Raw genomic sequence first — 72089 nt, 5'->3', positions numbered from 1 at the left:
ATTCACAAACATCCTCAAAACATACTACCATCAACTATAGCATCCTTAAAAATCCATACTCAATAAACTTTCTTTCTACACCATCATTTTCCTTATCACCCCCAAACAAGTTATGAATGAATATGGCATACAATGGAGCCCATACTCCAAGGTTCTCAACTATATTTCAAGCCCAACTAACCCCTTCACCCAAGGCTTCTCTTCCCTCCCAAGGATGAGTGAAGTCTTCATAGCCATGAACAAATTTCAACATTCAAACAAAACAAGGAAATCAAGAAGAAACCCCAAGAAAATTCATGAAATAATATATAGAATCACAACACAACATAATACAAAGATTTCAATGACAATACATGATTCCATATCACAAACATAGATCCTACAAGAAGCACTCTTACAATTTCCAACTTTAACTTCATGAGATGAAGAAAATGTTGGCATGAAGCACTAACCTCCTTCCAAGCTATGGTTATCAAATGGTGAACAAGATCATTCATTCCTTGGCTTCCAAGATGCCTCTGCCAAAAACATACCTATCTCCACTTCCACCCTCACCTACCCCTCTTACACCCTTGTACCTTCTACCAATAGGAACTTACCCAAGTGGAGGGATGAGGACAAAAGTCATGCGACACTCAAATTTTCAAATTGGCTTGAAAGTGACTAGTTTAAAGGGCCTCCTAAGTCCCCTAGGCCAACTTATGGTTATGGTTAGACCCCCAACCTATTCTACTACCATGTGGGTAACTTATTTTCACCAAAATAACACTTGGGGAGCACTTTTAGTCTCTCTAAAGTTGCTATCAAATTTAATTTGAATTCCTTCATGGAGGTGACTCATCCTAACACTCTCTAAGGTGGGTTAACTTGATTTCACAATTGGATTAAGTTTAGGTTTAGTGACTTCTTGCCCAAAATCCTACATGACATGTAATTTTCACATAAACAACACAAGTGTCAAATGACACACACTCATTAAATACTTCACACATCATGATGACATGTCACTAATTAATCATGATCTTTAACTTATAACACCCATGCACAATCACATTATGAAATAAATACAATACAATGAGCTTTTGAACCTTCCAAAGATTCACCTTGGCTTTACCATGTTCACATAGGTTTGAACCTTGTTTCCTCGAATAATTTCCATGGTTCAATTTTTTTGCACAATCAACTTAAACATCAGTAGCCCAATGAAATAATATAGAAATACATACAAATAAGTGCAGAATAATCTAATATCACATAATTCGCATTAACATATACAATTAACTTTCATCTAATAATTTCCATAAAATATTCAAAACATTTAAATGTCAAATATGTGTATCAACAGTTGTCTTTCTTAACATAACCAATTATCATTCTAAATATTTTCACAACTCTTTCTAACATAACAATAAAACTCTAATGTCCTCTTTACTAAATCATGAAAACATATAAAATGGATCTTAGCATATATGTCCTAAGTGAAAATCACTAATATGTAGACTTGTTGACTAGTATCCTTTCAATCAAGTTAAACATAGTGACATTCCTAGCAATATCCCTTTATCACATTACGAGGGGTTTGTGTGCAAGTTTCTAGAGCTAATTCCTCTGACTATTAGAATGCTTCCATAATTATGTCATAATAACTTAAAACTAATTTTTGAATGTAACCAAATGTCTTCTTGTCATTATAACCTACATTCCTTGGTTTTATCACTAGAGTGAATGTTAATTTATCTTTCTTAATTTGTCTAGTGAATCATTTCATGAATCCCTTGATCAAGTCCCTATCTTGAACATATAGAGTTTCATTTCATGTGATCTTATCTATTCAACCTAATGTTATTGGATAGGGTATCAACCTTATAATAAAAAAAATCTACATCAGTCTCTAATATGATCTCATAAATCGTTATTAGTAACAAAAATGGCAATCATAACCTAATTAACCCAAAATCATATTTATTCCATCAAGATCTAAAATAAGGTACTAGTGTGGGCCTTACAAAGTTGAGGAGTTTTCTTTCTTGGAAAAAGGTTGGTTTATTGGACAAGTAAAAAGCAGAACTATACATCCTACTCCACAGTAGAGGTTGAATATGTTGTTGCAACAGTAAACTGCTCAAACATTGTTTAGTTCAAACAATTATTGGAATGTATGAAGGAAGAAATCAAAAATCATGTTGTTATATTTTGTGACAATACAAGAGCAATTAACATCTCCAAGAATCTAGTTAACATTCAAAAACCAAGCATATTGCTATAAAGTATCACTTTGTTAGAGAATTGGTACAGGATAAGGAGATCAGATTGGAATATGTCCATACAAAGGAACAAATTGCTAACATATTCACAAAGCCTTTACCTAAAGATGCATTCTTGTATCTAAGAGGTAAGTTAGGGTCATTCCCCTATCTAAAGATTACTAAAATAAACTTTTAGTGATGCATCAACAGATACAGAATTGAAGATTTATTAGTTGATGCAGCAAAGAAATGAAGACATTGCATATGATATAGTACTTAAGGTATGTTGAATTTCATTTAAGTTTGAAGTTGTGTTGTCTTTGGCATGTGTTTTCAAAGAGGGAGAGTTTATTGTCATATCTTTATAAAATTTGAAAGAAAAAGAGAGTTTATGTAAGAGGGAGAGATTACTATTAAAGAGGGAGATTACTGTACTTGAGGAGTTTTGTGGAATAAAATATAAGAGGGAGAAGCATTCTGTCAGAAAAGACTTTTTTTGAAATTTTATTCTACTATGACATGTTGTGTTGCCATCAATGCCAAAGAAGGAAATTGTTGGATACAATTGTTCAATTGTGTGTTGTCTTTGATGTTACACAAATGTCATATCAGTTATCAAACAAAATCTACCAAGCTTAGAAGGTTAGAAAAGAAGGTTTATAGTGTCTACCAAGCATTCTTAGGCTTTACCTTGTGTAAACCATTATTACTAAGCTTTCAAGATTAAACAAGAAAATTCAGTTGTTATCGAGCTCACTAGGTCATCAAAGGGAAATATGGTAGAGACAGTTCTTATTGAGCTCTCATGGTCAGTGAAGGAACATTAGTTTTTATTGAGTTAACTCAGTAGCCAAAGGATTTTGTAGATTTTGTAGTATTAACCAAGTTCAGATGGTTAACTCAAGAAATTATTTCTGGAGTACTGCTTACTGAGCAAGGTTGGCCAGTGAAGGATTTCATTGTTTTGTGAAATAAAGTTTTTTTTTTAATATAATATATGTAGTTGATTGATGTATGGTTTAATTGTAAATGTAACTTGTGAATGAGTCAAATTGATAATTTGAATGGTATATATAAGAGGTTAAGTTGTGAATTCTAAGTGTGTGTGATGGATTTGATGTGAAATGAATGTGAAGAAGGACTAATTATTTTGAGAGTGAATTCTAAAGGATGATCAGAGATCATTGAGAATAAAAAAGCTATATTTGATCAAGGAGGATCTATTGGTGCAGAATCAAGATCTATAATCAAAAAATTTAGTTACATCATATTTAGGTCAATTCATTGTTATTTTCTAACCATTGTAGCAATGATTTCAAAATCTATAAATAGAGTTGGTTTAGCAGCCATTTTGTGAATCCTCTAACAAGGTAATAGTTCACTTGAATTATTCTAAAGACCTCTAGCATGGCCACTCTTAACAAGGTGATTAAATCCTTTAATAGGGTCACACCTAACAATGTGTTTTGTAACCTTTAACTGGGTTGGCTCCTAACAAGGCTCACTTCAAAAGAGTAAAAATTGGTAGCTAGTTACTTGGTGGTTTTTCCCATATTGGATTTCCATGTTAAATCTGGTGTCTTTTTTGTTCTTGTTATTTAATTTTGCATGCATGTTAATAATTATGAATGCTTGAAGACTAGTAACAAATTAATCTACTAAGTTACAACATTTTGTGAAGTGATTATAGAGTATCAGTAATAACTAGTTATTTAAGACATCTAAGGGATTTTTGGATTTTCTTTTGTGGTAATTAATTCATCCCCCCCTCTCAATTACTCCATCTATAATTCCAACATTCACTTAACTTGCTTAGATTTCCTTGGATTTGCACTTAGATTACATCTTAACTCATCACATGCTCAAATGGTACACAATATCTCATTTGTATTCCTTAAAACTTACCAAATTGATCTATGTATTAATTCTGCAAGTACTTACATTATTGCTCCATTAGTTCCTTCTTTGTATCTCCTTCTTTCACCTATAAGGTTAGTACCTCCAAACATTCTACTATTACTACTATTAATATCAAAGATAGGTTTCTTATAATCAACTACTTTATGATAAAACCTTGGGTTAGCCAATCTGCTCGAGTTTATTAGGTTTGTCAATTTTCTCAATTTTCTCAAGTTGATTTTCTTACTCAACTTATTTTAATGCATCTTTAGATTGATTTGATTCAATCTTTTTGAATTTTCATTTTGCACTATGCTTAACAACAAGAATCCTTTCAAACTCCTCTCTTGAAAAGCTAATGTAGGATCAACTACAAGGTTCTGGGTGATCTTGTGACCTACTAGAATTTTCTCAATTAAAGATAAATGTGTATGTTCACAAGGAGGCATTTTCTAGTTCCAACCAATTTTGGATAAGATGTTGATCTATTGTTTTGAAAAAGTAGCCAAAAAAGAGATATATTTTTAGTGTTTTTTTTTTAATGATGAATGCAATTTATTAATGCAACTATATGAATTCCTATTTTAACCAAGTGCTAGCAAAAAAAATAACAAAGATAAGGTAACAAGAGATTAAAGAAAATAAATTGAAAGTGAAATTCCTAATAGACATAAACCACAGTAACAATATGCCTGCGAGTTAAATTGTCGAAAAGATTGGGTAGGAAACCAATGAAAATAGGAGTAGTGCTTCCTCAATTTCACTAATGCAATCATTGATAGGAACTCAATAATAATTTAAAGATGTTTCATTTCTCAAATTGCAAGGCCAAGTAAAGGGTACTCATGTGGGATAATAAGATATGTAGTAATAATAAGTGATCTTTTCTCCAACTCGATATGTCAGCAAAATTTGTTAAGATGAGGAAAATACCAAAACTAAAAAGGTCACACAATTATAATAACACAATAAAACCATTGGCTTCATTATTATTCATGAACATGCATTCATAAAAATAAGACACTCTGGCAAGAATAACTACACTTAGAATGAGAGCACCAATAGTGTTAGAAATAATAGTCCACCAAGATAAATGAGAGGGGGGGGGGGGGGGGATGAATCAATTAACCAATTAAAAAATTTATCAACCCTAATTAATCTTAACCATCCAATCAAAGTAAATAACAACCATAACAAGATGCACATATACCATTATACTAGATTTGTTAACTAGGAAAACCCTTGATCAGAGGGAAATCTCTAGTGGGAATTATGCCCACAAAGATATACTAATACACACACACACACACACACACACACACACACATATACATATATATGTATATGTATATATATATATATATATACATATATATATATATATATATATATATATATATATATATATATACATGTTTATGTATATGTATATATATATACATATATATACATATATATATATATATATGTTTATATATATGTATATATATACATATATATACATATACATATACATATACATATACATATGTGTGTGTGTGTGTGTGTGTGTGTGTGTGTGTGTGTGTGTGTGTGTGTGTGTGTTCCTTTTTAAAGGATGGACCCTAAGGATTCTATAAACATATTCAGTAAATAAGAGTCCCTGTTAGGAGACTTTGGATCCCTATTAGGAGATTACAACTTTGTTAGAAGTTATTCCAACCCTATTAGGAGTTATTCCAATCCTTTTAGGAGTTGTAGAAGGTAGAAGGACCCACTATCCAAACAAATTATGGGGCAAGACCACTGAACTTCACTCTCTAGTTGATCTCTCAATTATTCCTTCTAGAAGACTTATTTTTATTGTGTTTTATCTTCTTTCCTCTATCCTATCTAATGGGACTCAAATTTTTATTCCCCATTTTGAATACCATTCCAAATTCTAAGTTACTTTGAGCCCTATAAAGGCACATTTTCTTGCATATGTACCTGGCTTTCATATTAAGGTCTAAAAGGTGTTTTATGTTTATAACACCCTTCTTTTAGCCTTTCCATTCTTTCTATAATGATAAACTAACATTTTGAACCATTTTGCGAAGTTTCATTTTGAGCAATGTTCAATTCCACATTTTTTACCTAAGTGTCAAAAAGTCATAGGAGGGCATGTTTGCACTTGAATATCTAGTACCTCATTATGATTCATGACTTTCCACTTTGAGGATGTTTATTATGCATATCAAAGAATCTATGTTCCAAGTTTCAAGTCATTTTGACATGTTTTGACTAGGTTTTGAATGTGTCAAAGTTGGTCAGTTGCCTTTGTTGTAAATCTCCATATTATTCATAATTTCAAGTATCCTTGTTTGACCGATTATAAATTTTGACCAGTTGACCCAAATAAGAAAATTTACTTTTTATCATATACTAAGAGTCAAAGACTTGTTATATTCCAACTTTGAACTTATGACGAATCCATTTGATTAGTTATCAAACATGATTATGTTTACAATTTATAAAGTTTCACTGGTAATAAAAAATGCAAAATGGTCAAGACCCCTATTCCAGATTTCATATCTTTGAGTTCATGATTGGTGGGACCAAATATTGTACCCATGCATTCTACTCAAAAATACTTCAAGTGTGCCAGTTTGTAAACCTTGAAAAATCCATTTGCACATTTTTCTAGGGCCATTCCGTTTGCAAAAGACACTTTTTTGTTGTTGTCCCTTGTTCTGCAATTCTAAGTAGCCCACTTTGTATGCTTTCCATATGCATCCCATGATTTTTCATGAGTTAAAATCATAGAATTAAATTTTCCTCATGACATTGAAACTTTTTCCCCAGTTTTCAAAGTTGAAACTGAACCCAATTTATTGTTTCTAACATGTTTGATTTGCAAGATAATTTGAAGTAGGCATGTTCAAATGTCGATATCTTTTGACTCTAATTTATTCATGAGCTATGATTTGGAAAATTGGTTAAGTATTTTAAAAGAATAGAGGTGCATGGTTTTGGGTTTTTGTTAGGTGTTTCAATTGGTTTTTGAGGCTAGTCATTGGGCCTCCTGATAGTGAGTTTGTAGTCTACAAAAATGGTGAAAATGGAGTCTTAAAGTGATGTTCCAGTGATTTTTTTCATTTCAATTATTACAGTGGGGTCAAGGAATAAATATGAGGATGCTAGTTGTTTGAAAGGAAAATAAATTTAGCTGGATGCACTTTGGGGTCTGGCTAATTTCTTCAGGCATGGGTGATTATGAATATCAAATAAATGTTATCATCATTCAAATTATTTGAAGGCATGATCAAAGTTCGCAAATACAAAGGATTGATTCAAATGAAAATAAAGTGGGGTGAATAGAGACACATCACATAGAGGAAAAAGTTAGAGGCCCAAAATAATGCACAAACAGGTGAACAATTCATGGAAAATGCAATTTTTGTTATCAGCAAGTTGGTGTATTTTAGCATTACAAGCATATCAAGCTTTTTGGATGGAGTTCTAGGATCAAAAGATCTTCATATTTTACTTCCTACTTTTCAGATAGAAAACATTCTTATTTAAAGATTCTTGATATTTTTCCAAGATGCTTATCAGGGAAGGATGAACTTTTAGAATTGGCTTTCCCAAATTCCATAGATACTATAGTATCCTTGGATGAATGAAATAGTAAAGCAGTTGGAAAAGAAGAATATAGAGGCTCATATGTGGACCATTATTGGTACACATGTGAAACACTTCAAAGATAAATACTTCCAAATTCTCTTCAAATAAAATGTTTTAGAAAATAATGCAGGAAAGATGGATGACATGAATCAAATAATGACAAAAATATCTACTTGTGAAAAGATGTTGCATGATCAACAAGAACTTTTGGAAGATTTTGGAATTGATATTTTACTAGTCTTGCTCCAAGAATATAGCTCAAGCGTGAGATCCACTGTTCAACACAAATGTAGAGGCCACAGCTTATAAGGGAAGTCACTGCCCAAAAGGAGCAATCTTCATGGTGGCAAAGGAAAATGAAAAGGTGGCATTGATAAAAGGAGAAAGGGAGTCCATGTTAAAAGCAAGTTAACCCATGCTAAAAAAAAAATGTTCAATTAGGAAGAAGATATTGGAAATAGAAAATGGGAGCTAGGCAATGCCTTTGCAAGGAGAATACATTCCAAGTTAAAGGTGGATGTTAGTGATTTGAGTGAGAACCATGTGAAAATAGAGTAGAATCTCCATGCCAAAATATGGATGCTCCATAATGATTTGCAATTTTGCTGGTGACAAAAGAGAAATAGAGTATTTCATTGTAAGAGATGATAGCATGGAAGAAGGAGGCAAGGTAGCTTACGATAGGGAGACCACCATAGCATGCAAGGAAGCTCATAGTTTGTAGGGTTCTCCATGCATTAGAAGAAGAGCATCCCACAACATACATGGTTTTGAAGGAGGAAGCCACATCATAGCAAGGTCCATACCAAGCAGTAGAGGAGTCCTGTGTTAGAGGGATGAAGCCATGACAAGTCATAGCATGTAAGAAGATGTCATAGCCCACACAAAAAGAACAAGAGACACATTGGAGAAGTGAAATACATTCTGCTTTTTTCCCACATTCACCCAAGAATAAAGATTTCTAATGTTTAAAGATACAATCACACAATGGTAAAGTGTCTTTAAGGACATGGGGAGTTTTGAAGGTGAAGCTCTTATGGGTGGGCCCACCTAGGTCCGCTAGAGGCGACCAAGGTCAACATGTTTTGACCATCAACATAAAAGAGGAGTGCCACATGGAAATTCGTCATGTGGTCAGCAGTCGGATCCCAAAGGGCTTCGATGTTATGATGAGACCCCTTGCATGAGATCACAAGATGAAATTCAATGGCCTACAATGTTACAAAATATGCCTAGTTGTGTAATCAAAAATGAAAGGAAATAATATTATGATACTACATCAAAAGGGAGTCAAGAGATCATATAAGAGTATGTGTAGGATCATGGTCAACCAAACTATGGCCTTAAGTGGCAGTGAAAAACTAGCAAATTAGGGTTATGTCAACTTGACACATAATTTTAAAGTGGTAATGGACTTTATATCAAAAATTTGTAAGAAAATAATATGTAAGAAATTGAATATAGTTTCTAAACTACTAGGCCTTATCAGGAAAAAAAAAAATTGATTGGTCAAAAGTTTGAATTTTAATGTAGTACTACAAAAGTTTCAGGGCAAAAATAAAAAGGTGTATGTCTGACCACCTTAATTAAAATCAAATGATAATATTTTTATAATATAATTATAGATATGAAAAGTAGACTCATGTTTGGATGTGACGCATATTTTTTGGTATTTTTATTCCAAATAAATAATTAAATATGAATTTTCTACCAAAAATTTTTTGGAAAAAAAAAGGTCCCATGTCTGACCACCTTAACTAATAGAAAATTTTACCAATTTTATTTTTATTTTTTTCTTATACTAGGCGAAGCATAGAATGTGATGCAACTTTTAGATTTAAAAAATGTTATACCATTTGAAAGTTATAGCTATTTTTCAATCAGTATGTCAATTAGCACTTTACAATAATCTTCATTGATAATTAACTAATAAATACTTATCGAACTCAAAATTTGACAAAAACTATATTGATGGAATCTCAAGAGTGATATTAAAGAACCCTTTTTGTTTCATTCAATTTTGATCAAAATAACATTGTTAGACGGCTACCCGAAGTCTGAGTATCACTAAAACCCTCTTCAAATACATCATTTGGGTTGACCAGGTAGGCTTGGTAAATACCAAGCCTAATCGGATATCCAATTTGAAAATATGGCTCGATGAATTTTGGTGGGAAATTTGAAATCCTAACCCATTTTGGAGGGAAAACCAAATTTAAGAGTTATAGCTTATGATTTATAAATTACTTTTATTATATTACAATGTAAATATTATATATATATATATATATATAATAACGTAATGTAAAGATATAACATATAATATATTAATATATAATAAAATATTATGTTATTCTTATTATAATCTATACATATAATTTATATTATTATTTTTACTAAATATAATAACGTAATATATATGTTATAAATATATATATATATAATAACATAATAATTTTATTAAATATAATCACGTTATATATATATTATATATGTTACTAATATATATTATCATATTAATATGTATGTTATTATTATATATGTATATTATTAATATATATGAGTCAAAGGGGGTCATAGGTTGACCTATGACCCCCTTCGACCCATTACATAACGACATATGTCCCTAGGGGTCCTAAGACCACTAGTGACATATTAGAATCGCTCTTATGGGTTGAACGGGGTCATAGGTTGACCTATTACCCCCTTCGACACATTAAATGATGACATATGTCTCTAGGGGTCCTAAGAACCCTAGAGACATATTAGAATCATTCTTATGGGTCCAAGGGGGTCATAGGTTGATCTATGACCCCCTTTAACCCATTAAATGATGACATATGTCCCTAAGGGTCTAAGACACCTAGGGACATATTAGAATTGTTCTTATAGGTCAAAGGGAGTCATAGGTTGATATATGACCCTCTTCAACCCATTAAATGATGACATATGTCCCTAGCGGTAATAGGACCCTTAGGGACATATCAGAATCATTCATATGGGTCAAAAGGTGTCATAGCTTGACCTATGACCCCCTTCGACCCATTAGATGATGACATATGTCCCTAGGGGTCCTAGCACCCCTAGGGACATATTAGAATCATTCATATGGTTCGAAAGGGGTAATAGGTTGACTTATGATCTCCTTAGACCCATTACGTAATGACATATGTCCCTAAAGGTCCTAAGACTCCTAAAAACATATTAGAATCATTCTTATGGGTCAAAGAGGGTCATAGGTTGACCTATGACCCCCTTCAATACATTCCATGATGACATATGTCCCTAGGGGTCCTAGGGCACCTAGGGACATATTAGAATAGTTCATATGGCTCAAAGGGGCTCATAGGTTGACCTATGACCCACTTCGACCCATTACATAAAGATATTTGTCCCTAGGGGTCCGAGGACCCCTAGGGACATATTAGAATCGTTCATATGGGTCAAAGGGGGTCATAAGGTGACCTATGACCCCCTTCGATCCATTAAATGATGACATATGTCCCTAGAGGTCCTAAGACCCCTAAGGACATATTAGAATTGTTCATATGGGTCAAAGGGGGTAATAGGTTGACCTATGACCTCCTTTGACCCATTACATAATGACATATGTCTCTAGGAGCCCTAAGGACATATTACATGATGACATATGTCCCTAGGGGTCATACGACCCTTAGGGAAATATTAGAATCATTCTTATGGGTCAAAGGTGGTCATAGGTTGACCTATGATCTACTTCGAACCATTACATGATGACATATGTCCCTAATGGTTCTTGAAACTCTAGGGATATATTAGAATCATTCTTATGTGTCAACCTATGACCCCCTTTGACCAATCACATGATGACATAGGTCCCTAGGGGTCCTAGAACTCATAGGGACATATTCAAATGCTTCTTATGGGTCAAAGGGGGTAATAGGTCAACCTATGACCCCCTTCGATCCATTACATGATGACATATGTCCAAAGGGGTCATAGGACCCCTAGGGACATATTAAAATCATTCTTATGGGTAAAAGCGAGTTTGACACTTGCTATGATGACATATGTCCCTAGGGGTCCTAGGACCCCTAAGGACATATTAAAATCATTCTTATGGGTCAAAGGGGGTCATAGGGTGACCTATGACAACCTTCAACCCATTACAAGATGACATATGTCTCTAAGGGTCCTAAGACCCCTAGGGACATATTAGAATCATTCTTATGGGTCAAAGGGAGTCATAGGTCAACCTATGACCCCCTTCAACCCATTACATGAAAACATATGTCCCTAGGGGTCATAGGACACCTAGGGACATATTAGAATTGTTCATATGGGTCAAAAGTGCTCAAAGGTTGACCTATGACCCCCTTCAACCCATTAAATGATGACATATGTCCCTAAGGGTCCTAGGACCCTTAGAGACATATTAGAATTGTTCATATGGGTCAAAGGGGGTCATAGGTTGACATATGACCCCCTTCGACCCATTAAGTAATGACATATGTCCCTAGGGGTCTTAGGACCCCTAGGCACATATAAGAATTATTCAACCTATGACCCCTTTTGACCCATTACATGATGAAATATGTCCCTAAGACCCTTAGGGACATATGAGAATAATTCTCATGGGTCAAATGGGTTCATAGGTTGACCTATGACCCCCTTCGACACATTACATAAGGACATATGTCTCTAGGGGTCCTAGGACCCCTAAGGACATATTAGAATCATTCATATGGGTCGAAAGGGGTCATAGGTTGACCTATGATCCCCTTTGACCCATTAAATGATGACATATGTTCTTAGGGGTCCTAAGACAGCTAGAGACATATTAGAATTGTTCATATAGGTCAAACGGGGTCATAGGTTGACCTATGACTCCCTTTGACCCATTACATGATGACATATGTCCCTAGGAACCCATAGGGACATATGAGAATCGTTCTTATAGGTCAAAGGGTGTCATAGGTTGATCTATGACCCCCTTCGATACATTACATGATGACATATGTCCCTAGGGGTCCTAGGACCCCTAAAAAAATATTAGAATCATTCTTATGGGTTAAAAGTGGTCATATGTTGAGTTATGACCCACTTCAACCCATTACATGATGACATGTGTCCCTAGGGGTCCTTGAAACCTTAGGGACAAATTAAAATTGTTCTTATGGGTCTAAGGGGGTCATAGGTTGACCTATGACCCCCTTTGACCCATTAAGTGATGACATATGTTCCTAAGTGTCCTAGGACCCCTAGGGACATATTAGAATGCTTCTTATGGGTCAAAGGGGGTCATAGGTTGACGTATGACCCCCTTTGATCCATTACATGATGTCATATGTCCAAAGGGGCCCTAGGACCCCTCAGAACATATTAAAATCGTTCTTATGGGTCAACGGGGGTCATAGGTCCATTGACCCTTTACAAGATGACATATGTCCCTAGGGGTCCTAGGACCCCCAGGGACATATTAGAATCATTCTTATCGGTCTAAGAGCATCATAGAGTAACCTATGACACCCTTCAACCCATTACATGATGACATATGTCATTAGGGGTCCTAGGACCCTTAGGGACATATTAGAATTATTCATATGGGTCAAAGAGGGTCATAGGTCAACCTATGACCCCCTTCAACCCATTACATAATGACATATGTCCATAGGGGTCATAGGACACCTAGGGACATATTATAATTGTTCATATGGGTCAAAGGGTGTCATAGGTTGACCTATGACCCCCTTCGACCCATTAAATGATGACATATGTCCCTAAGGGTCCTAGGACCCCTAGGGACATATTATAATTGTTCATATGGGTCAAAGGGTGTCATAGGTTGACCTATGACCCCCTTTGACCCATTAAATGATGACATATGTCCCTAGGGCTCCTAGGACCCCTAGGGACATATTAGAATTGTTCATATGGGTCAAAGGGGGTCATAGGTTGACCTATGACCCCATTTGACTCATTAAATGATGACATATGTCCCTAGGGCTCCTAGGACCTCTAGAGACATATTAGAATTGTTCATATGGGTCAAAAGGGGTCATAGGTCAACAAAATGATTTTAAATGTAGTTGGTTACAAAATGATTTTTTTGCCAATAGTGCATTTAAATTTCACAGCAAAAGCAGAAGTGACAAGTTGAGATTAGATTTGAAGCTTCAACACAACTTATGATGAATTCTTGATATTTCTCCATAGGATATTTTTTTGATTACTTTAAAGGGGGATATATCAGATATTTCTGCATCATTTATGGTTTTAATTGAAAGCAAATGAAGGAATATTAGTTTCAACAACAATTTGTTGGAAGAAAATTTCAATGGGACACATGTCAAAATTTAGATTCCAAATCCTAAAATATCTTCTCTTCTATATATCTTTCCTCTCTACTCATTAAAAGGGTTCCAATTTTATCACTAGTGAGACCACAAGGTTGGCTCTCTAGTTTTAGAGTGTGATACCATTTTCCTCAATATTCCTCTGTTATGAATAGCAAATGGTGTATTTCTTTTGAAGCATTTTATGCTACATGGTCACTTTTTTTTGTATTTTCTAAGTTTTGGTATATAGATGATGTATTGGTTTGAAGGAAATTAATATTGTAATACCCCAAAATTGGCTCATTGTCATGATCACCAATTCTGGTCTATTCTGATCAATGCTAAAGTCCTATTTCACTTGGCAATTCTTATTCTAATATTCGCTACTTGACTTAATTTCTAAATTTAGAAAACCCTAAATCTACATTAATCATGATATTTATTTAATTCCTAAGGTATTAACTCATATTAGTCACATTAAACCTATTGATTAAGATTTAATTTAATTCTAAGTATTTATACTTTCATTAAATTAAATTATGTCCTAAGGCTAATGTACTAAGGGATTAAAAATATTTAATTTAATAATTATGCCTACTTTAATCAATTGAATTTGATTATTCAATTAAATGAAAAAGACATTTGTGAGGTCATATCTCACCTATTAAATTAAATAACATCTTCAAAATCCTCTCTTCAGTTCTAAATGGAAACTTAGAGTGAACTACTTCTCGAAAATGGAATCAATCTTGTTAACTTGCTCTCACACTTATGACAAGTTTAGTTAACTACTCATCACACTTAGATCTAAAATAGTTCACTTCACCTGCACAAGGAAGTTTCCATCTTAACTAAATCTTCTATCTAATCCTAACCATTCATCAAGGTTGATCTTGACCATTGATTCATCCCTGGATTCTTTTTAAGGGACTCACAATTCCTCATTAAGGAGGTTGAATTGAATTGCTATCAAATCTCTACTGAATTGTGTACCCATTTAAGCTCATTATTTTCATAAGCCTTCATTTTCCTAGATTAAATGTTATTTAGATTTAATATGCATACATCTAGTTAATTTTATTTTATATGTTCTTAGATTAAGTGCATATTTCATTTAGATTACTTGCACACTCATATAGAATAATTGCATTTAAACCCTTCATTCTAAAAAGTTCTGGTTGCCTACACTTCAACTCTAAGAGTATAAATAGGAAAAATATTTCTAGATAGAAGGCAACGGGTCACACTGTCGACCTCTTAGATGAACTATCCCATGTTCATTCTAGGATGAATCTGTAGGTAAGGACCACATTGAAGTGTGTGTGAGGTTTAGAGGCCCACAAATTCATGCATACATTTTTGGTGCCCACTGAGGGCCCAAAAAATAGTTTTCTAGCCTCATTTGCATTAATTTTAGTCATTTTTAATCATTATGTCCATACTGTTTCATACATTTTTTTGAATTCTTGCATGAGAAATTTCATTCTTGCATAAAGATTTGAAGTGTCTCGCCCAAATTTGTACACTTTCTCACATGAAAACGTGACCCATTGCACAAGTCTTCATGTGGCACCTCATTTTCTCACATAGGTAAGTGAAAGATCTCACGCGGTCCTATGCAAGATTTCATGCAAAATTCTAAAACAGCAAGGTTCATTTTGTCATTTTTAGCATGTTGTTCATTATCTTTTACTGACATGTTTTCCTCTAATATAGTATTGTTCTATTTTTCTAATTTTATGTAGCGTAATGGTTTTCTATAGGATTTTTTATGAAGACTCCTTTACATAAACCATTTAAACATGAACTGACTATTTATTTGTAGGATGATTTTCAAAGGTACGTTTGTTGAAGATCAAATCTTAAAACCCATAAAATAATGTCTTTTCTTTCCTACTTTTAAAACACAGTCTAATTAGAGCTTGTGGACTTCCTAGGGTGCAAGACAGAAGAATAGTATATTATGCTCTTCACACTTGGAGGCCATGACCAAGGGTGAATAAAAAACCTAGATTCTTCTAAAAGACAACATTCCGAAGAAGGCAAGTAGCTTAGTGGTTCTCTAGTGCTAATTATTTTCTATGATGAGATGATGGTTTCCTTTCAAGGGAATTAAAATCTTTAGGAAGAATGAGTCTAGATTGATTAAGCTAAGTTAGTAATTAACCTATTCTACATGTTTGGGTGAGAAAGTAAGGTAGAGAAGTATGCTCTTTCCCCTTGAGGGAAATCAGAAACTTTAATCCTTATGATCGAACCACCAGCCAAAGTTAATCCTTTAGAGGGCATGCCAGAGTGATCCAACCTCTAGGAATGACCCAAGTGAGCACACTCCTTTCATCAGAGATTCCAACTCACTATAATCAAGATGATTTATAGAGTGAAAGACTCCAAAGCTAGATTAATTTCTTTCCCTTGATTCTTGATATCACTTATTAAGGCAAAGCTCTGTCAATTGCACTAGCTAGCCCTAGTCTTGCTAAGCAAGTGTGTACACTCTCAGATGCTGGTGTGGGCTGTTGGTCTCAACTCCACTTGTGGAGCCACCAGGGATTATATCGAATGGAAGCCAAGTAACAATGTCTTAGTTAGAAGCTACTTCGTTTGTCTCCAAAAGGAGGCATAATCTTTATGCAAGGAGGGGGAGAATCTCTCCTGTAGAACTCACCATAGGCATGCTACTAGATGTTGGAAGGTGGTATACATGCTTTTCCCCTACCACAAGGGTGCTCATTTACTGTATACTATTGAATCCTTTGAATATACCAAAAACACGAGTGCCCTCTAGGGGGTGACATGGTTGTGTGAGGTACACGCATGCACATAAGATGTGGGACAAAGGTTTTGTCTTCTCTACCATTTTCTATTTCTAGGGATGAAGTGTGTTTTTTATTGATTCCTAAACATGTCCAAACCTACTAAAACAAACTATAAGTCAAGACTTCCCCATCCCTCTGAGTTTCTTTTCCCTTAGTTGGATTGTATTGAACTACTACTTGCTTCCTACGTTCTAATGAAAACACTTTGTCTTATTTGAAACCCAACATCACCTTCACAAATTTGGAAATCAAGTTGCATTCTATCTATTATTAGTCAAATAAACCTACAATCTATCCGAGAACATCCAAAACTGTTGAAAATATCTTCGAAATCCAACTCTGGTTTTAGTCTAGTCCTGAATTTTGCACACAATCTTTCATTTCTTCACATGAGAAATCACTTTTTCACACAAGCCAATTTAGATCTTCATGTAAGAAGTTTCCTCTATGTGAGATCTTGCTAAGTGGCTTTGTTGAACTTGTCACTTCTTCACATGACTTGAAGCAACTCTTTGCATGAGTTTAAATTGTTGTTCTAAGATTTTGCATCCCCTAGTGTACTTTCTCATGTGCCTCACAGAGGATCTTTGTGCAAGACCTTGTTCTAAAACTATCAAATCAGCTTATTAAAGAAATCTATGACCTATGTTTAGTTTATTTCCTACATTGAGTTGTCCCTTCTTTGTCTATAAATAGTCTCCAAATAGTGGCATTTAGCTTAATTGAAGATTTGTGATCCGTACTTTGACCAGTCTCATCTTTTAGTTATACTAATTCTCATTCTTTAGTGCTTGTCATACTCTACATTATGATAGTCACAATCTTTGGCTATTCTAGCCTTCAAATCAAACTACTCATGCCTTACTATACATCATTCTTAATTTTTCCTATTGAGACTAAGTTCTAGTGTAGTCCTTGTCTAGGTTCTTACTTCTTGTCCTTGTCTATGACTGTCACAAAAAGGAGTGGCAACATGTTTTATCCTCTTAGACTTAGGTGAGGTCATGCTAGGGTTCATAATGGTGTCAGAGGTAGTCTTCCTTTTGATACATAGTTTGCATCCAGCTCATCTACTAAGGCATCTTCACAATCTCCCTCACCTGTAAGGGAACCTTGAGTCCAACAAAGATTCTCCATAAACTTGCAAAAAACTAGGAACCCTTTGTATCAAGAGGATCCCAAGACTAGCAAAGGTCCCATATCCCCAAACAAAATATCTAACTTCATTTTCAAAGGGCCTTTTGAATCACAAAATACTAAAACTGAATAGATTCCTACAATGGCTGATTGTGAACCTGAACATGGTAGTCATAGCAGACGTCAAGGACCACTTTGGAATGACAAAGAGAAAGACCATGACCTAGATGATGAATAGGAAGAGGTAGAAATACTTCTTTAACACATAGAAAAATTCTAAAGAGGCAAAAACTTTCAAAAGGTCATGGAAATCTTACTCAACAAAGAGAAAGAAAAGTACTTTCTCAAACTTGCTCAAGAGGGAGCTAAGTTACCTTCTCATTCCAATGTGGAAACCATTGTCATGCCTAAAGAAGAAACTGAGACCTCCAAGCTCATAAAACAACTAAAAATAATGCAAGACTAACTAGCTTAGATGATGCAAAAACATACACATTAGATGTTCTTTGTCCATTTCCATTTGACAAGAGCATAAACATGCCTTCTTTCCCACAAGGCGTAGAGCTACCTAAGTATGAAAAGTACTTTGGCACCACTGATCCCCAAGATCACTTGCAAGAATTTTGCACCTTGTCTATGGAGTTTATGCATGACTAGACATATCTCATGCATTTATTCCCTAGAAGTCTAGGTGGTTAGGCTTTGGAGTGGTTCTCACACTTGCCTCTCAGTATCAAGATGTTTGATGAAATTGCCAACTTGTTTGTCTAGCAATATTCTCATAACATTCAACACCCTATCAATATTCAAGATCTATATAACCTTAAGCAAAAATTTGGGGAGCCCTTCCTCACATTCCCCCAGAGGTGGAGACAACTATACGCATAGTATTCATGCAAAATTCCAGAAATGGGAAAGTTTGACATTTTCACTGATAATCTCCTACCTAATTTTTGCTATAGAGTCTGACTTCAATGTCCACATACCTTTGAAGACATGATCACACAAGCTATCTGCAAAGAGGAATTTATGGTCAAGAAGGGTGAACTCATTCTTCAGAAGGACACAAAACAAAGTTCCACCTCCAACAAGGATAAAACCAAATATGTCAACAAGAACTGAGAAACTGTACATGATGGGGTTGTTGACAATGTCACTCCTAAACCTACTAAGGAAACATTTAATCTCATAGATGGTCTCAATGTAGTCAAAAATGTTGAGAAGCCTCCTCTTGATAATAAGAAATTCAAGAAAAAACTGAGAACCTCATGGGCCACATGACCTAAGTGAGAGTATACACCCCTGGGAGAACCTTTGGATGTGGTTTACAAAACATTGTTACAACATAAGCTTATTTCACCACTAGATAACCCTCACCTCTATGATCTGCAACCATGCCCACCATGGTGGAATGAAACCTCATTCTATGAGTATCACCAAAATAAGGGGCACAAAACTAGCAACTGCATAAACTTGTGCCACAAAGTCCAGGACATGATTAATACTAGTGAACTTGTGGTAGATGGACATAACAAGAACTTAGATCACAAGGCCTTCAAAGAACCTTTCCTAACTTTTGAAAAAGGAGAGGGCTCAAAACCAAAACCCAACAATAAGGTCAGCTATGGATACTCTAATGATGACAATGTGATGGACATGGTTGAACCTATGGATTCTAAATATTGCAACATCATTATCATTAAGGGTGAACAAGATAATGATAAACCCAAGACACCATTTGTTTTGAGGGGTCCTACTTCCAACACAATGCATAACACATCTTTGCAACATTGTGCTAACATTTTCACACATTCTCATGCCATGCTGGTGCTCAAAGGCCCTGCGCCTTCTACTCTTGATCCTAAACAACATAAAGACAAATCCCTTACTGGTCTATCTAGAAAAGGTGCAAAACTTACAATGAATTCAACAACAACCACTTATAGTGTTCTTGATCAATTGAAATGAACTAATTCTCAAATCTCCATTTTTGAGCTACTTAAAATCTCATTTTCTCATAGGCAGATTCTGAACAAAACCCTCACTAAGGTGAACATTCCTCAAGATCTTGATCTTGAGTGATTTTAATCCATGGTAGGTCACCTGACCTCACCTTATTTTATGTCCTTCTCTAAGGAGGAGGATAACTCACTGAGTCACCTACACAATCAACCTCTACACATTGAAATCATGATACATCAGACACATTTTCATCAGGTACTCATCAATAATGGTGCTAGCTTAAACATTGTCTCTACTACTTTGCTTAGAAAATTGAATTTTTCTAGGAACTCTATTGATCCTCAATGCAAGATCACTATCAAAGTGTATGAAAAAGTTGAATAAAAGTCTCTAGACCTTGTGGTCTTACCCATTTGCATCGGTCCTATAAAAAGGGATGTCACCTATCAAGTACTCAACATTCCCTTGGCTTATAAAATTTTGCTCAGATGGCCATGGATACATGAGATGCACATTGTGCCATCCACATACCACCAATGTGTCAAATTCCCATTTCATGGCTCTAAGGTCACTATTCCTGCCATTGCTAGCTATATCTACAATATGCTCAAACCTATTGAAAATTTTGTCCCTACTAATAGGGAATCCACTAATTATCATGACAAGAAGCTGAAAAAAATCAAGCAGTCATTCAAACTGAAAGAAATTGGCATGGGAGAGTACCATATTGAACCAATGTTATCATTAACATCTCTTCTAGAGTCTCTTCATCATTATGGGAGACCCTTAGAGGCAAAGAAGTTGTTTGTGCTAACACCTCAAACCAAGTATAATGGCACTTTTGTCAAGGCTATAGTTCCCTTAAAGGATGAAAGTGAAAAGGGAGCCATTATTGCATGGCTTTATAGAGAAGAGACTCCAGTAGACTTAATAGAGAAAGCTTGAGAAATCACTCCTGAGAAATATGGGCCTGGTCTTAGGTTCATGAAGCATTTTGGCTACAAGGGAACTGGCCCTATTGGGTGCAATAAAAATGGCCAAATTGATCCTATCAAGGAAATAGCTTGAAGAAATAGTGATACATCTAGTTTAGGCTTTAAGAAGGTTCCCTTTAATTTGGGAGCTAACAAATTCATATCAGAACCTAAGAATTCATCTAGAAACGAGTCACAAGCCAAATCAGATACTCAAGAGGAACAATTTGATGATGAGGATCCCCATCCTTATTCTATCCCTCATGATCTTGCTAAATTCTTTGTTGAGCTAGATGACTTTGTGCCACGTGTCAACACTATGGATGATACTAGTGATTCTTTTCAAGACAATATTGATCAACCCAAAGCTCATTCAAAAAAGGGAGAGTCTAGTCAGTCATTATGTATTGAGTACTTATGTAAGAACCTAGAGAATGAAGGCAAGTATGTCTATATCACTTTTGGGGAGTTCTATAGTCTCTCACCATGTAGAATTGATTCTAAAGAATATGAGTTTGACTCTCTTTTAGAAGCCTCTATTGATAAAGACATTGACCAGGTTCATGTCTATGAAAACTAAATTGAAGTGGATGAAATGTCTAGGGTTAGGTCAGATGGATCTGATCCAACTAGTGTCCTAGAGTTGTCAATTTTTTACGTTAGTACTCAGAGGCATTCAAGCACACTTGTGGATGAAGTCACCATAGGTCTCAAATTGCTGGTCCAAGCACTTAATAGTTATACTATGAATGTAATCAAACCCATCACTAATCTGTCACTCACACATCCCGACCTTATAGACTGGAACCCTAATGCATCTAGTGAAGTCTCCACATTCCAGAATGACTATGCTCTTGCCTGCTACCTAAATGTTGTCAAACCCGTAACATCTTCCACCAATGAATAGAGTCTCAAAATGACTAAATTTGACATCAAATATCTCAATCATACAATTAAAAAGAAAAAATGCAAAAGGTTTGATGGTGAAAACCACATTATGGTAGTGTTGGAAACCAAAAAAGTAAAAATAAAAGACATATCCAAGGGTGAAAACCTATCTGAGGCACCCATAGATGAGATATTTGATGCACTTCCAAGTCACTTTCAAGAGAGATCATCAATGTTGACAGAGTTGACATAGCCAATCAACCTGGGTATAGAAGAACATCCTCATATGATACATCTGGCACAGTCACTATCCCCTGAAGAAACAAAGGAATTTATTGCCTTCTTCTGAGAGAAGAAGATAAATTTTTCTTGGACATATTCTGACATGCCAAGACTAGATCCTGATCTTATTATGCATCATTTTTCCATTGCACAAGGCATCAAACTAGTTAAATAGAAACTTTGGAAAATTCATCCTCATGTTGCATTGCTCATCAAAGCAAAACTGGAGAAGCTCTTGAAAGCTAGTTTCATCTACACAATTGATTATGTTGAATGGATATCCAACATTGTCCCAGTCTCCAAGCATAATAAATCTATTAGAGTTTGTACTGACTTTCATGATCTCAACTTAGCATGTCCAAAGGATGATTTTCCACTTCCCAATATTGATATGATAGTGGACATGATAGCAAGCTATGAGATGCACTCACTAATGGATGGATTCTTTGGTTACAATCAGATAAAAATTACACCAGAAGATTAGGAGAAGACTGCTTTTACATGTGTGTGGGGAACCTTCTACTAGAATGTAATGCCATTTGGTTTGAAAAATGCTAGTGCAACCTATCAAAGATTAGTAACTACAATTTTCCATGACATGATGCATAAGACCATGGAGGACTACATGGATGATACCTTGGTCAAAATCACAAAACACAATACTCATTTCCAATCTTTGGGACCCATCCTAGATCGCATGGAAAAATTTAGTCTTTGGCTCAATCCTAAGAAATGCGTATTCGGTGTCACATTAGGAAAGTTTCTGGGATATATCATGTTTGCAAAAGGAATTGAGGTGGATCTAGAGAAAGTTCAAGCAATTATGGATATGCATCCACCTCGAAACATTAGCTAGATGAGAGGTCTACGAGGAAGACTCCAATCTATTCGTAGGTTCATCTCACAGTTGGCAGATAGATCACAACCCTTCACAAAGACTTTACATAAGGGTGTGAAATTTAACTAGAGTTAGGATTGTGAGAAAAGCTTAACATAGATCAAACAATATCTTATCAATCCACCAATCTTGCTACCTCCTATCTATGGGAAGCCTTTGATTTTTTACATTTTAGCAACTGAAACATCTTTGGGAATTCTCTTGGCTCAAGAGGATAATGATAACAAGGAGAGAGCCATTTACTACTTGAGTCACACACTAATCTCTTATGAGAGAAACTATAGCATCATTGAGAAATCTTGCTTGGTAGTTGTCTTTGCTTCCCAAAAGTTGAGACACTACATGCTTGCCCACACTACATGGCTTGTGGCTAAATAGATCCACTAAAGTACCTGCTCAATAAGGCAACTCTCATAGGAAGATTAGCTAAGTGGGTTATGATACTCAATGAATTTGCATTCAATATGTTGAATTCAAATCTATCAAGGGATGAGAAATTATAGATCAGCTAGCAAATGCACCTATGCAAAATCTCCTTTGAATGAACATTGATTTCCTTGATAAGTCAATTCTGACACTCACACACCAAATGTGGGTCATGTTTTTCGATGGGTCTTTTACACAATAGGGATCTAGTACTAGATTACTCTTCATAACACAACAGAGATATTCATTGCCCAAAGCATAAAATATTTTGTTCCTTTGTACAAATAACATTGTTGAAAATGAGGCCTTGATCAATGGCATGAAAATTGTAGCTGAATGGAGAGTGGATTAGTTAGACATCTTTTGAGACTCTCAACTTGTAATGAACTAGGTTAATGATGTCTATCAAACAAAGGATGAGAAATTAGTTCCTTATAAATGCATGGTTGATGACTTGAAGAAGTATTTTACACACATCACCTTCCAGAAAATTTTTTGATCAGAAAATAAAGTGACTGATGCTATGGCTACTTTGGTCTCCTTGCTATAGATGCCTAAAAAAAATCTCCAACATGAGTTCTTGGTGGAAGCATTACACTACCTAGCCTACAGCACCCCTGATTTTAGGATGATCTATTCTATTGTGGGATAAGACTCATCTTGATACCATCACATCTATTCCTATCTCCATAATCAAACCATTTCGAAAGGTATGACTTGGAATGAGAAACATTACCTTATTCGTAATGCTTTGCAGTATGTCATTATTGCTAACAACCTGTATAGGAGAGGTTCTAATGGAACACTCCTTAGGTTTTTAGAATTTGAAGAGTCCAAATGTGCATTAATTGATGTTCATGAGGGTATTTGTGGATTCCACTCAAATTGCTTGTCACTAGCTCACAAACTCATTAGAGCTGGTTACTATTGGCCTAAAATGGAGCAAGAAGCTATCAAGTATGCTAGGTCCTACAAGCAGTGCTAGTTCCATAGAAATCTGATCCATGCTTCATCTAAGGAGTTGATTCCCTCTACTACAACATGGCCATTTCAACAATGGGCCTTTGACTTAGTGGGATAGATTTACCCAGCCTCTTCTAATGGACATAAGTTCATTATGATAGCTATAGACTACTTCATGAAGTGGGTAGAGGAAATACCTCTCACAATTGTCAATGACAAAATTGTAGCTCTTTTTATCACAAACTACATCATCTATAAGTATGGTGTACCATCCTCAATCATTATTGACAATGGAGGACAATTAAAAAATAAAGACCTCAATGAATTATGGAAGAGATTCAAAATCACACAATATTGGTCTTCCATCTATTACCCCTAGGGTAATGGCTAGGCTAAGGCTTCTAATAATGAAATCCTCAAGATCCTTCATCACAAAGTTAGCAAATCTGGGAGAGACTAGCACCTCTAGATTAATCTAGCCTTGTGGGCATATAGGACAAGCATTAGGACTCCAATGGGTATGATGCCCTTTGCTTTGGTTTATAGAGCGGATGTTGTGCTCCTAATAGAGATCAAGATTCCTAGCTTGAGAATATCTATGAAGGGCCTTATTACTGATGAAGATTATAGGATAGCTTGGCTTCAAGAGCTAATGTTACTAGATGAATGTCGACAAGTGGTATGTGATCATTTGTGAGCTTATCAACAATGAATGTCAAGAAGCTAGAATTGGAAAGTTAGGCCACGTGACTTCTAGCTGGGTGATCTTGTCTTGAGAGAGAACCCTAAGAACCAACAATAGTGAGTCCACAAAGGGAAGTTTGAACCAAATTGGTTTGGTTATTACATAATTACTATAGTGTATGGATCTAGTGCTTACGAACTTTCCACAATGAAGGAAGAAGTGCTCAAAGATCCTATCAACACTCTCCACCTAAAGTGGTTTTATAGTTGATCTAATCTTATCAGCTCTTTGTACATATCTATATGTCCTAAAAAAATCATAAAAATTAGAAAAAAGTCCTAAAAAAAATTGTTACTATGGTGAAAACTACTACCTATATTTGTAGCTCTCCAATCTGTTGAGAGGCCTAGAAAATCCACTCTCTATATCATTATAGTGCATCCTGAGCTCCTGTCATAGGTTGCTCCTACATCTCCTCATCAAGCATCTTAAGTGCCTACTTTATGGATGTATGCTCCTCTACCCTCACCCTCTGGCACCAACTCTAGTCTTTGCCACTACCTCCTGCACCTAGATTTGACCCCATCTGACATGGGGGGATTTGCACCTGTTTGATCCTCTATCTCACTTGTTGTAGTGGACCCTATGATTATGGCTACTATGGTAGCTATTGTTGTTGTATAGGCCCTTGTACTACTGCCTACTGGGGACCCTGTGTTGCTCCCCATAGGGGATTTGTGAACTGTGGGAAGGGGTGACTGATAAGATATGCCTAATATGCTAGCATCACCCCTACATCTACTACCTCTGGAAGGTAGTCCCATTGTGCCACAACTAGGCTATGCACATCAATCATAGATCTCCCAACATCTAATGTAACTAGCCATCCTCATGTTAGGCCCTAGGCTAACTACACATAGGCACAATACTCGTGGGAGATATCCTATAGCCTACCATACTACCTCCACACTCGTGTGATAGCAAACTACTCAATGATCTATGTGGTATTGCCCACTAGTGGTCGTGAGAAAAATGTCCAACCTAGCTCTCTGGGAGCATCATTCTAAGCCTTTGTCTCTTGCCAAGGCTGCCATACGATGAAGACTATGTCATTAAGATGGTTCCTCTATTGATCCATCTTACCCAAGCCTACCTGGGTAATATACCCCCTATATCAGCATATATATGGCTCCATGGGCTCGTAGGCATCCTAAAAAATGGGTTGTGTGATAGGCAGGTCCTCCCATGCCTAGATTTGTAGAACATAAACCCAATGGAAATGTTCTTCCACTCATGATACAAAATCTCATGCATCTCATAGAACATATGTGCCAACATGCATTGGCCTCATCCAAACCACTTGGGAGAATCAAGCATACACTACAACATGACCCCCCATCTGCACTCTAACCTGTGTTGTCCTCTATCTAGTACCAAGAAATAGCTGATGAATATGGCCAAAACTAAAGACAACCTATGTGTCTTCCTATATGTATGAACAAGCTCATCCCATGTGATGGCTCACCCAATCACTAGCTCTCTCTGGAAGATGGCACACAATGCCTATGTACCTGCTCGAGGCACTGTGTCATACACCACTCTCAACCCATGGAAGGGGATTTGTAGAATCCTATAGATGTACTCAGGGCTGATGGTCATCTCTCCTTGGGGTAGTGGGAAGGTGTTCATTTTTGAATGAAAATGCTCCACTAAAGCTGTCAACAAGTCATGATTCACCAACACTACTGGGATCTTCCATAGAGAAGAAAGACACAATCTATCAATGTGGGCCATATCTACCACATCAAGGCTCTACAACAAAGCTCCATATGGAAAATAATGTGATCTAAATGTGACATCATCGAATACCTCCTACACACACAAATAACAACAATCTGCTAACAATTAGTACTCACTCAGAAAGTCAAAATAATGACAAACTAAATGAAAAATTGAAGCTAAAACATCAAAAATGTAAATTTTCATTAACATGTTGTTATGGATTTTTGCATGGTGATGTATTTCCTTGCATGAGAATTCATTTCTTCACGCAAGATTGTGCATCGTCAAATGAGAAATCAAGTGCTCATGTGAAGAAGGACTCTCTTGTGTGAAAGGCAATGAAAACTTGAGCAATGTTCACCCAAATTCCTATGCTTCTAGAGCGAGAAGTTTGTATCTCCCACATGAGAATTCCCACTTATGCACATGAAGAAACACCAGATTGGTGAATCTTCATGCAAGAAGAGATTGGCTTCGTGTGAGAAAGGATGGTCTTGCACAAAAATTGATTTTTGACCTCCTAAAACATGCTAAAAATGCAATAAATGACCTCAAAATACATGAAAATGAAAGTACAAAGTAAGGTTATTGACGACTCACTAGTGTCCATAGTCCACTGGCTAGCTATGTTGTTGAGAGTACTTGAAATGGTGATATCTCACATTGACTGTTGTAATACCCCAAAATTGGCTTATTGCCATAATCACCAATTCTGGTCTATTTATGATCAATCTTAAGTCCTATGTCACTAGGAAAATTCTTATTCTGCTACTCACTACTTGACTTAATTGTCAAATGCAAAAAACTCTAATCTACATTCATTATGCTTATTATTTAATTCCTATAGTATTTACTCATATTAGTCACATTAAACCTATTGATTAATATTTAATTTAATTATTAAGTATTTATACTTTAATTAAATTAAATTATATCCTAAGGATAATGTACTATGGAATTAAATTTATTGAATGTAATAAATATGCCTATTTTAATTAATTAAATGAAATTATTTAATTAAATGGAGAACTTACTTCTAATTAATTAAACAAAGTTATTTAATTAAATGGGAAGTCATTCCTAATTAATTAAATGAAGTTTTTTAATTAAATAAGAAAAGTGCCTCTAATTAATTAAATAGAATTATTTAATTAAATAAAAAAGGTAATTATGAGAGCATATCTCATTTTATTAAATTAAATATCTCTCCAAAATCTCTCTTTAGTTCAAAAAGGAATTTCCCAATTCACTACTGATCAAATTAGAAGTGACCCAGATCACTTGCTTTTACACTAAAGTCTATCTAAGTTGACTGACTCTTACACTCAGATCTGAGCTAGTTAACACCCTTTAATTTGAGAATCTTCCTTTATGACTGAACTTCATCTTCAATCCTGACTGTTGATTGAAATCAATCTCAACCATTGATGGATTCAAGGAAAGTCTATTTAAGAGACCCTCATTTCCTCATTACAAAGGTTGAATCTTGATATTATCGAATCTCTGCTGAATTACTCACTCACCTTGCTCAAGATTTCATTGCATTCTAGCTTTCTTTAATATCATCTAGATTAATAATATTCATACATGTAGATTAAACATTATTTTCTAATTTATAGATTAAACTGCATATTCATATAGATTAAACTGCATTTCATCTAGATTAATTTTCTTTTAAATCCTTCGTTCTTAGAAGGTCTAGTTTCCTACACCTCAAATCTGAGGACATTAATTAGGCAAACCCTTCTAGATAGAAGGAAACAAGTTGCTCTGTCAAACCTCTTGGATAAATAACTCAATGTTTATTCTAGGATGATTCCGCAGGTAATGACTATGTCAAAGTGTCTACAAGGTTCAAAGGCCCACAATTCACAGGTACATTTCTGGCGCCCACTGTGGGGCTTGAAAAAATCAGTTTCTCAAGGCTTCTCTACATTTTTAAATCAAATTTTAAATTCTCTATTCATATGATTCCATACAAAGTTGAGAATCTTCACATGAAACTGTTTATTTTTGTGCGAGGATCCAAAATGAGCAGAGTATCAACATGACTGAGCCTGACATCGAATATCTCATTCACAGAATTAAAAAGAAAAAATGCAAGAGGTTTTTGGTGAAAACCACATTGTGGTAGGGTCGGATCCCAAAAAATTAAAAACAAAAGATGTATCCAAGGATGAAAACCTCTCTGAGGCATCAGCGGATGAGATATTTGATGTCCTTCCTAGTCACTTCCAGGAGAGATCATTAGTGTTAATAGAGCCAACAGAGCCAATCAACTTGGGCACAGAAGAACATCCTCATATGATACATCTAGCACAATCATTGTCACCTGAAGAGAAGGAACAATTCATTTCCTTTTTCAAAGAAAAGAAAATAAATTTTTCTTGCACATACTCTGACATGCCAGGATTGGATCCTGATCTTATCATGCATCATTTGTCCATAGTACCAGACATCAAACTAGTTAAACAAAAGCTTCGAAAAGTGCACCCTCATGTTGCATTTCTCATCAAAGCAAAATTGGAGAAACTCCAAAAGGCTAGTTTCATCCGTGCAATTGATTATGCTGAATGGATATCCAATATTGTTCTAGTTTCCAAGCATGATAAATCTATCAGGGTTTGTACAGACTTTCATGATCTTAACTTGGCATGTCCTAAAGATGACTTTTTGCTCCCTAATATTGATATGATCATGGACATGATAGTTGGCTATGAGATTTACTCACTTATGGATGGTTTTTCTGGGTATAATCAGATAAAAATTGTGCCAAAAGATCAGGAGAAAATGGCTTTCACATGTGCATGGGGAACCTTTTTTTGGAATGTGATGCCATTTGGTTTGAAGAATGCCGGTGCTACATATCAACGAGTTGTTCCTACAATTTTCCATGACATGATGCATAGAACCATGGAGGACTACGTCGATGATACCTTGGTCAAAAGTTTTAAACACAATACTCATCTACAAAATTTGGGACCCATCCTAGATCGTATGGAAAAATTTAGTCTTCGGCTCAATCCTAAGAAATGCGCATTTGGTGTCACATCAAGGAAGTTGCTAGGATACATTATTTCTGCAAAAGGAATTGAAGGAGATCTAGGGAAAGTACAAGTGATAATGGACATGCCACCACCTCAGAAAATTAGTCAGATGAGAGGACTGTAGGGAAGGCTTCAATCTATTTACATGTTTATTTCACAATTGGCAGATAGATCACAACCCTTCACAAAGACCTTACATAAGGGTGTGAAATTCAATTGGAGTCAGGATTGTGAGCAAAGCTTAACACAGATCAAACAATATCTTATCAATCCTCCAATTCTTATGCCTCCTATTCATGGGAAGCCTTTACTTTTATACATTTCAACCACTGAAACATTTTTGGGAATCCTGTTGGCTCAGGAAGATAAAGACAACAAAGAAAGAGCTATTTACTACTTGACCCGAACACTAGTTTCTTATGAGAAGAACTATAGCATTATTGAGAAAGCTTGCTTGGCAGTTGTCTTTGCTTCCCAAAATTTGAGACACTACATGCTTTCCCACACTACACGGCTTGTGGCTAAAATAGATCCACTAAAGTACTTGCTCAGTAAGGCTGCTCTCACAGGAAGATTGGCTAAATGGGTCATGATACTCAGTGAGTTTGACATCCAATATGTTGAACACAAAGGCTATAAAGGGATAGAAAATTGCAAACCAATTGGCTGAGGCACCCATACAAAGTCTTCTACCAATGAACATTGATTTCCTAGATGAGTCAATTCTGACATTCACGCACCATACATGGGTTATGTTCTTCGATGGGTCCTTCACGCAACAAGGATTAGGTGCTGCATTACTCTTTATTTCACCATAGAGATACTCATTGCCCAAAGCGTACAAGATCCTATTTCCTTGTACAAATAACATTGATGAATATGAGGCTTTGATGGTTGGCATGAAAATTGCAGCTGAATGGAGAGTGGATCAATTAGACATCTTTGGTGACTCTCAGCTTGTTATCAACCAAGTAAATGTTGTGTATCAAACAAAGGATGAGAAACTAACTCCTTACAAGTACATGGTTCATGACTTGAAGTAGTTTTTTGCACACATCACCTTCCAAAAAGTTCTATAAGTAGATAATAAAGTGGTTGATGCCACAAAATGATCTCTGACATGAGTTCTTGGTGGAAGTGTTACACTACCTAGCCTATGACACCCCTGATTCTAGGATGATCTGTTCTATTATAGGACAAGAATCATCCTGCTACCATCACATATATTCCTACCTTCATAATCAAACCATTTTGAAAGGTCTAACCCAGAATGAGAAATGTTACCTAATCCATAATGCTTCACATTATGTCATTATTGCTAACGATTTGTATAGGAGAGGTCTCGACAGAACACTCCTTAGGTATTTAGAACCCAACGAGTCCAAATGCGCACTAATTCACATTTAGGAAGGCATTTGCAAATCTCATTCCAATGGCCTAACACTAGCTCAAAAACTCCTTCGTGCTCGTTACTACTAGCCCAAAATGGAGCAAGAAGCTATCAAGTATGCTAGGTCTTGCAAGAATGTCAACTACATGGGAATCTCATTCACACTCCATCCAGAGAGCTGATTCCCTCTACTACAACATGGCCATTTCAACAATGAGCCTTCGACTTGGTGGGGAAGATTCACCCAACCTCCTCTAATGGACATAAGTTCATAATCACGGCTACAGATTATTTCACAAAGTGGGTAGAGGCAGTACCTCTCACAGTTGCTAATGGAAAAACTATAGCACTTTTCATCACAAACTACATCATCTGTAGATATGGTGTACCATCCTCAATCATTACTAAAAATGGAGGAAAATTCAAGAATAAAGACCTCAAGGAATTTTTCAAGAAATTCAAGATCACACAACATTGGTCTTGAATTTATTACCCCCTGGGTAATGGCCAAGCTGAGGCATCCAATAAGGCGATCCTAAAAATTCTTAATCGCACAGTTAGCAAATTAGGGAGAGACTGGCATCTCCAAATAAATCTAGCTCTATGGGCATATAGGACAAGCATCAGAACTCCAATGGTCATGACTCCCTTTGCATTGGTGTATGGGGTGGATGTTGTGCTTCCAATAGAGGTCAAGATTCCTACCTTGAGAATCTCTATGAAAGACCTTATCATTGATGATGACTATAGGATAGCTCAGCTTCAAGAGCTTGTGTTACTAGATGAACAATGAAAAGTGGCATGTGATCATTTGGGAGCATATCAACAAAGAATGGAATGAAGCTACAATCAGAGGGTCAGGCCATGTGACTTCTAGTTGGGTGATCTTATCCTGAGAGAGAACCCTAAGAATCAACAATAAAAAGTGCAAAAGGGAAAGTTTGAACCAAAATGGCTAGGTCCTTACATCATTACTGTAATATATGGATCTGGCACCTATCAACTTTCCACAACTGAAGGAGAAGTGCTTAAAGAGCCTGTCAACACTCTCCACCTAAAGCGGTTTTACAATGATTTAATCTCAGAAAGCTCTCTGTACATATCTATGTCCTGAAAAAAATCTAAAAAGTAGAAAAAGTCTTGAAAAAATTGTTACCCTAGTGAAAACCTAGCAATAGGCACCTTCGTAACACCAAAAAAAGTGAAAAATCTCAAAAATACAAAAAAATTGAAAAACAAGAAAAGTGACATTGGTGAAAACCTGGAAATAGGCATCATGGTAGCAAAAAAAAAAAGAATCCTGCCAAGAAGGTGAAAACCTGGTAAACAGGTGCCTCTTATTCACAATGCTTCATCTTGCAGTGCATCTTCTAGCTATTCTGTATAGTCTCTTTCATGCTTTCGCTTTCCTACTTTTCCTACTTTTTGCTCATGTATCCATGGATTGAGTCTTGTCATAGCTCAGGGGCATTCCCCCTTAGTGTCACTATTTTTGAGATTCTCCTCATAGAATCTCCTTTGTGACAGTCACCAGTGGTCCACATTATGTCTGCCTACTATCACTAGTGTCACTCTTTTCAAGATTCTCCTCATAGAATCTCCTTTACAACAATCACTAGTGGTCCTCACTGCATCTTCCTATTGTCACTAGTGTCACTCTTTTCAAGATTCTCCTCATGGAATATCTTTCACAGCAGTCACTAGTTGTTTCAGCTATGTCTACCTGTTGTTGCTAAGGTCATGTCTCCATATTCCTTTATGGAAAATCTCTCTTACATCAGTCACCAGTCATCTTGGTTGTGTTTGTCTATTGTCACTTAGTCCTTCTTAGGTTCTTCATTGTGAAGATTCATCTTTGACCTCGGTCACTAGTCATTCTGACTGCGTCTGCCTACTATTGTCACCTTACTGAAGATATTTCTTTCAAACATTTTCTGGACACTGACACTTGACATCAATCCCAAAACATTGAACTCAACAATGACATACTTGTTTGGATATGCTGAGCATTTTCTTTGTTTGCTTTGTTTTTCTTTATCATATCTCCTCGAGCAACTTGATGATGTCATCTTCGACTAGAGAAGTAATGACTGGGGGCATGATCTTTTCTTTGCTTTCTGTTTTAGGTTTAGTTCCAATTAGTTGACATATTCCTATAAGAGAGGTGTCCACTATAAGAGCCTCCATCTTGTATTGGATGGCCATGTGTACTTCGAATCCTTTTATATGAATACATCAATAACATTGGTTCTTCTCCTTTTTTGTTGGAGTGAACTCTTCATGCTACAGTAAATATTGATACTTGTCCTGCTAAGTGAACATAGGGGTCACTGCGAGTATATCTAGCACACTTCTGTCTCAAGTTACGAATGCAAGGGTCATTGCGGACAGAATGAATATTGAATACTTATCATAAGAGGGATCTCCCACCTAATTGGTGTGCCTGTCATGCAAGCAACATTCAGGTCATCCTAGTTTTTATGCTCTGATGCTTATGTTAACTTGCTATATTAAAAGGGACAAATGTTCTGGTCATCCTGGCTTCTTGTGCCTTGAATGCTTACATTTAATCTCGACAAACCTATAACATATGTTCTATTCATATTCCCATGATTTTAGTATTAGTGGGAATTGTATAACATACAAGCTTTGTTCTATGTCCAGTGATGATAAATTGTTGAGGCTTGGTAACCAGACCTAGGGTTGCATTTAACATAGTCTTGCATTGCATACTTCACTTGCATAAGCATGCGATTCAATTGAAAATCTACTTTCACCTTCTCTTATGAGGGATTGCTGATCTCTTCAAAGAATCATGTTCTTTCATGAACTACACAAATGATTGATTAATCACCCTCTTGGCTACTTTGGCTACTCATAACCCATTTTTTGGGATCGAATTCAAAATCTGACACACTTAAGTGGCTCAAAAATGCATTTAAAAATTTTTTTGCAATCCAAATTCTTTTGATACTTTGTGATTCTTGGAATCTTTTCAACTCAAACTTGGACTTTTGGTCCTCGAAATCACTTCGTATCAACTTCCAAATTTCTTTAGATCATTTTTTATCTCTTCGTATTTCCTCAGATCATTCTGATCCCTTTATATTTCTTTAGATCATTCTAATCTCTTTATATTTCCTCAGATCATTCTAATCTCTTCAATTTCGTCTAATCATTCTGATCTCTTCATCTTTTGTTTAGATCGTTCTGATCTCTTCTACATTATGTTGAATCTCAAATTTGATATACTGCTTCACATCATATTTCTGGTGTGTCATCTTTCAATTTTTTTCCCGATGGGGTAGGATGATTACATCATTGAATACTTATTGCTCGGGGCATCTTGTTCCCATCTTATGTCCTCATCACTTGGGGCATCTTTCTCCCTCCTATCTGGCATCTTTGCTATCTATCTTATCTTTTCATCAACTGATCAATCTTATAACAATTCTTCTTAGAATTCGATGGATAGGTATTGGGATAGTCTAAACCCCAACTCCTAAGGATCATGCCTCATTCTAGGGATGATTCTATGAATCATAATTGGATCTTGTTATCTTTCATTAATCTTAGGTATCTAGGTGTTCTATTTGGATCCTTAAAGGTTAAGCTCTATTCTGGAGATAATCTTTTAAATGCTATCACTCTCAGGTATCTAGGTGTTCTATCTGGAACCTTAAAGGTCAAAATTCATTCTGAAGAAACCTTTTAAATGCTTTATCAATCTCAGGTATCTAGATGTTCTATTTGGATCCTTGAAGGTTATGCTCTATTCTAGAGATAATCTTCTAAATGCTTATCACTCTTGGGTATCTAGGTTTTTCTATTTGGATCCTTGAAGGTTATGCTCCATTCTGGAGATAGTCTTCTAAATGCTTTCAATCTCAAGTATCTAGGTGTTTTATCTAGATCCTTAAAGGTCAAACTTCATTTTGAAGAAACCTTTTAAATGCTTTATCAATCTTAGGTATCTAGACATTTTGTCTGGATCCTTGAAGGTTACACTTCATTCTAGAGATAATCTTCTAAATACTTATCACTCTTGGGTATCTAAGTGTTCTATCTGGATCCTTGAAGGTTAAGCTCTGTTCTAGAGATAGTCTTCTAAATGCTTTCAATCTCATGTATCTAGGTTTTCTACCTAGATCCTTGAAGGTTATGCTCCATTCTAGAGATAATCTTCCAAATTCTTATCACTCTTGGGTGTCTAGGTGTTCTATCTGGATCCTTGAAGGTTATGCTCCATTCTGGAGATAGTCTTCTAAATGCTTTCAATCTCAATTATCTAAGTCTTCTATCTAGATCCTTAAAGGTCAAATTTCATTCTGAAGATAAACTTTTAAATGCTTATCAATTTTAGGTATCTAGATGTTCTGTCTAGATCCTTAAATATTACGCTCTGTTCTGGAGATAGTCTTTTAAATGCTATCAATCTTAGGTATCTAAGTGCTTTGCTTGGATCCCTTAAGATTATGCTCCATTTTGGAGATAGTCTTTTAAATGCTATCAATCTTAGGTATCTAAGTGCTCTACTTGGATCCCTTAGGATTAAGCTCTGTTCTAGAGATGGTCCTTAAAAGCTCATCAATTGGTCTCTATGTCATCACCTTCAAAACCAATCTCATCCTTGCATCACGCTTTCTAATTTTTCTTTGAATTGAACATGCTACTCGCACATTCATTCAAAGAGGGGAAAAATGTAATACCCCAAAATTGGCTCATTGCCATGATCATCAATTCTGGTCTATTTCTATTCAATCTTAAGTCCTATGTCACTAGGCAAATTCTTATTCTACTACTCGCTACTTGACTTAATTGTCAGATGTAGAAAACCCTAATCTGCATTCATCATACTTATTATTTAATTCCTATAGTATTTACCCATATTAGTCACATTAAACCTATTGATTAATATTTAATTTAATTATTAAGTATTTATACTTTAATTAAATTAACTTATATCCTAAGGCTAATGTACTATGGAATTAAATTTATTTAATTTAATAAATGTGCCTATTTTAATTAATTAAATGAAATTATTTAATTAAATGGAGAACTTACTTCTAATTAATTAAACAAAGTTATTTAATTAAATGTGAAGTCATTCCTAATTAATTAAATGAAGCTTTTTAATTAAATAAGAAAAGTGCCTCTAATTAATTAAATAGAATTATTTAATTAAATAAAACAGGTAATTATGAGAGCATATCTCATTTTATTAAATTAAATATCTCTCCAAAATTTCTCTTCAGTTCAAAAATGAAATTCCCAGTTCACTGCTGATCAAATTAGAAGTGACCCAGATCACTTGCTTTTACACTAAAGTCTATTTGAGTTGACTGACTCTTACACTCAGATCTAAGCCAATTAACTCCCTTTGATTTGAGAATCTTCCTTTATGACTAAACTTCATCTTCAATCCTAACTATTGATTGAAATCAATCTCAACCGTTGATGGATTCTAGGAAAGTGTATTTAAGAGACCCTCATTTCCTCATTACAGAGGTTGAATCTTGATACTATCAAATCTCTGCTGAATTACTCACTCACCTTGCTCAATCTTTCATTGCATTCTAGCTTTCTTTAATGTCATCTAGTTTAATATTATGCATACATGTAGATTAAATGTTATTTTCTAATTTATAGATTAAAATGCATATTCATATATATTAAACTGCATTTCATCTAGATTAATTTTATTTTAAATCCTTCGTTCTTAGAAGGTCTTGTTGCCTACACCTCAAATCTAAGGACATTAATTAGGCAAACCCTTCTAGATAGAAGGAGACAGGTGACCCTGTCGAACCTCTTGGATAAACAACTCAATGTTTATTCCAGGATAATTTAGTAGGTAATGACTATGTCGAAGTGTCTATGAGGTTTAGAGGTCCACAATTCATAGGTACATTTCTGGCACCCACCGTGGGGCTCGATAAAATCAATTTCTCAGGGCTTCTCTACATTTTATAATCAAAGTTTAAATTCTCTATCCGTACAATTCTATACAGATTCAAGAATCTTTGTGCGAAACTGTTTATTTTCGAGCAAGGATCCAGAATGAGTAGATATCAACATGACTAAGGCTAACATCAAATATCTCATTCACAAAATTAAAAAGAAAAAATGCAAGAGGTCTGATGGTGAAAAGCACATTGTTTTGATTGGATCCTTAAAGGTTAAACTTTGTTCTGAAGGAAATCTTTAGAATGCTTATCAATTTAGGTATCCAAGTGCTCCACTTGGATTCCTTGGGATTAAGCTCCATTCTAGAGATGGTCCTTAAAAGCTTATCACTTGGTCTCCATATCATCAATTTTAGAACCAATCTCATTTCTTGATCCTCACACCATGCTTCTTGATTTTCTTTGAATTGAACATGTTGCTCACACATTCATTCAAAGAGAGGCAAAATGTAATACCCAAAAATTGGCTCATTTCCATGATCACCAATTCTTGTCTATTTTGATCAATGTTGAAGTCCTATTCCACTAGGCAATTCTTATTCTAATATTTGCTAATTGGCTTAGTTGCCAAATGCAAAAAACCCTAAATCTACATTTATCATGCTATGTATTTAATTCCTAAGGTATTAACTCATATTAGTCACATTAAACCTATTGATTAAGATTTAATTTAATTCTAAGTATTTATAGTTTCATTAGATTAAACTCTATAAACTCTATCTATGAACAGTCTTCACCAAAACTTGCATAACTTCTAATAGACTTAATTCTTATGCCTCCAAGGTTAGCTACATATACTAGACACTTATTATTATCTCCCTTTGACCTTGCTTAGTGAAAATGCTCAATGATTTATCCATACCAACTTGATCTTTACCATTGCACTTCTATCAGATACCATAGAAAAATGCTATATTGACATCAATGATAAACACAGTCATGAATGTAGCATATCATCATGATAAATATCTAAACATGTTTCTACAATACTCACCCATAGAAGTATCATTAGCATTCATGATTCTAATAATCTCCCCCTTTGGCAATGATGGCAACATAGATGAAAAATATCTAGTTCCAAGAATACCATTAGTTAAAGACTGTTATCATTTCCTTTCAAATCATCTTCATCAATCATTCTCCACTATTGATATAGCTCATTCTACTCTATATCAAACTATTTTTTAGGTTGTAATCTCTCCCCCATTGACATCAATTTCAAAGTTTTCAACAACCATCTATCTCTACAAAAACTATCTCTGACTTGCTCAAGTGTCCAAAGATATTTTTCAAAATAACATCTATCAAAAGTCTTAGATGACTCTATCCACCATAGATAATCCCCCATACATGAAGCATCAACATTCGATCTATACAAATAATAGTGCTATGTATCGCTGGACCGATGCACTCTTGAATCTTCTACTCTAATGTACATAGGATCATAGCTCCTATCATACCTCACAAATACTAAAAAGTCTCTTTGGGAAGAGGCTTGGTGAAAATATCTATAATCTTCTTTTTGGTGCTTACATACTCCAATCTAATTTCTTTTTCTAGAACTTTCTCTCTCAACATGTGATATTTGATAGAAATGTGCTTAGTCTTAGAATGCAACACTAGATTCTTAGACATATTCTCTTTTCTTGTGTTATCATAATGTATGCCAATAGGTTCACTAAATTCTATCCTTATATCCTTCAACATATACTTCATCCAAACAACTTAATTACAATTGTTTTTTGTTGCAATCTATTTTTCCTCTATTGTACTTTGTGAGGTATAGTCCTGCTTCTTGCTTAAGCAAGAAACTATTGGAAGATTGAGAAGATTGGTTGGAAGCATGAATGTTGATGATATTGTAATGGGGGAGTACTACTATGATGATATGTTACATTCATGATTGATTTTTTCATTGATGTAAACATAGCAATTTTTTGTGGTATCTAACAAAAGAACAACACTGGTTGAGCATTATAACTACCCAAGGTTATGGGAGATACTTTTGAGTATCTGGTATATGTAGTAAATGTTAGAAGAAGAAAAGATAAGTCTAGAAGAAGTTATGAAAGTTTTGGTGATGTTTTTTTCTAAGAGAAGACATGTTGAGGATGATGTGGCTAAGCTTTCTCATCATAATATTGCATGTACAAAAAGTTATTCAAGTTGCAAGATGGATGATTAATGTTATCGCTAAGTGTAACATATTCTTAATGTGCTCCTATAATAATTAATTGAGAAGATCTAACAGTTGACTCAAGGAATTTTTTATGGACTCAATATAAAGGAATGACATTTTCCTTTGTCATGGAATCGGATTTGTGGATTTGAATATTTAAGTAGTAAGGTACAGAATGAAAAGTTGAGTAGAGTAGTGTGGAAGTGAAGGAAACTTCATTGCCAATGTTTTTCTGAGTGATCTAAGGTTTGGTTTTTGAATCTGAGGTTTTGAACTAGTCTACAAGGTCTAATAATGATTGGTCTAGTTGATAGCATAGAGGAAAGAGCAAAGGAAAAAGGAAGATAATAGTAAATTACTTTCTTGAGAAGTGAGTTCTTGTTGTAGTTGAAATTGCATGTTTGGGTAGTGGGCTCTTCTTGCATACATTATACCACAACTCCTAACAAGGTTGGAATTTCCTAAAAGAGATTCAAAGTCTCCTATTAGGGACTCATTGTATTAAATGGTGTAATAGACTCCTAACAGGGTCCATCCTCTAAAAAAGGAATATTTATATTAGTACATCATCTTATGGGAATCATTCTCATTGGGCTTTTCCCTCTAATCAAGAGTTTTCCTAGTCAACATATTTGGTGTAGTTATCTATGACATTTTATTATGCTTGTTGTTTACTTTAGTTAAATTGTTAAGTTTTTTTAAAGAAGATAAATGTTTTAATTATTGGATAACTAATTCACCCTCCCCCTCTCAATTATCTTGGTGGACTATTGTTTCTAAAAATTGGTATCAGAGCATCAGGTCCTTGAAGATAAAGTTTAACAACTTTGGGAGATCCGTGTTGAACATATTTAGAGAAGATAGTCCTACATTTGATATAAAAAAATTTAACACTTGAGCTATGGAAATTCTTGGTGAGTTATCAAATTTGTGTAAAGAGTAGAGTATTGAGTTTGCAAATCCAAAATCCTTTTGTTGTATACAAGGGAACAGTAGCATAAGTGAAGCTAGATCCAAATTAGAAGAAGACATAAAGATAAAGGAAGGTATTTATCTACTTACAAAGAGAGAATCAAAAAGTATTAAAAATTTTGTTTGTTGGACATGTAAAGAGTTTGGTTATTTTTTCAGTAAATGTCCTAAGAGGTTGAGAAAAGCTATCTAAAGAGTCTACTTTCTGATAAAGTTGAGAAATTTAGAGAAAGTATGGAAAGATCCTTGAAATATTGTGTTATTAAGTTTAGATTGGTTAATGAAGTAGAAGAGACTATTATGAAAAGTGAAAATGTGAGAATTGATGAGAAATTCATAATAAAAGAGAGAATAGTAGATTACAATTTAAATGATGATGTTGTTTCTAAGCCAAGGAATGATGAGTTATTTCTTGAGATGAATAATGATTTGTAGAATGGAGGAGAGCCAAGGTAGGGACAGAACTCAAAATCTTTAGTAGAGCCAAGAGTTGAGATAGCAACTCCTTCAAAAAAGAACATGATAAAGAATCACCCATCTGAATAGATCATCGGAAGCAAAGAAAAAGGTGTGATGAAAGGAAGTAGAGTAAATGAAGAACTATGCTTGATATCTCAAGTTAAGCCTAATAGTGTAAATGAATCATGTAAAGATGATTACTGAAAGTAAGCTATGAAAGAGGAATTGGATCAGATAGAAAAGAATGAGACATGGAAATTGGTCACTAGACTAGTAGACAAGAATGTGATAGGAACTAAATGGGTATTCAAAAACAAGATGAATGATCAAGGAGAAGTTGTAAGAAACAAAGAAAAATTGGTATGCAAATGTTACTCATAGAAAGAATGAATAGATTACAAGGAGACTTATGCTCCAATGGCTAGAATAAAAGTAGTAAGATTATTTTTAGCCTATGTAGCACAAAAAAAATTCAAAGTGTATCATATGGATGTTAAGTCAGTATTCCTAAATAGAGAACTTGAAGAAGAGGTATACCTTGAGCAGCCTAAAGGATGTCCATTAATAGATGACAAGGATATAGTATCCAAACTAAGGAAAGCATTTTATGGATTGAAGAAAGCACCTAGAACCTGGTATGCAAGATTGGACAAGCACTTGACAAAGCTTGGATATAGCAAAGGTATGACAGATAGTAATCTATATTGGAAAGAAACTGATGATGGTTTGATGATTTTGGTAATATTTTTTGATGATATCATATTTAGAGGAAATGATGAAGAAAGTGATAATTTTGTAGAAGAGATGAAGAAAGAATTTGAAATAAGTATGATAGGAGAGAAGAAATATTTCCCAAGATTGAATATTTTATAGAATAAAGAAGGAATCTTTATTTCTCAGACTAACTATTTAAAGGATTTACTGAAAAGGTTTGGTTTGGAAACATGGAAACCTATTGGAACACCTATGGTAACTAGACACAAGTTATCTACAAAGGATAGAGCTCCTACTATTGAGAAAAATAAGTATAGATCTATGATTAGAGGATTGCAATATCTAACTCACACAAGACTAGATATTGTAACTATAGTTGGAATTGTTGCAAGATTCTAGGATGATCCCAGAGAAGCACATTATTCACCAGCCAAAAGGATATTTAGACATTTGAAGGGAACATCTGAGTTTGGATTATGGTATTATAGATCTAATAATGTCACTCTAAATGCTTATATCAATGCACGTTGGGTAGGTAGTATGGATAATAGAAAGAGCACTAGTGGAAGAGCTTTCTTTCTTGGAGGAAGATTGGTTTCTTGGTTAAGCAAGAAGCAAGATAATAAATCACAAAGTATGGTAGAAGTAGAGTGTGTTGTAGTAAAAAATAATTGCAATCAATTCATTTGGATGAAGAAGATGCTAGAGGATATAAGGATAGAAATAGTGAACATTTTATTATACATTGTGACAACACAAGCATGGTAAATATGTCTAGGAATCTAGTATTGCATTTGAGGACAAAGCACATTTCTATTACATATCATATGTTGATAGAAAAAGTTGCAGAAAAGGAAATCAGATTGGAGTATGTGAGCACTAAAGAGTAGATTGTAAATATATTCACTAAGCCTCTTCCCAAAGAGACTTGAGTATTTGCAAGGTATTCTTGGGGTTATGCCCCTTCCTACATCTGAGTAGAAGATGTAAGAGTGCATTAGTCTAGTTTAACAGATCACCATTGTTGTCTAGACCAAACGTTGATGATTCCTGAATGGGGGAGTATCTATGATGGACAAAGTCATCTAGGACTCTTGTTGATGTTGTTTTGAATAGTTTCTTATGACACTTGAGCTAGTAAGTATCATTTGTTGTAGAGTTTGATGTAGAGATGTTGGTTGTTAAAAACTTTGATATTGATGTCAATGAGGGAGAAGTTTTGCATGAAATGATGAAGATGTTTAGCATAAGCATAATATGTGAAATGATAGTTTGGTATATAGCACATTAAGGTATATAAATGGGGGAGTATGATTGATGAAGAGGATTTAAAGATGAATAATCTTTTTATGTATTCTTGGAACTAGATGTTTTTCATCTATGTTGCCATCAATGCGAAAGGGGGAGATTGTTGGAAGATTAAGAAGATTGGTTGGAAGCATGAATCTTGATGATATTCCTATGGGGGAGTACTACTATGATGATATGTTACATTCATGACTGAGTTTATCATTGATTTTGACATATCAATTTTCTATGATATCTAATAGAAGAATAATGGAAAGATCAAGTTGGTATGAATGACTAGTTGAGAATTATAACTAGCTGAGGTTATGGAAGATACATTTGAGTATCTGGTATATGCAAATATCATCAAAAGAAGAAAGGATAAGTCTAGAAGAAGTGATAAATTTTTTGGTGATGTCTATTTTGAGATGTATTTTATAGAGGCATGTTTTGGTAATCTTGTTATATCTCTTAGTAGAATTGATATCTTGAGGATAGAGGCTGAAGAGTATGAAATGAAAAGTTGACTAGAGTAGTGCAAAAGTGAAGGAAACTTCATTGATGAAGTCTTGCTAAGTGATCTAAAGTTTGATATTTGGATCTGAGGTTCGTGACCTAGTCTACAAGGTCTGATAGTGATTGGTCCAGTTGACAAGATAGAGGAAATAGCAAATGAAAAAGGAAGATAATAGTAAATTACTTGTTTGAGCAGTGAGCTCTTCTTAAAGTTGAAATTTCATTTTTGGATAGTGGGCTCTTCTTGCATACATTATACCACAACTCCTATAGGGTTGGCACAACTCTTAATAGGGTTGGAATCTCCTAACAAGGATTCAAAGTCTCCTAATAGGGACTCATTGTACTAAATGTTGTAATATACTCCTAACATAATCCATCCTCTAACAATGAATATTTATATTAGTATATCATCTTGTGGGCATCATTCCCACCAGTTTTTCCCTCTGATCCATTGTCAACATATCTAGTGTAATTGTCTATGAGAATTTTATTATGGTTTTTGTTTACTCTGGTTGAATGGTTAAGTTTTTTTTCATAAGATAAATGTTTTTATTGATGGATAATTGATTCCCCCACCCCCTAGCTCTACCACTAGTGCTCTTTTTGTCATCCATATTGCCTACAAAATTATCATCAATATAAGCATATAAAGTGAAATCATTAGACCTGTCATACCACAATTTGAACTTTAGTGTTCACTTTAGATATTTAAATATTCTTTTAACTACTACATAATTTGTTTCTTTGGAATCATCTTGAAATCTTGCAACAATTCCAAATACATTTTCTATGTCTAGCCATGTGTGAGTTAGACATTGCAATCCTCCAATCATAGATCTATAGTTCTTTTGCTCAAAAGTAGGTGTCTCATCCTTTGTAGATAACTTGTGTCTAATTATCATAAGTGTTCCAACTAGTTTACATGTTTCCAAACCAAACCTTTTTAATAAATCTTTCAAATACTTAGTATGAGAAATAAGGGTTCCTTCTTTATCCTACACAATCTATAATCCTAAGAAGCATTTCATCTCTCTTATCATGCTCATTTAAAATTCCTTCTTCATTTCTTTCACAAACTTGTCACTTTCATTATCATCTCCTCCAAATATGATATCATCAACAAATATTACCAAAATCATAAATCCACCATCTATTTCTTTCTAGTATAGATTACTATCTGTCATAACTTTGCTAAATCTAAGTTTTCTCAAATGGTGTTCCAACCTTGCATACCAAGTTTTGGCTGCTTGTTTTAAGCCATACAATACTTTCTTTAATCAACATACTATTTCCTTGTCATCTGTTAAAGGAAAAACTTTAGCCTATTCTATGTATACCTTTTCGTCAAGTTCTCCATTCAAAAATGTTGACTTGACATCCATTTGATACACTTTGAATTTCTTATGTGCTAGATTGGCTAAGAATAACCTTGTTGCTTCTATTCTTTCCGTAGGAGAATAGGTTTTGTCATAGTCTAGTCCTTCTTACTATGATTAACCTTTACATTCCAACCTTTCTTTGTTCCTTACAACTTCACCTTGTTCATTCATCTTGTTCTTGAATACCCATTTTGTTCCTATCACATTATCTTCTACTAGTCTAGGGACCAATTCACATGTCTCATTCTTCACTATTTGATCCAATTCTTCTATGTGAACCATAACTAATAACCTTTATCCACTAGTTGTCCAACACTCAAAATATTGTGTTTCAAATAATCAAAAATATATATATCCTTAGTGTTAGTCTTACCATCAAGAGTTATAGATCCAATTCCTGCATCATAACTTTTGAAGTCAACAAACTTGTTCATATCATCATTTATATGATGTGAACAACTATTGTCAATTATCCAATCAAATTTCTTTTCAACCTATGATACCAAAGTTTTTTCTCTAGACTTGTTCATCAAAATTATATTCTTCATTGGCATACAAACAGTCTCTATCTCTTCTAGGTTTAAACTTTCCTTTGTACTTTTTCTCTCTTTTAGGACACATAGATGCATAATGACCAAACCCATTACAAGTCCAACATGTAATGATTTTATTATCATCATTTTTTATTCTCACAAGCAGGGCTACTCCTTCTTCTATCTTTCTATCCTCATTAGATATACTACTACTCACAAAATCTCCTTTATCACTTGTGCTCCTTGATAGATTAGGTTAAATTTTTAGGGCACTGAAAGTTGTCTCTATTCTATACAATCCTTTGGACTATCTAAGCTCATTCTCAACTACTTCTAATCTCCCAAGTAATGTTTCCTCTATGAAATCTTTGGTACAAGAGATCAAAAACTGTATCATTTGAACTACTTGCTTAAATGGTGGTGTTCAGCTCTTCAATATCTTCTAGATCACCTCATCATCTTCCTTGGTTCCTCCTTGAGATCTAATAGCTATACTAATTTCTGATATTCTACCTACATATATTCTTATAGATTCATATTCCATCATTTTAGTATCTTGAAATTCACAAATCCATCTTTGTAGCCTCAAATTCTTAGAATTTTTATCACCTTCAAAACTATTTTCCAAAGCTTTCCAAATCTTATGAGAAGTATTAAGTATTTTTACCTAGTTGTACTCAATTTTAGGAAATGTGGATAATACTACTTCTCTAGCTCTCATGTTGCACATGAAAAGCTATCCCTCATCCTTGGTAAAAGTTTTCAAAGAACTTTTAGCAATAATTTCCTTTTCTAATTTTGTCAAAATCTTGGACCCATACACAATAGATGTGTTTTCATCTTTTCCATCTAGATATCATAATTTGTTCCATCAAACTTTAGACTATCCTTTCTAAATATATTCACCATGGATCACCTAAAGTTGTTAAACTTTATCTTCAAGGACCTAACACTCTAATATCAATTGTTAAAAATAATAGTCCACCAAGATAACTGGGGGGAATGGGGGTGGGGTTGAATCAGTTATCCAATTAAAACATTTGTTAACCATAATTAATCTTAACCATCCAATCAAAGTATTAAAAAAAAACATAACAAGATGCGTATACACAATTACACTAGATTTTATAACTAGGAAAACCCTTGATCAATGGAAAAACCTAGGTGGGAATGATGCCCATAATGATATACAGATATATCTTCCTTGTAAGAGAATGGATACTATTAGGAGTCTATAAACACATTTAGTATGTAAGAGTTCTTGTTAGGAGACTTTGAATCCATGTTAGGAGATTCCAACCCTATTAGGATTTGTGCCAACCTTTCTAAGAGTTGTAGAAGGTAGAAGGACCCACTATCTAAATAGATTCTAGGGCAAGACCACTGAGCTTCATTGTCCAACTAATCTCTCAATTATTCCTTGTAAAGTACTTGTTCATATTGTGCTTTATCCTCTTCCCTATGTCCTATCAACTAGACCAATCACTATTAGACATTGTAGACTAGGTCACAAACCTCAAATCCAAATATCAAACCTCAAATATTAGATTAAAGCATTGGCAATGAAGTTCTCTCCAACTTCTCTTTGTTATTCTTATCCTTCATATCAACTTGTTTCTCTTCTATTTTACTCTTCCTACTTCTTACAATCATGTTGGGTGATGCAACGTGCTCCCCTGACCACAAGTGGTTAATTATGTGGTGTTCCATGTTCACTAACAGTCATAGCTTTTGGTGCAACAAAAAATAGGCCCAAAAATTGGTATCATAGCCTGGTTTTGGCCTGGTCATGGATTCAAATCTCCTCGATGCCTTCCTAAACCATGTAATCACCTAGTATGCACATCGAGGGGGAGATTGTTGGGTGATGAGATGCACTCCCCTGCCCATAGGTGGTTAATTATGTGGTGTTCCCTGTTCACTAACAGTCATGGCTTTTGGTGCAATGGAAAATGGGCCCTGTAAATCATTCATACATTCATACATAAAAAACAAAAATGTCCTTCCTTTATACCAAATCCATAAAATAATTCCTTGATTTGGCTATTACACCTTCTCAATTAATTATTATAGGACCTCATTAAGAACATCTTATACTTAGCGATAGTATTAATCTATCACCTTGTAACTTGAATAATTTTTCATACATGTAATATTATAATGAGATATCTTAACCACATCATCTCCAACATGTATTCTATATGGCTTTAACCTTTTTTCTCATAATAGCAACTCTACTAAGAGATATAACAAGTTTACTAGAACATGCTTCTGTAAACTCTATCTCAAAATAGTCTTCACCAAAACTTGCATAAATTCTTTCAAACTTAATATCTTATGCTTCTAAGGTTAGATGTATATACTAGACACTTTTTAGTATCTCCCTTTAACCTTTCTTAGTGAAAATTCTCAATGATTTATCCATACCAACTTGATCTTTAGCATTTTTCTTCTATCAAATACCTCAAAAAATTGCTATGTTGACATCAATGACAAACACAGTCATGAATGTAACATATCATCATGATAATGATCTAAACATGTTTCTAAATTACTCCCTCATAGAAGTATCATTTTCATTCATTCTTATAACAAATAGCATATATTATTGCATCAAAATAATGGCCTAGAGTACATATTACATCCATGTATTTATAAGAAATCATCTCCTTCCTTTGTGTTAGGAGTGATAGTTCTTAAAATGTAACTCATGCTAAAAACTAATAAAACAAATCTAATTATATATAAAGTGACTCTCTAAGTGGTTCTAAGTAGGTTTCCACCCTCATTTATATCAGTTAATGGGTGCATGAGCCTTTACATGACTTAAAAAAATAAAAGAAGTAGATAAGAAAAAGGAAGTTGCAAGAGGACTTAAGAGTCACTAAAAGCTCTAAAAATGGAAGCTTGGCCTTTTTAAAATATTTTTGGGAGTTGAACTGATGTCTAAATGTGTTTTTGGTGCATGGAATGCTCTTAAAATAGCAAGTATGAGTTATCTGTCAACACACTACTTCTTCAAAATTGTCAGTGCACCTCCAAAAATAGCACCACTTGATGACAAGATCAAAAAATCTAAAATTTTCCCAAGTGTCTAAATTGAATTTCTAGCAACTGGTTTTTTTCCTTCTTTATCCCAAAGTGATGTCTAGATGTTTATTTTTGAATTTACCTATGATATCCATTACTTGGGAAACTTCAATAAAATCCAAAGACCCATACTTACTCTTCATTATTTTTTGATAATTTCTAACCTCTATATGAGTTTCCACAAAATTCTCAAGTTTAGTGTCCAATTCCAACAATACCTCTTTAGTCTTAAATGCTTTCCTGATATCTTCATCTAATGAGATTCCTTGAAAGTTATTCATAATTTTTGATCTATTGATTGTGATATATTGAGCTTGGTTTTCAACTCATCTTCAAAAATGTCACGGCTTGTAGTGTTGTAATACCTCTCTACTTCCAAAAAAATTTCTTGAGTCTAATCCCTTAGCCTTTGTATATCCTCATGAAGTTCATGCATAACTTTATTCCTAATTGATATTTTTTCTATCCAGTCATCAAGCTTGTCCAACTCCTCTACAAAATATACCTCCATGAGTGTACAATACCTTTGGCCTTTTATTGATGTCAAATCCTAAAGGTCTTTTACCTAGGTATGTACCTCATCCATCAACCCAAAATTCTAGTTCACTATGGACACCAACTTATCTCTGCTTGACTGAATATGGTGTAAAAAGTTTAAATTTCCATGTATTATTTTTACACCCTTTTCCTTAAAATTGTCATGCCATTGCTAACATGCTCCCAAAAGTGAATCATCTATATACTACCCTTTTCTCTTCTCTCTAGTGCCATAACAAGAGTGATCTTTGGATGATGTAGCTCTAGTGGGCCCACTACTCCAATAAGTAACCTATCAAGAGCTCATTCTATTTTTATAGCATTAGTATTTTAGACTCATCTTTATCCATATGCTTGAACACCTCCTTCATGCTAGTAGTAATCATTACTTTCATACTATCTACTATGGGCCTTCTGAACATGACCTCCTTGATTTGGTAATCCTTAGGAGTTAGTTCCTTGGTGTTCACATGTGGAGGAGGGATAGATATGTTTTCAAGAAATTCTTGATCTTGATTCTTTGTAATGAAGGCCAACTATCATGTATCACCCATAGGTGGCTCAGGATTCTTAATATCTTTAATTAGATATATCATTCCATCATGAGTATTTAGGTCCAACTTTTATTTCAAAAACATTACCTCCCCCTTCACCCATGCTAGTGTGGTGCCCTTTGGAGACATATATTTAATTTAAGAGGTGGTTTTAACTGGATCCCCTTTCCCCTTATCACTCCTCTCTAGATTCTTCTCTATTTGAGATAGATCAATAGTTGGAGTGTCTTTATCTTCTTTGGCTAAGGTCCTAGCTTTTGTATTGTGAGGATTTTTTGAAGCTCTTTTAATTATTTGTCCCTCCTTTAATACTTCATCAACTTGTAATTTTTGGGCCTCTACTTCCTTTTCTGTTTATTCTTCTAATTTTGCAGTGAGAGGAAGTGGTGTTATTGAGCCTTTGTCTAAGAATGAAAAATCTTGAGATGGTGGTGGTGGTGTACCTAGAGGTCCTTGAGGTAGAGGTAAAATTTGATTCAAGTCCTCTCCTAAGGATTCACTTCTAGGGGTATCTTTTATCTTCTTATCCATAATCTTATTTCCAACAAGCATGAAGTCAAAATCAAAGAGGTCAAATACATTTGTTCCTTTCCCCTCCATTACATCTATCCATTTTTGTTGTTCATCTTGTGATGTCAAAATCTGAATAGGCTCCTTTAGAGTAGATAGAGGGGTTAATGTCAAAATTCTTCTTCTTTCCTCTTCCAAGGCCCTAGCTGAGAGTGTCTTTTGACTAAAGGGAACATATTCAATATGTTGATCTTGTTCTTCTTCTTCACTTTCAGGAATTGTCTCAGGCACCTATTGAGGTGGGATGTTTTTATTCTTTAATCTTCTCCTTCATGTCCCCACCATAGTGGGGTAAATTATGGCTTGTTTAGGATTTAAGGGGAGGCTTCTTCCTCTACATCTTTTGGTGGATCCCTCCATTCTTCCTCTTCTTATAGGGGTGCTTGTGGGTTCTTGGCCAATTTTCCTATTCAAAATCTTGTCCTTTAGGCTCTTCAACTGTAGGCTTAGCTTGTTATTTGCTAGAAAATCTATTCCTTTTATTCTTTCCCTTATCTACCCTAAAGTAGTGAACCTCCCTCTCATGTTGATATACTATTTTTGGCCTCATAGGAGATTTAGTAGGGAAGGTTGGTATTGTGACTTTTGCACCTTTACCATTCACCAAGCATGTTGTGGCTTGAAGAGTAATAGTTTTAGGTATTGGATCAAGTTTGAAAGGTTTCTTGATCCAATCCTTTGTCAAATGAATTATATGTTTGGCTCTATCATTAATATTTTAATTTTCATCCCTTCATATCTCCACATTATCATAAATCTTGTCCCTATTGTATAGAGGATCCAAGATGTCTTTGTGTCTTTCTTGATAGCCTTTAGTAGGATCTTCATCTAATGATCCACCAAATATAGTGGCATCCTATAATGATCCCTTATGCAAATATCATATTAATCTACATCACTCATCCCATGGTCTTCCAATGCGTCTTCATCTATGAGCTACTTCCCTGCTAGATGTTGCATCCCAATATTATCAAAGTATGGGTGAGAGGAGTTGTATTTTTCTAAGGGATATTGATCCCATTCTGAATCAAAGGTTGTGACATATTTATTCCATTTTACCTTGAAAGTGCTAATGGTGATTGGACACACCCATGCCTTTTTGTGTTGTTTCCTCACCCTATCATATGCAGATGTGAGTTGCCTAGCAATCTCCAATAGAATGATCCTATCCAATAGATACCTCAAGAGTTTCTTTGGGTTCACTTATGTGCCTACAATCTTGAGGTATATGAATTTTTTTAACTAAATATAGAAGGCACCAGTCTCTATGATTCAATTTATTGCTTCTATTAACATACTTTTGGTCTAATCACCCTCTATGAATTAGATGATTACAAATATAAAACCATCATTCACTATCTTGCATTCTACACTCTACTATGATAGATTTTTCTTCACTAGTTATGGGTACACCACATAGGGCCAAGCATTAGCATCTTGCATGATCCCCTTTTTATAAATTTCTAAGTATTTTGTAGTCATTGCCACCAATAAGTACACCATGTATGATGTCATATAGAATCTAGGGTCAACTTTCATGGCTATGAGCTACTCATGCAGATTATCATTGAGGATAGTAGCCCAATTTATTGCCATTTTTGTCATCCTAATGGTATCAATAAAATGGACCATCGATGTGTGAATATGTCTAGCCATAGGGAGTTCCATTGGTCTTCTCAAAAGAATAATGGCATAGCCAATATCATCCTTTATGTATCCTCATGTCATATCCACTTTTCTAACTCTGTGGCCTACAGGTGTTTGCTCTATTAGGAAGGATGATTAAATCATCTCTTTGGCTTCATTTTTCATTCTCTTGATACCATCTTTCTACCCATTCAAAGGTTATATTCACATATTGGCCAAATCTTGGGAGATGGAATGCTTTCTCAATATTCCTAGGTCAGAGGTCTAGGACTATCTCCCCTATGACACTATTGACAACTCCTTCCTTAGACACAAAATGTTGTACCAAGGTCATACTCAACTCTGATTATTGTACCAAATTTAGATGTGATGTTACATTAACTAAGCCTAGTTGCATAAGTGCTAACACTGTTGCAAATTATTCTTTTGTCTTGTTGTAGAAAGTAAGAAATGTATTCTAGTCAATATGGCCTAGCTCAGTGTCTTTGATTTTGAAATGTCCATCCTGAAAGTGAGATTTCCTTGGTCCATCTTGTTATTTGAAAACTACAGGTTTAGGAGAAATCTATTTTTTCATTGAAGAGGATTAAGATTCCATTTTATTTGCATAAGAAAGAAAACATTAGTCTAAAAAGCTTAAAAAATCTGACACAAAACAAACCCTAACATACCAAAACCTAGCAAAAATGACCCAAAATAGTGAGAAATAGTCAATCTCCCCTCACAAAGCTCTAAAATGTAGGAAAATGCACCTAACACATCCTCATAAGTGGGCTAGGTGTGCTAAATGGCCTAAAAATTACCATTTAGGCATACTTTCTCACTTGTTCATGTGCACACATAGGTGATGTGTGCATGTCTGCAACTATGAACATGGACTATGGAAATGCTTTGTAGGGGGAACTTAAGTATTATTTATTTATTTTTTTGCTTTGTACACAAAGGGTGTGAACATGCACACCTTGATGGGGTGTGTATGTGTGCACCTTATGAAACACTTTGTCTTTGAGAACACAAACAAACATGCACATATGTGCACCTTGGAGAGGTGTGCACCTATGCACCTTTTTCCTTGGGTATTTTTACTTGGCTTTAGGCTAAAAGGTGCACATATGCACACCCTGAAGAGGTGTGCATGTTTGCACCTTTGAATGAATTAGGTGTGTGTTTTTTTTATGTTAGGTTTTTCTCCTTTTGGTTGAACAAAGGTGTGCACATGTGCACCTTGAAGAGGTTGCACCTTCTAGTTTTTTCTAACCTTGGGCTTGAGTGTTTGTGTTTGTAGGTTGGAAGAGAGAAGCAAATAGTGCAAGGTGCAAAGGTGCAATGACCAGAGCATGAGGGAAAAAATGGATGAAGGGGGAGGTGTCCTAAGTTTATATAGACCTAGATGCTATAGCGCACACATCTACAAGTGCCCACCTTTAAGGGGTGTGCACATGCACAAGTGTACATGTGTGCATCTCCAAAGGGAGATGAGTGCACACTTGTGCATTGAGTGCACCTACACACCTAGACAAGGTACACATGTGTGGTAGTGCACTAGTGCACATTTATGCACTAATTCACTTAAAATTATCCAATTTATCCCTAGCTCTAAAACCCCAAAATTTCTTAGTCAAAGACTGAGACTTGACCCAAACTCATGAAGAGTTCCAAAATGACCTAGGCTCAAAAATAGGGGTTTGAGATACAAAAAAAATTAATATGACCAAAAATCTTATTTTGGTCATCTTTCTAATGTTTAGGATTATCAACAAGTGGATCTAGTTCCTTTCTCACTTTAGATTTTTTGGCTTATTTTTCTCCAATAAAATATCTAGGACCAATCTTATCATAGGAAGGTCTTTGAAAGTATAATTGCTCATAATTATTTTCACTACTAGAATATAACATCTATAATTATTTTTTAATCTAGGTTAACTCTCCTTTCACAATAGTGTTGAACTTCTCAAGTTATGTTATTCTAACTTGGTGAATTAAAGTTTAGATGTAACTTTTGTAAGATAGGATCTTAGATCTGTATTCTCAAATTTTAGATCTGTATTCTCAAATTTTAGATCTGACTCAATTTTTCAATCATTTATCTTTAAACTTAATTTAGTTCAATGATCTTTAATTCATGTTTCAAGATCTCATTTTCTTTATTCAATCTTTATACTTCATCACTATCCTTAATTTGATCTTTAGGTTCCTTTCTATATTTGAGATGATTAATCTTGTCTTTTAGCTTACCAATGTAGTCTTTTGCATCTTCATATATTTCTTTTAGGTTATCTCTTTCTTTGGTGAGGATATTGATCTACTCAAGAGCTTCTTCTAGGTTCTTCTATAATTGTTCCATATCCATAGGGATCTTACTCAAGTTTTTAAGCCTCTTCTAAGTAAGTGTTCTTTGATATAAATTTTTAGAAATAGGGAATGTTGAGAGGGGGGTGAATCAGTATTCTACAAACTTTATCCCAAAACTGGATATTATTAATTGACTTATAGCTTTCATATGAAAGGAAACTAATTATATTGAGTAGTAAACATAGCAATACTATAAGAGAACTCATAACACCGTATTATTTTAACTAGGGAAACCTTAGCCAAGGGAAAACCCTAGTGGGAATGATATCCAAAAAATGATCCACTAATCAAAAGTATCTGGTCAAAGATATTGACCCTATTAGGAGTCTATTGCATGCATATAGTGTCTCGATCCTTGTTAGATAACTTAGGCCTTGTTAGAAGCTTCAAACCTATTAGCATTTATTATGCACAAATGCAAAATGTATGCAAGAAGAGCCCACTATCCAAACATGCAATATATTATGTAATTCCTTGATACAAAAAGATAGATACAAAAACCTCTTTGCTTGCTACTAATAACTGATATATCTAATATATAAAAAATTTCTCTTCAAAAAACTCATAATTATCTTATCATACATTAGAATTAACATCACATAAATTTTTTATATTTATTCCTTAGAAGCACACTTAACTTTTCATAAAAAAACTTTTCTTTATACCTTTGTAATTTTGAAAATATTGTCAAGTCAGCCTTCAAGCTTTCACACACTTGACAAAATATGTTATTATTACCTTTTGTCTTAGGATTAACATCTAGGATGTCATCCCTAATTAATTAAGTAATTATTTTTTAAATTAAATAATTACTTATTCCTTAATTTTCCATTTCATGTCATACTTTATTCTTGTCTATATACCATCATAACTGATAAAACTATTATATCTCCTTATGTAGTGACTCACACACTTTTACACATCATTCTACTACTCTTTTCTAACCATATCTAAAGATGAATGTGTTAATAATGCCTCAGTTAACTGCACATATAAAAATTATATCTTCTCTACTAGATAAACTATTTGACACTTAGACAATTTTCTAAGTATGAATGCCATAACTTCATCTTCAAGGTTTGTCTTCTTCATACTGAAGATATGTTTCCATAAATGACAACATTCAATATCTACTTTAGTCAAATTGCCAATAGCTGCACCATCTAGTAAGCTACTAGTATAACATATTGCACATTAGACACCAACAACCATTATAACAATAACTAAATGATCCACAAATATGAACATACACACACAAAAAAATTCTAACATATTCTATGCTCTCATAACATTAAATATATCTTATCATCAAGTTATATACAAAATAATACAACTTCCTCTAGCATAATTCCTTGTCCATTGGTCTCTAATTGGTCTTTACAAAATTAACTATAACTCATCCAAAACAACTCATAAGATGTTGGTCCTAAGTTATTAGATTACTAAGGAGGGCATGAATTAGTAATCATCAAATCAAACAACTTTTTTACCTTTCAAATAGTTAACCACTAATCAACTTTAAAGAATCAAATAGGATATGCAACATATGAAACCATCCACCCATGTGACACAAATGTTTTCGTTATACAAAAATCCAACTTGAATCAAAACTGTGTTATGGATTAGTACCCTCAAACTATTTTCACTCTTCTAAAGTATACCTGGTCAAGAGATTTAACCTTTTTAGGAGTTACAAAGACATGCTTAAGTGTCACCTTGTTAGGGGATTTACTTCTAGCCTAGTTAAGAGCTTTACCCTATTAGGTGTAGCCTTATTATATGACTTTAAACATTAATTAAAGTATAACCTTGTTAGAGGATTTACAAAAAAGGACCTATTAGGATCCACCAAGTTAAGAGATTTTACCTATTGTAACTATTATGAAACAACATAAATAATGATCTATGAAATAGCACTTCCTCTACTTGTTTAGGTCTACTATAGCTCTCTTTCTCTTCTTTTTCACTTTTCTCTTCTTTGGTTTTATTGCTCTCCCACTTCATCACTCACCCTTGTAACATGATCAGCAATAAGAACTCTAATCCTTTTTCCTATGATACTAGTTTTTGTCACTCCCATTGACATGACAAAACCCTAAACATATTACTATTAGAAAATTCAAATATCCCACTCAAATTCAACAGCCATAAGATCTTATATTCTTTCATAAGTAATATTCCATAACTACACCACTAACTTAAAGTATTTTTGCTAGAGGTCAAGTATATTTTGACTTATCATGAGCTTTCCTAAGAATTATCTCCATAATACTTGACCTTGATCATTGTAATATCTGACATCATCTCCACATGTATATCCACATCATACAATTATAGTTTACTTATTACAAGTCATTGTAACCATGAAACCTCTCATTGTTTCTAGTTTAATTGATCATTACTCAAGAACTCATTCATTTGTTAACATGTATGGCATAGCTTCACCAATCACCTATTCTTAACCTAAAATAGTCTCACTTGTCATCTTTCCATTCTAGAAATACTTTACTTGTAATGATAATGAATTTCTATCACAAATAAAATATCTTTACTCACTAGTGAATACCCTCCTATGATTGATCTACTCAATTTTTCATGGATTTGATAAGCCAATGAAATCACCTATCGATTGCCACTAACTATTTATAGTAGTTACACCTATTACTCCATTCATCCTTTCATTCTTCTTAGAATCAATATGACACTCAAGCTTCAACCAATTAATTATACTTGGCAACATACTAAGAACACTAGGTTAATAGATGACATCAATGACAACACAATAACTAATCATCAAATAATAAAATCATATTTTTTCTTTACATCATTAGTTGTTCTCTACAACATAAGATATATGGGACCATAGACATAATATCTACACTTATCCTACAACACAAAATTATTCTCGCATACTTAGGAATGTTAATCATTGTTTGTACTATTCTAATCAACAACCTCCAACATACAAAATATGAGCCTATCTAGAACTACAAAATAAATGTTAACATCAATAACAAAACTTGTCATTACTACATGTATGCCATCTTGACAACCTCAAAAATCTCTTTGAGTTCCAAAAATCTCCCATATTTCCTCCAATCTTAACATGAATTACTTATATGAAGAATTCATAGAGAATTATAATAGAATATTTCTTTATACTTCAATTTAACTAACAAGGGCATAATTAGATGCTACTACATAGTTCAAAAAAAATTCTAAATGTAGTATGATTTGTGTTTGTAAGATAGTGAGTCTTCCTTAAGGTTGGAGACTAGGCTAATTAAGTAGTGAACTCTAGGTAGTGTGCCTAAAAGCATGTGATATTACTCATTTGTAATAAAATTATCCTTCTAACAATGTATTATTCTTATTGTGAGTTCAAGCCCTACCATGGTTTTCACCCTAATTTTGGATTTTATTATGAAAATCCTTATCTTATGTGTTGTGAGTATTTTTATTTCTAATTGCATGTGTGTTCAATTCTAAATCAAAGATAAGGGTTCTATGCACAAGGGTTTTGAGGTTTAAGAATTATGAAAAGTTAAATATTTTTGGTGCAACTAATTCACAAACCTCCTTGTGAAAATTAACACTATTGAAGTCACTAATTATTAATCTCTTATCATAAATGATTATTAAACTACCAAAAATAAATTCACAACTAATATTGAAAAATAACACAGCTACAACTTCACCAATAAAATATGGAAAGAAATTCACAATACAATATTTTTGGACAAATTGTCCCTAGAAAAACCCCTAATGGAAAACCAATTCTGCAAATGGAAAATATATTAACTTTAGCAAATTGAGAGATACAACATTCCTTGCCTCTTACTAGTAGAATGTAGACAACCTCTTAATTTCTCTTGCTGATATTCCCCATTGTTGTCCCCAATGCTATCATTGTGCTCTTGCTAACACTACAAAACCATTTTCTATCACTGCAAATGCTTCTACAACTTGTGTTTCTCTATTCTATTCATCAAATGCCTCCCTTGACCCCCCTTTTATACTACCTAACCAAGAGGTTTCTAGTTTCTTCTTGATCAGAACAACCTAACCAAGAAGTTTCTACTTGCTTCTTGATTAAAACAACCTAACCAATAGGTTACTAGTTGCTTCTAGAAGGAGTCAAATAATTTAAAAATATTTTCTAATCAATCACATATGAATGAAAAACTATCAAAGCTACCTAAACCTAACACTCTCTCTTAGGGAGGAATTTGTTCTGCATGACACCTAACCTATCTCTAAAGGTGATGAACTTAGCCTTTCCTAATTCCTTAGTTAGAATGTTTGCTACTTTCTCATTTGTAGGTATGTACTATAGCTAAATAACTGCCCATTGTACATAATCTCTAATGAAGTGATATCTGATGTCTATATGTTTAGACCTATTATGAAATTTTAGATTCTCAAACAACTCGATGCAACTCTGATTGTTGCAGTATATCACATTAGTCTCAATCTTCTAACCAAACAAGGCTACTAACAACTTTTGAAGTCATATAGCTTCACATGTTGCCATGCTAGCTACTATGTATTATACTTCTATTGAACTTAGAGCCATTGATTTTTGCATCCTATTGAACCAAGATAAAACTCCTAATCCTAAACTAAAACAACACCCTAGAGTGCTCCTTTTCTCTATTGTACTTCCTACCCAATCTGCATCAATATAGCCCATCAACTTGATACCTTCACCTCAAACATATCTCACCCCATACTCAACTGTACCACCCAAGTAATGCAATACATGCTTGGTCATTTTCCAATGCATTTTATTTGGTTCAACCATGAAATAACTAAGAGAATTTAATGCAAATTCTATATATGGCCTGGTGTTGACCAAATATATAAGTCAACCAATCAACTATCTATATAAGGTGGGATCTGCATTCTTCTCCTTAGATGTATCTAACTTCCTCCAATTTGTGATCATGGGTGTAGACATGGCTTTGCAATCCTCCATCTCGAATCTCTTCAAAATTTCAATGCAATATTTCCCTTGACCAAGGAAAAACTCTCCATGCCTAGAAAGTAGTGTATAAGTCCTAAGTACTTCATCTCAAACTCTTTTGCAAGGTCTCTCTTGCAATCTTCTATGATCCCTAGTGAACCTATAGGAAAAAAGTCATCCACATAAAGAAAAAGAATGAGAATCTCACCCCCAACCACCAAGTAGTAGAGGTTAGCATCTGCTTCACTCTTCATAAAGACAATTTCCTATAAGTATGTGTCAATGTACTCATACCATACTTTGGAAGCTTGATTGAGTCTATATAGTGCTCTCTCCAAACTACACATGTGGGTCTCTTTTTTGTATGCTACAAAACCTTCTAGTTACCCTATGTATACCTCCTCCTTAAACTTACCAGTAAGGAATGTTGTCTTGACATCTATTTGATGGATTTTCCATCCCATCTATGCTACAAATGAGATCTCATTTCACATAGAAGTATACCTAGCCACTAGAGCAAATTCCTTCTTATAGTTTATTCCCTCCTTCTGAGAGAACCCCTTGGCCATGAACCTTGCCTTGTATTTCTGTATGCTACCATCTACACCATGTTTTATCTTATAGATCCAATGTGATCCAACAACTACCCTATCTATTGGTCTATACACCACCTCCCACATATCATTATGCATAATTGATTTATACTCCTCAACCATAGCATCTTGCCATACTTGATGTCATAGAGCCTCTTGATAGCTAGAAGGTTCACTATCTACCAATTGACTCACTAATGCCACACAGTCATTGAACTTGGCTAGTTATCTCCATTGTCTAATACTCTTCCTAGGAGCTCCCACAAACTCTTAAGTATCCCTTAGTGTCTCTTGAACCTTGTAGTTCCTTTTGCCAACTATAGAGGATGGAATATCAACCTCTAAGTCTTCTAGATGCATTTCCTATTGCACCTATTACTCCATGTTCTATGAAACTTCACCACCTAAGCCTACACTTGTAATAGTAACTATACTTATGCTTTGCTGCCCTTTACTAGGCCTTGGAGCTTCTATTGGCTACTCACTCTAATCATTTGTTAGCAAATATTTGGACCTTCTAAATGCTTTTTCCTCCATGAACTTTACATCATGTCTGACAATAATTCTTCTAGTCTTGAGGATGAAAATCATATATGCCTTTGAGGTTTCACTATACCCAACAAAGTACCCTCTCTCTATAGTTTGATCTAATTTGGTACATGTATCACCTAGAATACGACAATATGCCAATCTCCCAAAAATTTTGAAGTGACCAACATCTAGCTTCTATCTTGTGAAAGGTTACTCTAGTGTCATCTTTCCTAGTGCCTTGTGTGGAACCCTATTCTGAATGTAGACTATCATACTACATGCCTCTACTCATAAGTAGTGGGGCATATCATGGTCATGTAGCATAGCTCTTTCTACCTCTAATATAGAATGGTTCTTCCTCTCAACAACTACATTTTGTTTTGGATTATAAGGAATAGTCCACTCTCTCTAGATTCCTTCTTTGGTATAGAACTCATGGAAGTTATTTCCTTTGTACTTGCCTCCACTGTCTCACGAAAGAGCCTTTATCTTCCTTCCTCTTGAGTTCTCCACAAGATCCTTGAACTCTTGGAACTAACTAAAAACCTCATCCTTTGTCTTCAAGAAGTATATCTAGGTCTTCATGGAGATATCATCAATAAAAAAAAAATATTGCTCATATCCTTTAAGAGACTTTATCGACATCAATCCATAAATGTAAAAATGTACTAGATCAAGAACACCTTTAGATCTAGTGCCACTCCTTGGAAAAGATGCTTTTGTAAACTTCCCCAACATACATCCATTATATATGTCATCATGCTTTGTGCTCACCTCTAGAAAACCTATTACCATCTCACAGAACAACTTGAGTGCTCCATGGTGAATATGGCCCATCCTCTTATGCAATAACTCTCCAAGATCTCTAGAATTGTAGCTACTCATGAGTGCCTTAGGGGTATAAAACTATAACCTATAAAGGTGACTGCTCCTAACTCCAACAATTATGGGTGATTTCCATTCATTGTGCTTAATCAACACATGTGTCCCTTTAAAGAGTACATTATACCCCCTATCTTGAAGAAAAGATATAGAAATCAAACTCATACCTAATCCTGGAACATGCAATACATCATGAACTAGAATTATCTTTACATCCTCCCTCTAAAACTACATAGTCCCTTTCCCAACTAAGTTGAGTTTGGACAAGTTTCCCATAGAACCTAGATATTTTTGTTCTTCTCCTTATAACTAGAGAAGTACTCTCTAACTCCTTTCATATGAAATGATGCCCCACTATCTATATACTAGATATTTTATGAGGTTGAGCTCACCATACAAGCTATAAGTGCAAACTAATCTTCCATTCTATTGGAGAGTTCTTCTACACTTACTAACACTACCACCTACTTCTTTTCCTTCTTCCTTTATAGGAAATCACTAACATAGGGACCATACTCATGTTATCTGAAGCACTTGACCTTGGAAAGGTTCTTTGTTATGCCCCTTCTTTGCTTTCCCTTTCCTTGCTAGGAAAATGTTTCCTATTCCACCTCACTTTTCTGACTCTTGTTGGCCCCATTGACAAGACCTAGTCTAAAATCCTCTTAGGTGAAATCAATCCATAGTTGATCCCAACTCAATAAGGTATCTCATCCACTAACAACTTGAACAAAGACACTCCACTATTTTGAAAATCCATTTAGGGCTACTCTCACTAGCTCATCATCACTGGGACTATCTCTAATAGCTTCTAACTCCTGCTTGACAAGTCTAAGATCGGTGAGGTAATTTGTAATGTCTTCTCCCTAGTTCATCCAAGTATTCTTTAGCTTCTCTCTAAGAATCATCTTCCTATTGGTGGTATCATTCTAGTATAGATTCAAAATTGCATCCCACATCTTCTTCATTGTGTCTATCTTTGAGATATGTGGAACATTATGATCCTTCACACCATCAAGGATAATCCTCCTCACCTTGGGATCATCCTTCTTATATGTTACAAGCTATGTCACATCCATTGGTATAGGTACAACACTAGTAACATAATCCTTGATACCATTCTCTTCCAACAATAAAGAAATTTTGGCCTTCCCGATAGCAAAATTTGAGGCACCATCTAATCTATCCTGATCTCTCAAACTAGCTAAAGGAATCTCAAGAGATTCAAGAAATAATAATTCTGAAGAGATCACACTAGGTTCTATAAAACTTTAATTTCTTTTCTAGGCAAAAACTCTTCTACCCTCAACACCAGTATGATACCATGTGACAATTAACACTATTGCAATCACTAATTATTAATCTCCTATCATAAACAATTATTAAACTACCAAAAATAAATTCATAGCTAGTCAAAAAATAACACAACTACAACTTCACCAATAAAATATAGAAATAAATTTACAACACAATGAACACAGTATTTTCGAACAAATTGTCCCTAGAAAAACCCCTAAGGGAAAACTAGTTCTTCAAATGGAAAATATATTAACTTCAACAAATCAAGAGATACAAAATTCATTTTCTCTCACTGGTGAAATCTAGACAACCTCCTAATTTCTCCTACTGATATTCTCTACTGATGTCCCTAATGCTATCAATGCAGTCTTGCTAATACTACAAGACCATATGATATCATTGCAAATGCTTCTACAATTGGTGTTCCTCTTTTTGTTCACCAAATGCCTCCCTTGACCCCCCTTTTAAACTACCTACTAGGATTTTTCTACTTGCTTCTTGATCAAGACAACCTAACCAAGAATTTTCTAGTTGCTTCTTAATAACAACATAACCAAGAAGCTTCTAGTTTCTTCTTGATTAAAATAGCCTAACCAATAGGTTACTAGTTGCTTCTAGAAGGATTCAATTAATTAGCAAATATTTTCTAATTAATCACATATGGATGAACAATTGTCCAAGCTACCTAAAAATAACACTCCTCATTTGCTTGATGTCTTATTTCCTACATACAATTTCCCTTTCATGGCTTACCAAGTTTTGACTAGGGTATATGTCTTTGTATTGTGGTTTAAATTAGATGTTGGTGGAGATTTTTCCAATCCCTAAAAATTAGTAGCAAGTGGTGAAAAATATATATTTCAAGACTCTCTTTTTTGTGACAATAATTATGATCAAGTTTTTCAATAAAGTTTATTATAAGAAAGATTAAACTATGACATAGTTGATGAACTCCATGTTATAAAAATTTCAATATTTCAATCTCTATTTATGACCCCTAGATACCCAATCCAAATTCACTAATAAAAACATAATATTAATCAATAATAATATTAAATATATATAAATACATATAACATAAGTCATTAAATTTTTGAAAAAAATTTAAAACTTGTTATTTTTATAATATAAAAAATTGTAAAATTCAACTCTTATCTAATTATTAGCTAATAGACTTTTAGTGTAAGATTTCTTGCCTAGTAAGTTTGCTCCACACCATGAAACTACTTTAAAAGTGACAAAACAACCTTTAGAAAATCATAAAACCATTTTGTGATAGTCAAAAAGTGTTGACACTATTTTCTTGTTATATATTTTTTATTTTATTTGAGAAAAAATCTTCTTATCTATTTCTTTATTCAATAAAATAATCATGACAAATTATCATTTTTATTAATCAATTTTAAAATTAAAATAATTAATAAAATTATATACAATAATAGAAGAATGAATAAAATTAATTGTATAAAATCCAAAAGTTATTTTTTTTAATAAAAAGAAATGTAGTAATCCAAAAGAGTATTAAAAGTATAAATAAAATGATAGTATACAAATGTTTCTAATTTCAATTGGTAAATGATAGTACAACAAGTTTATTGCTTCTTTCATTCAATTGTTCTTTTAAAAATAAAAGAAAAATATATATCTATTTTCAATGAATTAAAATAATCATTACAAAATTTTATTATTAATTTAAAACAATAATATCCTTGAGTGAATAAAATAGAAAAGAAAATATAATAATATATTCAAAACTTTATATACTAAATTTAAGATTACATTTTATATTAAAAATAAAATAAATAGTTTTTAAATATTCTTATTTTCATTAAAAAAATCATTTATTTAGTTAATTAAAAAAAACTTTATATACTAAAGTTAAGATTATTTTTTATATTAAAAATGAAAATATTGAGAAAATATTTTTGTTTTCATAAAAAAGTAAATACCATGTATTTAATTAATTAAAAAAACTATATTAAAATTACCAAATATAATATTAATTCTTTAACATAATAAATAAACTATATTTTATTAATTGAAAATATATATAATTTAATTTTTTATGATAATTAAAATTCAAAAAAATCTTGTTATCTAACTTTTATTAATTAAAATAATCATTAAAATAGGTTTTTTATTAAATAAAATATCAAAATTAAAATAAACCATAATAAGATTCTCAATTCTATAGAATAATAAATAAAATAGATTTGTATTAAATAAATAAAAATTGTATTAACTAGAAAAAAAAAAGGGTAAAACTTTAATAGTTATATTAATAAACAATTGGTTCAAAAAGGGGTCCTAGAGAAAAGAACCAATAAAGAAAAACTCTAGTCATTGCCTATTGCAAAAACTAGAAAAGAGTTTACAATCATAAAGTATGTCTACATTTAAGCACCAAGATAGAAAATTGATACTTAAAAGATTAAGAAAAAGCCAACCTCTATACCAATGTACAAGTATTATAAAAGGAGATGATACAAAAATAAACCCCATCCCAAGTCTAACACCTAACTATTTTTTTAAAAAAAACATACATTGTGATATATAGAAGAGCACAAAGCTCAAAAAGAAGATAATACATTAATGGATAGTTGCATAGGAAGGTATGTTAGAAAGAATGTCAATCATCAAACAATATGAATATCAACAACCAAAGGGAATTCTTAGGAATGTTACCCACTAGAACAAGCAAGACATACACCCTCCAAAATGAAGAGCATCTCAAAGAAAATAATGAGACCTAAAAGATAACCATCAAAACCATATTAAAGTTGGATTTCTCAATAATATATGTAATTTAATGTGTCACTTATTGCTACAATAGAAGATTAATGAAAGCTTTCTACAAAAATCCCTAGATAATAGAAGCAAGTTGAAGGTGTTTGTTAACATTAGAAATAATATGTTTAGAGAAAAGATAAATATTTACTATTTACTATCCTTTCGAAACATCCAACTACTCAAGATGTTGCCATCAATAGATGTAAATTCTACAAGGACCAAAAATTCATTTGGTGTCTCAATTAGCAATTATCTGCATACTTTTACTCTTTGTATGATTCTGATAAACTCTTTATGTCTAAAAAGTTTCCATGACCAAAATCATGCCTAATCACAAAAAGACCCTTGAGTAAACCAATACATGGGCAAAGTAGTCCAATTATTAAAATAGACAACAAGACCTATCAAAATCACTACCATCATTACATCTTTAGTAAAATAGCTCAAGGACATCTAGCTTTTCAATGCTTGGGAATGGTTTCTCAAATATCTCCTATTGTAAATGGTGATATTGTAGAGGGGTTAAACTCTCCAAAAAATTCACCATTCCTCATACCTGTATCCATGCCCCCATCATTATATTGGAAGACATTGTCTTGGGTGATCTTTATAGGGGAGTGAGAACATAGGCAAAAAATAGGGTCATATGGATTCATCTCAAACAAGGGGAAAAAATGAAGGATTATAAAAAAGTACCCAACACCATTCCTAAAAGTAACATTTAATTGATTGGCATGAATATATTGTATAGTTATCTCAAATGTGATACTTATGCATATCTAATGAGTCAAGTATGGGAAAGGGTTAGAAACAAAGACTCTCACCAGAAATGATGTCAAAGAGCTTAGGAAATACATGAAATTTGAAGGTGGGGAAGGTAGAATAATCAATTATATTATTTTTATTTTAACAGTAAAATAATTTTTTAATCTATTTTTAAATAATTAAAATAATCAATATAAATAATATATTTTTATTGAATAAAAATGTCAAAATTAAAATAAACAATAATAAGATATCTATATCTTTAGAATAGTTAATAAAATAGATTTGTACTAATTGAATATTTTAATTTTAATTTTTTTAATTTTAATTTTAATTTTAATAATAAAAGAAATATATATATCTTTTTTATTGGTAATAAAGATTTATATTAATAATAGAAAAAATATCTACATATATCTAAAGCCACTAAGTAGTCATGTCAACATTGTGAATATCCCTTGACAAAACAAACTATAGAAACCCAAAAATCTACAACCACCCATGCATACAACATACTAGCAACAAGTTTACAAAAAAGACCACTAGTTTGCAAAAATATGGTCAAACATTACAATCCCATCCTATAATTAAAATGCACAAAAATAAATCCCCAACTCCAGACTATTGGAACCATTTGGTTACATCTTCCTTGGAGAAATTTTGAAATCTTTACCTAGTTGCACAAGCACCACCTTGAAATCAGTCACACTTACCATCGTGCATAGTAACATGGTCTAGAAGAAGAGTGATATGAATTCCCTCCACTAATGGAATCCCACATTAGCTAGAGGGGACCTAGGTCCTCTCCAACACCTTGTCATGACACCACCATTGCATTATAAAGAGCTGCCCTATTTGAGACATTAGTGACACCAACAAGCACACCATCTACTATTTGCCTTCTCTTGCTCTAATGCACTAGGAGCTTCCTTCATATTTTGTGTCTACCATCAATTCCCATAGTTACATTGGATCTCTATAGAGTCAAATTTCACCTCTTCACAACCTACTTACCCACTAAAATATACTCCAAATACATTGTGAGGAGGACAAGCACCAGATTGACCCATTCCCATTTGGAAATTAAGAGGTGCATTAGACACCCACATAAGAAATATCTAGGATCTCTCACACCTCCCTTAATCAATCTCCAAGGACACCCTTCCATACATAAGCCAACATCAAGTTTACCTCTTCACACAATTTCTTCAATACCACCACCCCACTACTCGACAATGCATTCCTGAGCCATATACAATGCTTCCACCTTTGATTCTGTGACCACTAATGTGATGATCAAGAATAGTGACAAAATATCTAAATTTTATTAGGGATGCCAATCAGTTACTATGCATTCCTCCCCCAAAAAATAGGTTTATTGCCTCCCAAAACTGCTCACATCAAACTTTAAAACATGTCACATTTGAGTAGATGATATCAAGCCCTTACACAATGGAATCTGAATGTAGGTGTATAGAGAAATAAATACCTTCATCTCTCTATTACTACACTTTAGACACCTACAACTTTTATTTAGTGATGTGGAAATACTACAGCCAAAAAGAAGCCTCAAGAACCTCTAGATGCATTTCTACTATCATCATGAACAAAATAGCTCCTAAATTAACAATAAGAATTTTCCTTAGGGAAAAATTTATCCAAGATCAAGAGGCTCAAACACAAGCACAAAATGGACCAAAGTATGATCAATATATCAGTAATGAGAATGCTCTCTATTGTATAATGTACACTAGGAGTGCTTGTATATAAAGGCCTCTAAGATGCATCTAGACTGTCTCTAAAATGAACTAGGAGATAAGCATGACAACTAACCACACATCCTCTATTATGCATGAATGTACATGTGTCATGCCCAAAACTACAAGGGCAAAAGCACAATATATTTTTTTTCCTAAATTAATAATTATAATGCTTTAAGATGAAATAATTGAGATAACATTTTACGTATAGGTTCTCTACATTATGTCTTAAGATTTTAACATGAGGACGATTACATCGTTAGGATATTAAAACTTGTGTGATAAGATTGATATCGATCATTAATTTAAACAGATTGTTAATTAGTCTACTAAAATATGATACATGGGACTAACCATCTTAATTAAACCCATTAATATTTACATCTAATACTAACTATCTTTTACAAAGTCAATTTAATAAATCAATTTATTAAAACCAAATTAACTAGATTCTATTTAATACTAACATCTCTAAAATCTAAAATTTAACTTAAATCTAAACAAAATTTATCTTAAATTAAATACCATATTCAATTTTACATATCTCTAAATCGAAACTAGAAATATTACAAAACTAAATAAATTAACATTAATATAAAAACAACTAAATTAATCTAAAAATAAAGCTAACTAAATCTAATATAATCAACTAGTCATAATTCTAAACCTAATTATATTTTAACTAACTTTAACGACTACTTCTAAAACAAGCTAATAAATTGATACTACTAAATATATATATATATATATATATTACAATTCAAACAAACATAATTAAACACTAAATAATTAAATCTAAACCTAATACTAATACTAACAAACAAACACAATTTAAAAATTAACTATAATCTACTAACATACTAAACAACCAAGCTTAATAAATAACTAACCTAACAACACACTAACCCCTCACTCTACCCCTTTCCCCCTACCCCCTTCTATGTTTCCCAATGCTCAGAACATTCTCACATGCCACTGACACTGCGTCAGTCACCAAAGAAGAAGCGTAGGTCACATTAATGGGCAAGACATGCGCAAGGTTAAAAGCCCTTCACAAGGTAAAAGGAAAGTGAGCGCTGACCAAGGGACTGAAGGGAATGGGTGATGGGATGGGGGGACAGGTGATGTCACCCTCCCATCAGCAACCCTCTTACCACAAACAATATTAACCATGCATTTTCAATACATGCGTTCATAGGGTGGAACAAAGGCAAGGTTAGGTATCTTTGTTTAACAAGAAACTTAAATGCTTTTCCCCACAAGTGGAGCACCCATTTTTAAAAGAAGATGGGGATGGAACAATGGTGATGTCATCACATGATGACTAAAGACTGTGCAAGGGTTTAAACTTTTTTTTTTTTTAAAAAAAAACCTTATTTAAAGAGCATCTTAGGATCTGACACCCAAGGAGGGATGATAAGCATTTATCATTAAAAGTTTTATAGGTGAAAGGGAGATATTTAAGATAAGATGTTATATGGATTATTTTATATTGATTTTTATTCTTGTTTTCTTTATTTATTTTAAATATTCAATAAGGCAAAAGAGAATAATTAGGGAATCTTTTTTGATTCTCTATTACTTAAAACATTTAAAGGCTTCTCTCATACAAAAGGAAGAGAGTTTTTACTCTCTTAAAAACCTCTTTTTTTTTATGAAATTTTCTAAGTGTAGATTTAAAGTCATGTATTTTTTTCAAGGTGTATAATTGGAATAGAATTAAACATAGATTTAGCCATTGACACAATAATGCAAGTTTGATTAATATCCAATAATCATAAAAACTAAATCTACATGAATGAACATAAATTTCCATTTTCAACATATATGAACAACTTGATATATTTCCAAACTGAACATCATCATTATTTCCATCATATTTTGAGATTCAACCATCTAAATTTAAAATTTACAATTAAATCACATAACAAGCAATTATTCTCAACACCAATTTTATTGGCAAACCTGATTCAAAGGCTCAGCCGGGAAAGAATTAGGAAGAAAACCCGACTTCGTTACCAATTACAACAAGGTTTAAAATACAATTTACAATAGGATCTCAATCCCAAATTTCAATAATTAAATCAAATTTTCTTCATGACCCTAATCAAGGGATTTATAATATTTTCTGAAGCTCATTTCTAGAACCATGGAGGAAACAGAATTTGATCAAGTGACCCAAAAGCATGAACAAGAACAATTCAAAACATGCATATTTATACAAGGTTTTCACAACAAGATCTACAATAACTCAACACTAGGGAAAGGTGGATTCTTCCAACGAGGAGAAGTCGAGCACAACACCAAATCAGATGCCCAATCGGGGCTATTAACCAAGAACTTTCATTCTGTCTTTTAAACATGCCATACTCATACCAGGTTTGTGCTGACGGGTAGGGGCCCATAACACCCTACCCTTTCTCCCTCTTCTCATCCTGAGAAGAGACTCTACACTAGTTGGAGTCCAACTAAATAGACGTTTCCAAAAATTGGTCACTTCTTCCCTCTCCAAGGGTGAGTAATACCAAAACACCCATGCAAGAAAAATCTCAAAATTGCAAACATAAACATGAAAGGAAAACAACCAAAATAACATGGTTTTCAAATCTTCCCTACATAGCCACAAACATACAAACATTGAAACAACCACAAGGTAGCTTGAGCACGAAACAAAACATTAAAACTAAATAAGGGAGATGAGAATTTCCTACCTTCACAAAGAGGTAATGGCAAAGAACAAGTTTGAGTAGAGCTTCCACTTCCTTCCTTCAATTTTCAAAACTCCTCTCTAAATGTAGAGATTGGGTAACAAACTCCACAAGTCCAAGAAGGGCCTCTAAATAGGCCTCCAACTCAACCACCCAAGGGCTCAATAACTAACCCCACCCACTTGTAATTCTAGAAACTCCTAACTCAACCTACACTATGATTAAACCCTAAGTGGAGATGAGGTGAAGTAACTCAAGATAACCATGGTCAATTTTCGCACAAAGGCAAAAAGAGACTTTTTGAGTGACCTCAAAAGTCAATAAAAGGGGCTTAGGGGTTGGAAAAGACCCCCTACCCATACCCATACCCTTTGGGTATAATAATATCAAGTTTTAATCCTTAGGAAAGAGGTTTAGAGCCAAACAAAATCTAGGAATAAAATAGGACCTTCTAACTACTCTGACATGCAAATTAAGCACTAATCCGGATTAGGGATGACTAACCTCAATTAAGAACCTAATAGAAAACTAACACTAACTTAAACCAACTTGGTCCAAAGGTTAAACAATTAACCCTAAATAGCACACCGAAGCACATAAACATTTTATGAGTGTCAAGCGATATTGAAAGAACATAATTATGAACATTAACATTCACTGAACAAAGAAGATACATACATATATCTCACAATACAATACGTGAATTACGAATAACAAGGCTTCCAAAATTAGCACAAAGAGATCAGTTATGTTCCTCCGTAGGGTTTCTCAGCTAAATATATGCACACTCATTGCACACATCAGTAGTCTCGTAAAATCACATGTACATAAATGTATACGTATTCAAAAATTCACATAAATTAAAACATACATCAATAAGGGTTTCTTCATCCTGCTTAATTCTTAATCATTTAAAATCTCTTAAATCAAAGTCTCAATCCTACATTTACTGATTTCATCAACATACATATACATGAAACATTAAATGACAATCATCAAATATATCTAAAAAAAACATCACACAACATGAAATAATAAAGTATGTTCTAAGCATCAGATAATGTCTCGACATCTCGAGTTGTGAATATCAAAAATAATAGTAATCTATCACTATGCTACGATGGGTCGGGGCGAGGCCTCACAACATGAATCAATGAGAGGATAAGTATGACAAGGTGTATCTTGTATAGAGATGTTGCGGACACCATGTGCTTAATTAGAGTGCTAAATCATGTGTTGTCAACATGACAACACATATCAGTATGCATACTCCTAAGTGACTAACTAATAAATAATAAAATAATACATTAACCTAAGTAAACTTAAGTAAAGTGTAAATAGTAAATACTTATTTACACAAACACCCCCCTTAAGTGAAACTTAGGGGAATGCACTTAAGCTTACAAAATGCATGATGGGTCCTAGCTACGAGGCCATGTTTGGTACACATGTACAAAAGCAATGTTCTACATACAATGTGATGTAATGTAATCTCTCATAAAGTGGATAAAGGGGGAAAACCTCACGGGAAAAACCCTCCTACAAAAAGAGAGATAAGTACAATAAAGAAGATGAGAGAGAAGAAGACCTCAAATGAGGAAAAGATCTCTCCTAGAAGGAGGAAGAGAGAAGTCAAAGGATTCCCCTCTCTACAACATCCAGTACCCCCAAGAGATC

This window comes from Cupressus sempervirens, chromosome 10 (genome assembly GCF_028749045.1).
Source record: "Cupressus sempervirens isolate cs-2001-9-10 chromosome 10, ASM2874904v1, whole genome shotgun sequence".
Taxonomy (NCBI): domain Eukaryota; kingdom Viridiplantae; phylum Streptophyta; class Pinopsida; order Cupressales; family Cupressaceae; genus Cupressus; species Cupressus sempervirens.
Note: the sequence above shows the minus strand (reverse complement) of the source record.